At 38.9% G+C, this 70,245-nt stretch overlaps 9 protein-coding genes across 9 annotated transcripts; 6 read left to right on the top strand and 3 right to left on the bottom strand.

Annotated features, from left to right (window-relative positions):
- Window positions 1-1,116: 1,116 nt before the first annotated feature.
- LOC144663674 (uncharacterized) lies at window positions 1,117-5,792 on the top strand. Its single transcript, XM_078524690.1, has 3 exons — window positions 1,117-1,189; window positions 2,835-3,136; window positions 4,193-5,792. Exons 2-3 carry the CDS (start codon window positions 2,837-2,839, stop codon window positions 4,808-4,810), a joined length of 918 nt encoding a protein of 305 aa, XP_078380816.1. The 5' UTR covers window positions 1,117-1,189; window positions 2,835-2,836; the 3' UTR covers window positions 4,811-5,792.
- A 1,902-nt stretch (window positions 5,793-7,694) lies between these two features.
- LOC144663996 (uncharacterized) lies at window positions 7,695-10,711 on the top strand. The gene is made up of 3 exons (XM_078525092.1): window positions 7,695-7,799; window positions 8,737-9,038; window positions 9,845-10,711. Exons 2-3 carry the CDS (start codon window positions 8,739-8,741, stop codon window positions 10,460-10,462), a joined length of 918 nt encoding a protein of 305 aa, XP_078381218.1. The 5' UTR covers window positions 7,695-7,799; window positions 8,737-8,738; the 3' UTR covers window positions 10,463-10,711.
- Window positions 10,712-13,054: 2,343 nt separating this feature from the next.
- On the top strand, window positions 13,055-19,953 carry LOC144663977 (uncharacterized). Its single transcript, XM_078525073.1, has 3 exons — window positions 13,055-13,167; window positions 17,604-17,896; window positions 18,821-19,953. The coding sequence occupies exons 1-3, from the start codon at window positions 13,137-13,139 to the stop codon at window positions 19,448-19,450; spliced, it is 954 nt and encodes a 317-aa protein (XP_078381199.1). The 5' UTR covers window positions 13,055-13,136; the 3' UTR covers window positions 19,451-19,953.
- A 4,292-nt stretch (window positions 19,954-24,245) lies between these two features.
- On the top strand, window positions 24,246-25,657 carry LOC144662233 (uncharacterized). The gene is made up of 2 exons (XM_078523002.1): window positions 24,246-24,633; window positions 25,048-25,657. Exons 1-2 carry the CDS (start codon window positions 24,325-24,327, stop codon window positions 25,648-25,650), a joined length of 912 nt encoding a protein of 303 aa, XP_078379128.1. The 5' UTR covers window positions 24,246-24,324; the 3' UTR covers window positions 25,651-25,657.
- Window positions 25,658-26,210: 553 nt separating this feature from the next.
- LOC144664313 (uncharacterized) lies at window positions 26,211-31,688 on the top strand. Its single transcript, XM_078525415.1, has 3 exons — window positions 26,211-26,279; window positions 30,075-30,390; window positions 31,077-31,688. The coding sequence occupies exons 2-3, from the start codon at window positions 30,088-30,090 to the stop codon at window positions 31,686-31,688; spliced, it is 915 nt and encodes a 304-aa protein (XP_078381541.1). The 5' UTR covers window positions 26,211-26,279; window positions 30,075-30,087.
- Window positions 31,689-32,846: 1,158 nt separating this feature from the next.
- On the top strand, window positions 32,847-36,585 carry LOC144662896 (major facilitator superfamily domain-containing protein 6-like). The gene is made up of 2 exons (XM_078523832.1): window positions 32,847-34,255; window positions 35,701-36,585. The coding sequence occupies exons 1-2, from the start codon at window positions 32,974-32,976 to the stop codon at window positions 35,931-35,933; spliced, it is 1,515 nt and encodes a 504-aa protein (XP_078379958.1). The 5' UTR covers window positions 32,847-32,973; the 3' UTR covers window positions 35,934-36,585.
- A 491-nt stretch (window positions 36,586-37,076) lies between these two features.
- On the bottom strand, window positions 37,077-38,750 carry LOC144663983 (histamine H2 receptor-like). Its single transcript, XM_078525078.1, has one exon. It carries the CDS (start codon window positions 38,664-38,666, stop codon window positions 37,635-37,637), a length of 1,032 nt encoding a protein of 343 aa, XP_078381204.1. The 5' UTR covers window positions 38,667-38,750; the 3' UTR covers window positions 37,077-37,634.
- A 15,357-nt stretch (window positions 38,751-54,107) lies between these two features.
- Window positions 54,108-57,155, bottom strand: LOC144663662 (uncharacterized). Its single transcript, XM_078524671.1, has 2 exons — window positions 57,039-57,155; window positions 54,108-54,693 (listed from the first exon to the last, which is right to left on the bottom strand). The coding sequence occupies exons 1-2, from the start codon at window positions 57,088-57,090 to the stop codon at window positions 54,362-54,364; spliced, it is 384 nt and encodes a 127-aa protein (XP_078380797.1). The 5' UTR covers window positions 57,091-57,155; the 3' UTR covers window positions 54,108-54,361.
- Window positions 57,156-62,234: 5,079 nt separating this feature from the next.
- Window positions 62,235-63,712, bottom strand: LOC144662227 (5-hydroxytryptamine receptor 1B-like). Its single transcript, XM_078522994.1, has one exon. It carries the CDS (start codon window positions 63,478-63,480, stop codon window positions 62,473-62,475), a length of 1,008 nt encoding a protein of 335 aa, XP_078379120.1. The 5' UTR covers window positions 63,481-63,712; the 3' UTR covers window positions 62,235-62,472.
- Between the last annotated feature and the right edge of the window lie 6,533 nt (window positions 63,713-70,245).

The following is a 70,245-nucleotide window of genomic DNA, read 5'->3' as shown; positions in this document are numbered from 1 at the left end:
AGTACAAATTACGGATCACTCGCCCGGTTTGGCGGGTATGATTTTCATATCCAGAATATATTTTTTCAAAGTAAGCGCAACTTTTACTTCTCATTTCAAAGTAATCTACACAGTCCACAGGCTGATAGCTTACCAACATTTTGAAACCTCTAACGTAGCTGCGTTCGAGAGTTCGTAAACAGGCAAAAACGGTTTCCGTTTGGTGATTGTTACATGATGGATGTACTTGTACAAAGTAATACCTCTGGTCATAAATAAACTACCTCGCCCATCGAGCCGCGAAACGCAGCAAGATCGCTATTTCCAGTTTTTCCCGCCTCTTTTTCTGTACAATTTGGACACTTTGCTTGCAAACTACGGGAATTTAGGAAGACGTATCAAATTAAAAAATGGGTTTCAACTTTTGAAGTGTGCTCATGGTTTAATTGTGGATTAAGGTCTATTTATGGCGAATTTTCATTGAAGAAATAGATTGCAGTCTGTATTGCGATCGACCACCACTGTGACACGATGAGTATCGAACGTGATTAAAAATTTTGGTTATATATTTTATTATTTGTAGGGGGGAGGGGGCTAAATTTTCCTTTCTTTTATAAAGGAGACTGGGCGAGTGAAAATTAATCTGGGCGAGCGCAAATTGAAGGTCACTCGCCCAGATAGCGGGTGCTCCAAAATTTTAGTTTCCAACCCTGACATCGATCCCTGCCATCTTCATTGAATGATGCAGTTTTGATAAATGAATTTATAAGGCGGGTTAGTTAAAATAAAAAAATCTTTGATCACCCACCTTCAATTATATCTTTATTGACATGCTGCGTTCTTGGCAGTGGTCGAAACAAATTAAAAATGTGAAATATTATTTCACAATTAGCCGGCAAGAGCTTTAGAATTTATCACGTACGCTTTTGTTCAAACACGGTTTCAGGAAGCTGAAAGAACATTTATGTACGCTGAAAACTTCTGTTTGCGAAAACAAAACAATATACGACATAAACACAATATATGTGGTAGATTTTCTCTCTATAGGTTGCTTTAATATTTAATCGCCTTTTTCAACATTTTTAACTCCTTTTTGCCTCAATTTATTTTATAATTGTAAGAGTGCAGAGTATTGGGCAGCGCATTAACACCTTTTACTCATCTTTTAATCAATGGACAGTTTTTTACTTGTCAAGACTTTTAAAATCAGGTAGGATCATTTAATTTCACTAAGGTAAATTTGTGAGTCGTCTGCAGGCTTTTAACTTCAACTTGTAGTGGTCGGACAGATTGCAGTTTAGATAAAAGGAGCTAAACTAAACTATACACTGAACAAAAATAAATTTTCTTAAGTTCTTATCTTATTTCGGTCTGACACAAATACATGCAACATCTTAAGTGCAACCCTCACACTAGAATTTCAGAAAGCGTATTCTGGCGTACCAAATATGAAAAGTATTTGGAAAATTCGACAACTAAAAATAAAAAGATGTTGCACTTTGGTTTAAATTTTTGAGAAGGCAAATAAAGCAGCTGTGAAATTTGTTTACAATGTATATTTCAACGTTTCTTATAAAGTTACAATTGATTGCCGAGCTAAAATTGAGAATGAAGCTGTCTAAGTCCTGTTTAGGACTTAACAAATTAGTGCTTGTCTCGGATAATCAACCAAACGGGAACAAAAGTTGACGGAACTAGAAGAAAAATATTAAACTCTCGCCAGGCCCGTTTGACTGGTTATTTCCATGTACTATAATCGACTCTCCTTCGCTATCCTTTGAGGGCGGAGGGGGGGGGGGGGGGGGGGGGTGGCTCCAATATGTGGGCTATATAGGTATGTGCGCAGGATAAGATATGGTTTTTGAGGTTCTCCGTAATGATTAACAAGGGGAGTGTATCCTTTTCGTTCCTTTTGGCATTGTGATACTGGTGTGATCCTCAGATATAGGTAAAATTACAGTACGTAAACGTCCAGCTAATTGAAAAAGATATATTCTGAACTACCAGCAGAGCGATTTAATAAAAACGATATTTTTTTTACCCTTTTTGTCGTTGTGCTTGTCCTTATGAATGGCATCCTTTTTTCGATTTTCTATCCTTGAATAGGATCTAGGTTTATAAATATTTGCAGCACTCACCGATCTTAAATTGACCGTGCCTCTCCCCCGGTGCGCTCACTTTAAATTTAGACTTCTTTATTTTTTCATTAAGGTCAATTCCACTGCAAGGGTTACCTCTCGTTTGACAGGGAGATTTTGGTTCTCAATTTTCGCTTACTCGCAGCTCATTTGACCGCGCTCACGATTGTTAAAAGATAAATGAATAAAGAAAACACTGTACCTTAGTTTTCGTAGTTTTTACGGTGCTGATGCATCACTGGGGTGACTTGTAACAGTAATGCCACAGATATCTGGAAAAGTCAGGAAAAACAGTTTTCAAGGTCGAAACAGTCAAGCAATTTAACATTTGGACAGGAAGTTTCCAAGTCAGAGCATTTTATTTAAAGGTTTGAGCTGGGTTTAATAACGGGTGTTGTTGATAACGGTCGTCTTTTTGTAGCTAATAAAATTTGTATTCTGCAAAAGAATTAGAAGTTTAAGCAAGCTTGGCCAGCTTCTTTCACATGATCGTCCTTAGTTGTATTATAGTCGGTGAAAACTGTTTTCTGCTCAGTGAAGAGTCAAGGAAAGTGGCAGCTGCGTTTGTACCCGGACTTCTTCGGTACACACATGACACCTGTTCCGACGACTGTATTCAGCCTTTCGTCAGTATGATATAGTTTACACTCGAGCTGGGTTACCCATCAAAGTAATTTCACGGCCAACCCTCACAACGATTTTTTTTACTTATTTCAGAAATGTTTTGGCTGCCACTGGTTATGTCGTCGCTCGTCGTGGTCCATTCAACCAAACAATGCCAAAAAGACAAATCCACCGTCACTATATGGGGACGTTATCTCAAAGGTCACGTGATTTCATCAGAAAATGTGAAGAATATTGGTATGTGCTACATGCAATGCTCTATGGATCAGCGCTGTAAGAGCATCAATTTCCTCATTGGAGACTTGCCTTGTGAGCTGAACGATGCTGATCGACACACGCACCCCTGGGATTATGTGCTGAAAAAGGACCATTCCTACATTGATTACCCTGTCAAGGTTTGTGTCTGTGTTTTCACTATTTTCCTGTCCCAATTACACATTGCGCCAAGGAACACAACATGTTTAATAAACTGCCTCGTCATTTTTTTAAGAGTGTATGATAGTGGGAGTTGCGAAAAAATATAGTTCAGACATTTTTTCTGACACATTGATCAAAAATTCGGGATGAATCCCAAGCGAACTACCCCGGCCCGAGCTTTGTTCTTGAGAAAGATAATTTACCGTCACACGCACAGTAAGATGCAACATGGAAAAATACTGAAGGAGAACTTGCAAATGACTTATGTCTTATCCAGGAAGAGAAGTATTACTAGGAGTCTCTTTAATAAACTAGAGTGAATTACTAGGATTTCTCTCGCTGTGAAAAATCATATCTTTACACTGTAAAAAATATGATATCGTTCACATGTGAAGATATCGATTTCGACACGTTTGCTGACGAGTTTGCCATGTCAAAGTTTATCGATATTGAGTCGAAACACCTTCGGATCTTCCTCGGCAATCTTCGGAAATCTTCTCAACTTTTCGGAAAAATTCGGAAAATGTTTGGAAACATTCGTACGACCTTCGGACAACATATTAAAAATCTTCGGAAACCTTCAAAAAAGGGTCGGAAATCTTCGGAAAATCGTCAAAAACCTCGTGATTAGTCCGTGAGATATCGATTTAAACACTCGAAGTTAAATTTCGTATTTCCGCGCAACCATGTATTGTCCTCTCTTCACTATTTATCACCGAGCTTGAAATTTACCATCTTTATTATTTACTACACATTTGATGATTTCGACATTGCTGATCCTAGCAGTATGCAGGACGCGTGTCACATATCAACCTAGCAAATGGCCTAAGCTCACAACGAGTCTCTCGTAGCTCAGTTGGTTAGAACGCCCAACCGGTATCTGGGAGGCCATGGGTTCGATTCCCGTCGGGGACTCAGATTTTTTCTTTGTCCCACGCTCGAGTCATGTTGAATAAATTCTTCACTATTTATCACCGAGCTTGAAATTTACCATCTTTATTATTTACTATCCTCTATTTATTTGTCATTTACAGGTACCATTTAGAGAATACGTCATGACGCCATCATGGCTGGAGACGAATGCAGCAGACATAAGTAGTGCTCGGTCCATGACAACTGACCAGATGACGTTCAATGCAGGCTCAATAAAATTCGAGCGTCTTTTAAAAGTTCCTTTGGTGGCCGCTGGTGTCTTGGCAGACAATACTCCGCTGACCGTTGAGATAACGGTAGCTGTTGACGCCAGCATCGGACAAGAGAGTAACAGCGATCCCAATTATGGCTTGTCTGACGGAACTAATTTTATTGGATTCGAAACGGTTGACCAAGCTAACTATTTCAGATGGGCTCCTTGTACTGGATCGGAGGCGACCTCTGGAGAAGCCATTGCTTCCCGTGAATATATAAACGCACATACTGCGCTTATTCCAAAGGACAGCCACTTTCCAGATCAGTTTGGCTTTACCTTCCAGCTGGATCAGCCATGGGGCTCGTGCTTTACTGCGCATGGGGGAGGCTATACTAATTCCGTAGAGTACAGCAAGCAACTGATGGTCAGCCAAGGCCTCGCACTGGAGGTTTACAAAGGCACAAAAGAAGAACGACTCGGCATCAAGTTCATTAAGGTCACTATTATGAAAACGGATGAATAGACAACAGTTTTAATCGATGATGATGACAACTTGTCAATTTTTCTTCTTCATTTTTGTACACAATACGTAGTTACCAACAAAACTCCTTCCGGCGAACAATTTTTTATCTATTAATAGCATTCGAGAATTCATCTATTTATAGCACTCGAGAATTCAGCTGTCAGAAAGAGCTTAACGTTTTGTCGTTATTACTAAATTATCTTGTATAGTCATATTGTGCTCCGTTTTAAGTTTAGTAGTTATATAGTTCAAACTTGTGTCGCACCATATATTTGTTCTCATCAAAGTTTGCAACAGACTTGCAATGAAAAGTTGCTAGAAAGATGAAACCACAAATGATTTCTTACTTGTAAACTAGCTTCTAGTTCTCTTGCAAATTTGAAAGCACTGTGGTGTATTGGGTTTTGCATGATCGCATTGTAATTATCAATTTTATTCAGTCAATCATATAAGTCTGAAAATATAAATGATCACGTGATAGTGAGTATAAAATATAATGCCGAAATATCCCAGGACCCAGGGTACATTGTGTTCTATAATAAGTTTACAAGTGCTGTCTTATTCCAATTTGAACTAGAAAGGAAGGCTTTCAAAAATCCTTGGGTAATATTCGAAAAAATTTTTCTGTAATCATTGACAACGTTTAGAGCCCTTACGTGGTCAATTGCATTGTTTCGGTAAGTTTTCTGGTGATTTTCGGACGGGCTCTGAACGACTTATAAATCTGAACTTTTTTGCACTCAATTTTAATTTTGCACCTTAGAATAAATTAGTATACTTCAAGCAAACCGGTTTCCTGAAAGTACATGTGAAAGCTGTCTTCGATTCTTTGGCAGCATTAACTAAAGCTTGAGTTACAGTAAAAAGTACGTTTTTTATTCAATGTAACGGCGCGTAAACGTTATTTTAAGTTTATGATGTAAATTTGCTTGTAAATAAATAAAAGATGCAAACCTGCTTGACTAAGCCACGAAATGAAGAGTTTCTGATTCGCACAAATAAACTTATTCAGTAAGAGGTTGGGGCGCTGCTTTTGTCAGCACTTTACATGCACTATAGATAGATTAAATTATTTCCTACTTCATTACACGTTTGGCATCACTCAAACAGACTCTTTTACGTAAAAAATCATATTTTTTGTTTATTACGGTACCGTGATTCATCGCGATTTGATCAAACGCATTCAGGCATTACGTCGGGAGTCCGCAAAAAGAAATATGAGAACGGTTATTTTACCCGCGTTCGTAAACATACATGTATATGGGTCTGGGTACCTGGCGGTTTTCATTGGTGGAAAACGAGGGGAAAACGAGCAGCGAAGCTGCAAGGGGCCTTGTGTTGCACCAACGAAACTGCCAGCTACGCAGGGCAACTAAATATGTGAAACAAATCATCTTTTACATCTGTTTCACCACTCCGCTCAGTAACTGCTGAGCCTATTATTGAAAAACAATAATAATAATAGAGTAGTTTTCAATTGAGTGTCGTAAAACCAGAACCAAAGTAATTACTCTGGCCAATCAAAAAAAACACAGACAATTCAGTGAACCAATCAAAACTCAAAGCAAATACATGTAACCGGCACGAAGCGCGGGAAATCGTGCGCGCGCGAGTCACGATTGGTTTTGGTTTTACTTCTGATTGGCTGAGAAAGTGGCGCGAGAATTTTAAACCAATCACTAAGCGTAGCAATGCGAAACCAAAGCAAACGCAATTAACTTTCGACACTCAAGTGAAAACCCCTCTAAAGGGAGCGGGTGAATAGGGGTACGCTAATATAATCCACCGATCCGTGCCATTTTTTGGCCGAATCCGTCAATCCGCCACTTTTTTCGTTCAAATCCGAATCCACATTATTTGAAAACTGTGTTCAAATTGTGCGGTATTGTTTCACTGCAACTGACAGTAGAAGCAGGAGCCCATTATAGAAGTTGTCTTCATATGCCAATTTTTTAAGAAGCTAGTTATGTTTCATTGCTTGTTTTTGCGACAATTTCGTCAACAAAGACCAACCAAAGTGACCCGCGCTTCGTTTAGTATCCACGATCCGAACTTCTTGACATGAAATGTTCGGAATCCGGGCCAAAATTCTCAGCTAATCCGCGATCCGCTGTATTTTCGAAATCCGCGAATCCGCTCAGTGTATCACAAAAATCCACAATCCGCGCGTGAGCTATTGAAGGCAAAATCCGTCGATCCACGAACCTATTCAACCCCCCCCCCCCTCCCCCTCATTATACGGCTTAAAGGAAACCAGCCCCATAGTTTCACACCGCGATCATAATGCAAAAGGGGCGAAAAGGATACCCTTTTCAAGGACTGAAAACCACAGAAACCATTCCTTATCCCGCCAGCTGGGCGAGCTCGGAAAGCCGAGCTAGGCTCGCTCCGCTAGCGGGTTTCTTTTTTTCTATACACCACTAGGGAGTGGGGAGCCTGTTCCCAGGCTATGAAAACATCACTATAGATTGTAAAAACGCATTCTTCACTGAAAGATTTTTATGATGGTGATGATATAAAGATTTTTAAGGTGGGTTGGTTTAAGCAAAAAATATTTGATCACCAACCTTTACAACTTCAATGACACACTGTGTTCTTTTCTTCTCGAAACAAATTAAAAATTTGGCATTGTGTTTCACAATTAGCCGGTAACTGCTTTGTTAACGTTTCACCGAGTTAAATTAACTACTCCGATCACTGAAGCTTTTATTAAATCTTGCTTTCATATAAATGGAAGAGCTTTATTACCTATTCTCGAAACTTCTGTTAACAAAAACAAAACAATATACAACATAAACAAAACCCATGAAGACGATTTTTCCTCTATAGGTAGTTTTAATATTTAATCGTTTTTTCAATACTCTTTTGGCCCAATTTAACTCATTGTAAAAGTTGTAGAAGTGTGCAAAGTATTAGGCAGCGTGTTAGCACCTTAGTTACTCAACTTAATACCTCTCAGTGACCTCTGGATAGTGAAGACTCCAATCAGGTAGGTAAAAAGGAATTCTGTACTTTAGTTTTCATTTCATCGGGCCCTGCGGTGCTGATGCAGGCTTGGGATAAATTGTACGGTATTGTCACAAGTCTGGAAAAAGAAAAAGAAAAAAAAACAGTTTTCAAGGTCGAAGAAGAGTCAAGAAATTGGTCACTCACTGATGAAGTTTTCGAATATGCTATTCAAAGTCAGGGAAAAGTCAGAGCATTTTATTTTATGGCAGTCGTAGGTTTCAATAATGATTGTTGCTGATAACGATCATCTTGTTGTAGTTTATAAAAATTATGTCAGTTCTGCAAAAACATTAAGAAGTTAAAGCAAACTTAGCTAGCTACTTTCATCTGTTATTTTTTAGTTTTATTATGCTCGGTGAAACTGTTTTCTGCTCAGTATCAAGTAAACGAAGGTAAAAAAGGTTTTGTTTTATTAAAAATGGCAGCTGTACGTGTTGTAGCCGAACTTCTTCAGTGGATCCTGACATGACACCAGTTCCCACTGTCTTTGGCTTCTCGTCAGTATGACATACCGTAAAATTCCGGTTACAACTTCGTAAGGGGTTTTGGGTGGGCTTAAAAGCGGAGGGGCTTATATCCGGGAGGGCTTATAAGCGGAATAAAAAAACGTTTCGGAACGAGCCACGGGAGTGTTGATCGAAATACGTTTCTACGTTAAAAACGCATAATAAAGCAACATTTAGCTCTGTTCAATGCTGTCATCCGGCAGAGGGGGGCTTATATCTGGAAGGGCTTATAACCGGATGTATTTTTTTGCTTCCAGATAGATGGGCCTATAACCGGGGGGGGGGGGGCTTATAAGCGGGAGGGCTTATAACCGGAATTTTACGGTAGTTGACACTCGAGCCGCCTTCCCACCAAATTTCCTATCAAAGTTTCACAGCCGGACTCACAACGACTTTTTCTACTTGTTTCAGAAATGTTTTGGCTGCCACTGCTGATGTCGTCGCTCGTTGTGGTCCATTCAACCAAACAATGCCAAAAAGGCAAATCCACCTACTCTGTATTGGGACGTTTTCTCAAAAATCACGTGATATCATCGGAAAATGTGAAGAATATTGGTATGTGCTACGTCCGTTGCTCCAAAGATCAGCGCTGTAAAAGCATCAATTTCCTCATTGGAAACTTGCTGTGTGAGCTGAACGATGCTGATCGATACACGCACCCCTGGGATTATGTGCTGAAAAAGGACCACATCTACAGTGATTACCCTGTCAAGGTTTGTGTCCGTTATTCACTAATTTCATAACTGCACTAAATGTACATTGCGCCGAGGAACACAAAACTTTTATAATAACCTGCCTCGCAATGTCATTTTCAATGAGTGTCTAGTAGTGGAATCAGACATTTTTTTCTGACACATTTAAGGAGCGATGTCACGGGGATTGCGCAGATTTTTGGTCTAAACTGTTCTGAAGTTAGTGGAAGGCAACTAAACCCATAAAAAACATTATTTTTGAACATCTATAGGAAGATATAACCTTAATTTCCGGATAGAAATCAAACTTCGGCTATAAATATCGATTGTTTGATGACGCGCGGAGACAACTTGAAAACGTAAGCCTGACTTTTTCAAGTTGCAATCCGTTTCCATCTGAGCCAAACATTTTCGTTACCAGTTTCAGTGCTCTAATATAGCAGTTTTTAATAAAAAATGGACTATTATTTCTAGGTTTCCTGCGACACAAATATATATAAATTTTGGCTGTCATTCAAAATCTGGTAAAATCCGTGACATAGTCCCTTTAACTTTTATGCATAAGACACTCTCTTGGACCGATGAGACAATTTGATAATATGCCTAAGTGGGCACCGGACCGAACACCGGACTCCGGATTGAAATTCGGGCTTAATCTCTAGCGAACGTACCTGTGCTTTGCTCTTGAAAAAAACAAATTACTCTCTCATGCACAGTACCTTGTGCTAAGGCAACATGGTGAAATACAGGAGGGTTACTTGCAAATGAGTAGCGTCTCATCCAGGAAGAGAAGCATTACTAAGAGCCTCTATATTTGTTATTGACAGGTGCCATTTAAAGAATACGTCATGACGCCATCATGGCTGGAGGCCAATGCATCGCACATTAATAGTGCTCGGTCCACGACAACTGACCAGATGACATTTAATGCAGGCCCAACACACTTCGAGCGTCTTTTAAGAGTTCCTTTGGTAGCCGCTGGTGTCTTGGCAGACAATACTCCGCTGACCGTTGAAATAACAGTAGCTGTTGACGCCAGCATCGGACAAAACGAAGACAGCGATCCCAACTTTGGCTTGTCTGACGGAACAGATTTCATCGGATTTGAAGCGGTTGACCCAGAAAACTACAACAAATGGGCTCCTTGTACCGGGTCACAGGCGATGTCTGGAGGAACCTTTTCTTCCTTTAAATATTTGAACAAAATGACTTCACTTATTCCAAGGGACAGCCCTTATCAAGATCAGTTCGTCTTCACTATCAAGCTGGATCAGCCATGGGGCTCGTGCTTCACTGCGCATGGCAAAGGCTATACTAATTCCGTAGAGTACAGTAAGCAACTGTTGATCAGCCAAGGCCTCGCACTGGAGGTTTACAAAGGGGTCAGAAATGAGCGCGTTGGTATCAAGCTTATTAAGGTCACCATTATGAAAACGGATGAATAGAAATTAGTTTTCATCGGTGATGACGACTGGCCGGTTTTTCTTCTTCACTTTTGTGCATACATTGTTACTTACTACACTCCTTCAGGCGAGCAATTATTTATCCATTTAAAGCATTCGAGAATTGCTATCGGATTTAGGTCGAAGTTCTGTATTTATTACTAAATTATCTTATGTAATCATCTTATATACTCCGTTTGCATCGAAGCCTAATCATATTTACAGTTGAGTAAGGATATATCTTAAATTTTTTCAGGGTTTTCACTAAAATGTTACCTTGAGATGAAACCACAAATGAAAACTTCCTTGCATTGTTAATTTAATCTTGTAGTTCTCTCACAAATTTTGAAAGCACTTTGCTTATTGCCTGTGGTATATTGGGGTCTTTCATGATCCCATTGTAATTTTCAATTGTACTTAGTCAATCGTTAAAGTTTGCAAGTGTTTTTTTATTCCAATTTGAACTAGAATAAAAAGACGTTCAAATACTCTTGGGCATTCATTGGCTTTTTTTGTGTAATAGTCGACAACGTTTACAACATTCGCGTGGTCTTCAGCACTTTTCGTAAGTCTTATGGTGATCTTTGGGAATGTTCTGAACGGCTTACTATAAATTTGACCTTTTAATTTTACACTCAATTTTAACTTTGCACACTGGAACAAATTAGCATGCTTCCAGCAATTCGGTTTTCTGGAAGCGCCTTCGATTCTTTAGAGACGTTTAGCTTGGGTTACAGTAATCAGAAACACGTTGTTTATTAAAATGTAAGATGTCGACGTCTTCTTTATATTGTAAATGTGCCTATAAAGAACGAAATAAAACATGCATCTTAGACTAAAATCAATCTTTAAGCATCCTATGATTACTGATTCTCTTTTGATTTGCGCAAATAAATTAAATTCTTGGAGGTGTGGGAGTTTTTTTTTTTTTTGTCTCGGCAATGTACAGTGTGACTTTAGAGGGCGTTTGGCATAATACGTGAAAAAAATAGATTTTTTCTTTATATTGTATTATTACCGTGATTCGCCGCGATTTGATCAGACGCATTCCAGTATTACGGCTAAAGTCCGCATAAAAAAATACGATTACGGCTTATATCGGTATATGAGCCTGGGTAGCTGGCGATTCCATTTCAGATGCAAAAACGTCTGGATGACGGAGCTATGAAAATGAACGGCCATTTAAGCATAGCCTGCGTACAGGCTTTCGGGAGATTTTCGGAGAGCGCTCGGACGGCGCCAAGCGCCGGCGACGAGGTGCGAAGCGCCGAGCGTTTTCCAGAGCGTTTTCCAGAAAGCCTGTTCGCAGGCTAATTTAAGCAGGTCCTTTAGACCTTGTTTTGCGGCAACGAAAATGGTAGCTACGCAAGCTAAACATGTAAAAAAAAAAAATACAATTGAGATGTTCGAAAGACATAACATAGGAAAGTTAATATTTTGTCGCCACGGCAACTATGTCTACACTAGAAGACGGTAGAAGATCGATTTTTTTTTTCAATGAAACAAAGGGGGAAAAAATCAACAATTGAACTTAACTTCGCAGTGAAGGGAAACGTTAACTGAAAAGGGAAAAAGTTGATTTGATTTTACAGTGTAAATATCTTGAATTCATTTATTAATCCCTGTCAATACCTAAACCACTGTCTATTTTTTGTAGCTAGGATTTTAAGAACGTATTTAATACAAAGTGAAGACGTTAAAGATGTTTGTAAAATTCATTAATTATTCATGAGGGAGCAAACTAATCCTAGCACAGTATTCATACCACATGTACATAACTGTAAACCCCAATACAAATCAAACAGTAGAATTAACTTTTGATACAAACTCCTGCTCAGCTAATTAGTATTCATTAACTTTTGATACAGATCTCTACTGATTCGCATAACAATACTTTGCTTTCAATTTATTGTTTTCATTTCACAAGTAGAATAAAATATTCGCGTCCGATCTGAATGGGCGTTTACAATGGCTCGCCTATCGGCTCGCCATTGTAAACGCCCATACAGATCTCCCGCTCATATTTTATCTACTACTTAAAACATCTCCCATCTTCACGCGCGAAAACACATTGATTAAGTATCTTTTATCGTTTCCTTTTATGTTTGCTTTTTCTTTTGTGTTCTTTTCTACTCGAAACAAAAGCCTGGCACTAGGTTTGATTAGAACAACTTCCACTGAGTCAGTGGCTCTTAATCAAAACACTCTCATTTTAATTAGCAGTCATGCTATGAAGTTATATGAGAAACAAATTAAAAGATCATGAATAAAATATTGTTCAGCATGCAGGAGAGAAAGAAATTGATTTCTGTTTATGTAAGCAACACAAGTAGATTCATTTTCTAGAAAGTTTTACAGCAAGGCGCCAAAAAGTGTGACCACTTTTAATTTATTCACATTCTTTCGTGCAGAATTAATCCAATCAGAAGTCAACTGCAAGCTATCCACGGCTTTTGATTGGATTAAATCTGCACGAAAGAATGTTAATAAATTAAAAGTGGTCACACTTTTGGGCGCCTTGCTGTAAATGATTAATCAACTTTTCCAAATACTTTTCTGCTGTTTCGAGGAAAGTTTGTTTAATTTACTAAAACTCGTGGACACGGATTTGTTTTGTTCACCAATCGAACGTTGGTTTTATCTCCTTCTGATGTAACAGTGATGTGTCTGTAACAGGATGGTTTTTCGGAAGCCGAGGCTGAAAACTGGTAGGTTTATTTTATCATGTTTAGGTTAATTGCTGAACGTTGAATCCTAACTTGTTCTAAGAATGAACTGCATGATTGGAACCAAGTCAACTAGTTATACTACTATGCCGCGTTACCAGCAGATGTTAATTAATGTAGTCTGGACAAAATCCAAAACTACGGCAGAAAAATATAATTTTTCACGTTGTTATTGTTAGATAGCTGTGTGTTGGTCTGTAGATTCATTGGTATGTTGGTTACGTAATCATAATAATAATGATCAAGAATTTATATAGCGCATTTTCCATATGTATATGTTCAGATGCGTTGTACACATACTGTAATTTACTACACACAAAGGCCAGACCACAACACTGGGAGCTTCGTGCCCTACTCTTTGCGAATAGTGTGTGGGTTCTTTAACGTCCCCTGCTACTCCGAGCAGCAAACTGAAGAAACAGGAGACGATACAATTTAAATATTTAAGGAGTTTGACAGTTAGGAGTTGTCATCAGACGGCATCTCCGTTTTTGATCACTTGGAATTTTACTTGATTAAACTTTGTGTTATCCGTGCTTTAGTATATAAGTTGTATTAAGTTAAGCTTAGGTCGTTTATGTCTGGTCAATAAACTAGATGCCCCATCGGCATCTTATACGGTTTTCTCCTAAGTTAGAAATTGTTTTGTTTTCATTTCACTGCAGAGCGATTGGAAAACAAATAGAGACTTGAATTTAAAAGTTAGCCTTGAGTATCTTTTTAAGCAGTACAGGTGAGCAGGAATGGCGCAGTGGTGAGAGCGCTCGCCTCCCACCAATGTGGCCCGGGTTCGATTCTGGCCCGGAACCATATGTGGGTTGAGTTTGTTGTTGGTTCTCGTCCTTGCTCCGAGGGTTTTTCTCCGGGTTCTCCCGTTTTCCTCCCTCCACAAAACCAACACTTCCAAATTCCAATTCGATCTGGAAACAGTGGGATCAAGAAGAGCCACCTTGTGGAAGATCCCACTGGAAATTCCCATTATTATTATTATTATTATTATTATTATTATTATTATTATTATTATTATCAATCCATGACCCTGCTATCTCCGATCACTTTGCTGTCCATTGTAACTTGGCTATTGAAAGACCACCTAATCTGAAACAAGTCCTTACGTCACGAAAGCTTTGCAATGTCAATCTACATAAGCTATGCCAAGATATCAACTCATCTTCTTTGGTCAAATCACCTTCGTCAGATATTACGGAGCTTTGCGATCAGTATGATTCTGTTTTATCCTCGATTCTGGATAAACATGCACCCTTGCGCACAAGGACTATCACCCTAAGACCTCATGCTTCTTGGTATAATAATGAAATCAGGGAGCAGAAAACCATTTGTCGCAAACGTGAACGGTGCTGGCGTCGTTCCGGTCTTGCGTCTGATTACCAATCCTACGTCGAACAGTGCCTTGTTGTAAAAAACACTATCTTCAAATCAAAAATGGATTATTACTCCAATCTTATCGACGAGGCTGGAAGCAATAACAAGTCCCTTTTTCGCACCATCGACCGCCTTCTCCACAGGAAGCCCGAGAAGTGTCTTCCGACCTGTTCCTCGGCTACAGAACTAGCCAATAATTTTGTTACTTTCTTCGAAAATAAAATTATCAATATTAGAAGTAAACTCGAAGTTAACGTAACGTCTGATCTCTTCTGCACCTTAGATAAATCGACACTTGACTGTCAGCTGAACGCCTTTTCACCTACTTCAATCATTGAACTTTCGAAGGTTGCACGTACTGTTGCGTCTAAGTCTTGTAGCCTGGACCCTCTGCCTGCTGTTTTGTTAAAAGAAAACTTTGACATGCTTCTACCAACACTATGTAGGATTGTAAACTTGTCCCTGGAATCTGGATATGTGCCTATTTCTCTAAAAACTGCCGTCTTATTGCCACTACTCAAGAAACCATCACTGGATCACGAAATTCTCAGTAATTATAGGCCTATCTCAAATCTCAAGGTCATTTCAAAAATGATCGAAAAAGTTGTTGCAGTACGTCTTCAGGACTACCTGGAAACCAACCAACTTAATGAACCGCTACAATCAGCCTATAAGCGACTTCATAGCTGTGAAACTGCTCTTGTACGTGTACACAATGATATTTTGCGTGACATTGACGATCGTCACTGTGTTATACTCCTGCTACTGGATCTATCTGCTGCTTTTGACACTGTCGATCACGACATTCTACTAGGAAGATTGAACTCCAAGTTTTCAATCTGTGGCGCTGCTCTTGAATGGTTTCGTTCATATCTTACCAACCGTACACAATTTACCTTAATCGATGGAACTAAATCGCAGTCTCATGAGCTCAAATGTGGAGTCCCCCAGGGCTCGGTCTTAGGGCCTATCCTGTACTTACTTTATACTGCACCACTGGCTGACATTTTACGACATCACGAAATGCAATTTCACTTCTACGCTGACGATACTCAGCTATATATCTCTTTTTCAACAAACAACGATGTCGAATTAACCAATACAATCGGAAAAATCGAGGAATGTTTGTCTGATCTTGACAAGTGGATGTCTATTAACAAGCTAAAACTGAATAAGGACAAAACTGAACTTCTCTACCTTTACTCGAAGCACAATCCGCAGCAGTCTCTACCTCCAATCCGTTTTGATCAAGATATAATTCAGCCATCTCAATTTGCCAGAAACATCGGTGTGATATTTGACAGAACCATGACTATGCTTCCACATATCAGTTCTATTTGTAAATCTGCCTCTTATCATCTTCGCAACATCTCCCGTATAAGGAAATACTTATCCACGAAAACAACCGAGATCTTGGTCCATGCTTTTGTATCGTCCAAACTCGACCACTGCAACTCTCTCTTGTATAATGTGCCGAAGTACGCTTTAAAAAAGCTCCAGTCTGTTCAGAACGCCGCTGCTCGACTTATCACTTGTTCCCGAAAATACGACCACATCACTCCAAAACTGAAAGAACTAAACTGGCTTCCTGTTTCTGAACGCATTAAATTCAAGATTCTGCTACTTACCTTCAAAGCTCTCCATCAACAATCTCCTATCTACATTCAAGATTTGCTAACGTACTACCAACCTCAAGAACCCTCCGATCATCACACTCTTCACGTCTCAACCCTGTCAAATTCCACCTCAAATCGTATGGGTCTCGAGCTTTTTCTGTTTCCTCGCCTGAACTTTGGAACAGTTTGCCTGTTTTTATCCGCTCGTGTGACAATTTAAGTTCTTTTAAATCAAAACTCAAAACGTTTCTTTTTAAAACTTATTACTCTTAGCGATTTTTACTTTTAATGCAAATTTTTAATTTTAAGATTTATTCAGCTAATTTTAACAAAATTTTTATTGATTTTATTATATATATATATATTTTTTTAAACATTTGTAAAGCGCCTAGAGCAGGCCTGGATAGGCGCTATAAAAATATATTTAATATTATTATTATATTATTATTATTATTATTTAATAACATGGTTAAATTTCTAGTAAGACCTTGAAGAATCACCATTGCACCGAACGCGTGAAAGAGACAGCTGGCTTACCACTATAGCTGGTAAGAAAAATAGACTGATATCAAGGAATATCTGGTATTAGTTTTCGTTCTACTGTTTACACGAGACGACATTTAACCCATTTTTACAATACAAGTTTCGAAGAAACATTGCCGCTGGGACGAAACTTAGCACGTACGTTACGGAAAGATTTTTAACACAACGCCGAAAACCACTCTAACACAATCGAACAACAGTCTTGCACCTATTGGAATCACCTTCAAAAACCTGCAACGAGTTGCGCCATCGAATGTTACGTTGAAATATCGTCTGGACGCATCATGTAGTATATACACTGATGTAAGAGTCAATTTCCAGAATTTCTGTAAATATCGAGAACCGGCGTCAGTTGTGAAATCTCGAATTTCTTCATATTTTGCCCAAATAACCTCTATAGTAAGTCATTTTCGAAAATACAATTCAAAGGTTCAGGAGCGCTTTATTTTTTTTTTAAAAAATCTAAAAAAGTTCGAAAAACGCCATTTGGGTGGCCAGCCGCTGTCGAAACTAGCAGAAATTTTGGCATTTTTGGCAATTTTGAACGCGATTTCATCCATCAATGTACTTTAAGAAAATTATAACACATTTCTTGCTCTTTCTAAAGCACTAAATTATTTTGTGAAAGCTGCTGTTATTTGATTGTTTTTGGCCGTTACAGTAACCCCAGTTTTACCGCTCAAGCGAAAGCGCTAAATTTAGCTAACTTGCACACCGCCGAAAGCCCATTGGTACATCACGGAATTTGAAGTCGAAACTAGGATAGACTTGAAGCACATCCTTAAAATTATTTTATGTAAAGATTACTATGGTGGCCATCTTCAAAGGAAAGAATGAACAAATTTGACCTTCCTAAAACTGTTTTATACATTTCAGAAATAATGTGGCTACCACTTTTGATGACCTCTCTCGTTGCCGTCGATTCAGCCCAGCAATGCAAATCCACTTACACTGTATTGGGACGTTATCTCAAAGATCACGTGATTTCATCGGAAAATGTGAAGAATATTGGCATGTGCTACATCCAATGCTCTAAGGACCAGCGCTGTAAAAGCATCAATTTTCATTTTGGTGACTTGCTTTGTGAGCTAAACGATGCTGATCGACACACGCACCCCTGGGATTATGTGCTGAAAAAGGACCACCTCTACAGTGATTACCCTGTCAAGGTCTGTGTCAGTTATATTTTTTACCCACTCTGGTCACAATCAGTAAGCTAAAAACGTAGCTAGGTAGCAACTTCGTTCCCGGGGTCTGGCGGGGAGAGAGAGACCCTGGAAACGAGGTTGTATTAGAAGATTAATTAGTGGAAAGAGGGGAAAGTAAGGAAAGTGGATAGGAAAGGGCGGTTAGCGAGAGAAAAAAAGAACTTTATTTAGCTAAAGCAGTATTTTGAAATTAAAAAATAAAAAAAAAACCCACGAAGAGACGGGAGTCACCAAAGAAGGGAAGGAAACCAGGAGTATACGGTATGCTAAGTAAGATGGACGGCATTTCGAATCCCTACTATTCAGGTCGATCGGTAGTGGATCTGCGACCCGTCTGTTTACCCAGCAGGCTACACTTCAGTGACAAAATTTGCCAACTTACCTGCAAAAGTGGAGTTGTGGGGGTGGAGCGGAGGGTAAACACTAAAGCTTTCAGTTCACTCTCAGTAACAATAATTGTAGAAGATTTTTTTTTCTAATTAGGTAACTGCCAGGTTTAATTACTTTAACTGATGTTAACGCATCGTAAGATACCTTAGTGCCTAGTTTTCTCTATGACACGCGCCTGCAGGGAGTTGTGGTAGTTGGAATGTTGCTTATCTGTCGAATACTACTATCATGATGCCCTGGAGCACGTCTCATACTGACTCGTCCCCAGTCGTCTTCATACAGCACGCGGCAAAGATACAGCGGAGGGAGAGATGGGTACCAAAGGGAGCGCTTTTTCCCTTCTTCCTTCCTATCGTCCCCTGCTCCCCCACCTCGCGCGCGTGTTTCTCCCTTTGCCGCATGCTATATGAATACGACTGGAGACGAGTCAGCGTCTCATAGAGGAAACTGGGCATGACCATAGTCGCGAGAACAACTTTTATTTATTATTGACAGGTGATATTTAAAGAGTTTTACATGACGCCTTTGTGGCTCGAGGCACATGCGTCTTACATCGATAGTAATCGCAACACAACCACTAACCAGATGACATTCAACGCAGGCTCGATAAGTGACGCGGCCCTTGTAAAAGTCCCCTTGGTGGCCGCTGGTGTCTTGGCAGATGGAACTCCGCTGACCGTTGAAATAACAGTCGCTAATGACGTCAACATTGGTCAGCATTTGCCTAACGCTGATAGCGACATCAGATATGGTGTATCGGACGGAACCAACTTCATCGGATTCGAAGTGCCAGACAAGAAAAACTATCGTGAATGGGCGCCTTATTATGGGGTGGAAGCGCAGTCTGGGGCAACTCTGAGTACCATAAAGTATTTTGATAGGTTCACTATTGTTCCAAGTGCAATTGCAAGCTTCTACCCTGATCAGTTTGTCTTCACCATCAAGCTGGATAAGCAATGGGGCTCGTGTTTTGCAGCACATGGCGGAGGATTCATCAAGACCGCCAAGTTCACAAAACAACTGCTGGTCAGTCAGGGTCTCACTCTGGAGGTTTATAAAAGTCAACCAATAGAGAGAGTTGGCATTAAATACATTAAGATCACCATTATCAAAACGGATGGTTAAAAGGCGGATGGTCGTTCTTTTTACTTACTCACTATTATCATCGACATTTATCACTTACCTCACTGTTACTTAACGGCATTTGTTAAGTTTCTTTGCCTGAATCACCGGCTCAAAAGGTCTACTTTCTCTTATTTCTTGTTACATTTCTTGTAAACTGTGCAATAGACTGATCACACTAAGATGAAACTGTTTGTGTGTAATTCGTTAAGAAGTGGGTTATGCTAGTATTTGTAAACTTTCCGTGGGAAGGTGTGTCCAATACTCATTCAGTAAGAATACTTGGCCAATTGTATACAGGCATGCGGGTTATAAGAATAGCGCTATTGATCAGCACTACATGATATGATAAAGATACATCATAAATTTCTCCCATTTAGTACTAAGTACTGTAAGAATTGTATAGAGACGTCCAGTAGGGAGAATTTGTTTGTTTACCAGGGCTCAAGAAATGAATATAAACCAGTACGGAGATTCTTTATGCTGACATGAGGACAAATTCTCACAACAAGTACTATAAGAAATGTATGAAGTCCGGTAAAGAGAACTTGTATATTGACATCATTATGGCTTTAAGGGAGTTAATACATCATCAAATTCTCCCAACTAGAACAATGAGAAATGTACGGAGACCAGTAAGAAGAACCTATATGTTGACATCAGGGCTTAAAGGATTCAGTAATTTAAAGAGAGTTTGTATGTGGCAGGCCCTGAAGATTAAAGAGCCTGCACATGACAATGCACAAGTCATTTTTGCAAACAATGCAATGCAATAATCTTGGGGTGGGCTGTAACTTGTGGAACTTTTTTCAAGGGTGTTTTTGGGGTGGTGGAGGGTGGGGATACTTTACAAGCAGTAACTGAAAAAAACCCGCGTACAAGAACCTAGGTTTTTTCAAGTTAGCCTAAACAGGTTCTTATATAAATGGTATTTAGTGTAAAATTAGGCTAACTAGGTTCTTAATTAGGTTCTTAACTTTTGTCCAAGAAATAAAGTAGAATTTTTAAATGATCTGGTCTTTAATGTCCAATAACAATATTCTTGGAGGCTTCGGTAAGCAAAATACTATACTATTTTAATCTGATTCTGTTAAAATCAAACCTGTACTGTAACCTTCACTATAATTCCCCATTAAATTTTTTTGAGAAGATTTTTTAATTCTATATTTTTGAGAAGATTATTTTTTCTTTTTTGAAAATAAGAACCTGTTTTAGAATTTTAGCCTAAAATGGTTCTTATATGAAGGGTGCTTAAAAATGAAATTTTAGCCTAACAGGTTCTTAAATGTTAGGTTCTTATACGCGGGTTTTTACTGTATCTGAAAAAACGAAGTTTGGAGATGACTTTACGAAAAACACCTTAATGGGCCACTGTCACGAGCGTCACTTTAAAATTCAACAGCCTAAGGATATGTGTAAACCTACGAATAGTGCTTCAGTTTTGTGAAAAATTAGTATGCCAGTGTACCGAAGCTAAAAACTATTGATATTTTTTTTGATGCCATCAGGACATTAAGATCTCAACTTGAAAAAGTCAGGCTGATTTTTTCAAGTTCTGCCCTTGTGGCGTGGAAAAACAGCTAAATAATAATAATGGTTCCATTCTTCCTTTAACAAAAATTTACTTTATATCTTCATATTGATGTACTGGGTGCATTTCATGTACCGAAAAGCAGAAAAATCCCCGTGACAGAGTCCCTTTAAAGGCTAGTGTACCGGCAATGTTTTCAGTTGATTGTTATCACAGACTAAAACTCGACGGTCCGTGAAGTTGGAAGAAATACTGTGCACAAGGCATCCAGTGGCTGTATTTCTATCCAGTGTGTATTTATACATTGTTCAGATCAATCTGTAAAATATTATAACAGCACATCTTTATATATGTTATGATAAATAATAAGAAAGCCACTTTGATTAAAAATTTTTAATTGCACTTTACTTGGAAAATTGTTCTTTGCCTTACTACTTTATAATTACTTGATCGAAGCACAATCTTTTGCGAGGATGCAAGTAAGTTAACAAGGAAATGTTGAAACTTGGCAAAGGCTTATAACCGAAAGAAACTTTTTGTGATATTAATATTCTTAATTTAGTTTAATGAAGCCAACACGTGTAAGCATCGCATTACATTGTACATTCGCTTATCGCTGTTTAGTTCGATCGTTTAGCTGTTTAGCTGTTTTTCGTTTTTCACCGACTTCTAGCCACTCATCTCAACGAAATGTCCTCGAAAACAGCAAAACGCAAAAATAAGTGCCCCGGTTGCGGAACACCGAAGGATATTCACGATTGCGCAGCAATGGGCAAACACTGCGAAGGTCCCGATGATCCAGATCCTGCCAACGACGACAACATTGAAAAGTCGCCCGTCGAAGAAGAAAAAACACTCGCTCCTGTTCCTGTTCCTGGCGATAAGCAAGACGCGTTCATACTAAAAGCGGGACTGAAGTGAATATAGTGTAGATGTCTCTTGTAGTTATTGCTTGCACATCCTCTAACTCCCCCCCCCCCCCCCCAACCCCTTCGTTCATAAAAGTCTGCTCTTACAATTCTGCGTTAAACGGTCAAGAGAGGGTGTGAGTATTAAAATACTTCCTCCTTCCTTTAGATCTCCCCCAACCGATCCCCTTAAAAATGCCGTCCATCCAGGATAAACGGTGTTCAAAAGCTTGAATGGTGTGTGCCTGATATTCCCAGGGCCTGCTTGACATTGGGTTTCGTCATTTATACTTAAGGAGAAATACGTTTCTGATCACACCCTCTCTTGACCGTTTAACGAAGAATTGTTTGCTTTGTACGTATTTTTCCTGTTGAATTTTTGTTTTATCTTCGCGCGTCAATTCAAACGGGAAAATGTACGCCGCTGGCAACTTTATGTTTCTTCCAATCACCCGATTCCCCTCCCAAATTTCACTGATTGATTGTTACGGAGCCATTCAAAATAAACAAATCTAAAGTATAAAATTAAAAAATATTATTATTTGTCTATCTCAGTGTTTCCGCTTGCAACTTCAATGTCATAAATACCAGCTTCAACCAGCTGGTGAAACTTCAAGTAGCTACACCGTCTCGTCGCCGCAAAATACTTAAATTCACTTGCAAATGTGAAACAAGGACTGCAGCATAGCTGTTTCTGTTTAGTTTCCCGATTAAGCATTTAACGGCAAAAGCTTGGCCTTTCTGCATATAAGTAAGTGAAGTTAGTATCAGAGAATAGATGAATTAATCATCAAGTTTTTTTTCCCGTCGGACTGCCGAAAACACCCTTCGTCTACCTTCTCACGTCCGTGAAGTAGTTTCTATTTTTGGTGAACGAGTAAATTAATGTTCCCATTTTTCTGATGGAAGCAAGAATTGAAAACAGCAGGCTACCTTTAGTCGCGATCAGTTGTCATAGAACGTGAAGCTTAATTTTTCAATACTTTGAGAATTTTTATTTATGAAAGGATGAGGGAGAAAATTATGCTTGGTATAAAATTCAAAGCAGCACATTTGTATGGTTATACGTTACTTTCAAGATAAAATGACACAACTGAAATCTTGTAAAGTGAAGATCGAATATTTTTCACCGTTCCATTTCAATTTACAGTTACTGTAAAATAAAAAAAGGTTTTTCTTACCTTTTTTATTTCCAATAATTATAAAAAATGAGACATAATCAATACAAAGACAAAGGGATAAATAATTTAAATGCTTTAAAATGCTGATATATTTTTCTCTTTCTCTCTTTTTGCTCCATATCAGACTTGAGATCAAACCATTTTTATCTGAAACCCTTGGCAAGCTCAGGAGCTCTGAGTGACATGCTGTTTTCAGGCTTGTAATTTCGAACTCAAAATGTGATAATAATCAATGCGGAAAGTAAATACTAACCGCAAATGTAATAAAAATTAACGCTAAAGTCGACTAAAGAATAAAACAAAGCAAATATGACAAAAAAATAATGAACACTTTACTGTAATAACGTGACAAACTGTAAATGACCAATCTCTGTTTTATTATATTGCCAAAGAAAAAGTTGAATATATTAAAAAAGGGAGTCAATCTGATTGGTTCGTACGTCAGTTAATAGGAACAGAAAACTGTAGTTTTGCAGTGAACAGAGAGCTTTTTTTCGGCTATATCAGGGACCGCGAGGCATTTTTCCAATGGGGGGGGGGGGGGGGGAGGAGACTGTTTAGTAACTTGGAGCGGGCCGCTTTAGAGACTCTTCTCTTAGTAAGTCTTAATTTTTTCGGAAATATTAGCCCCCGGCTCTGCGGTCCCTGTATATATGGTCAACCATGGAAAGTAAAAGAGTCTTTTTATGATCCATGCATCAACAGTTTTTTTTTCAGGGTTTAGGGTACGGAAGAAGTTTGAAGTATGTATTAATGTGTGAGCAGTTTTGGAAATATTTGCCGCCGAAGACAGATGAAGGCTAATGTTAAGCCATTTAATGTTTTAGCAATATGAACATATAACTTATCTTAGTATGATAAATTGTTATTAGCGTAATTTTTTTTTTTTTAATTTTATTCATTAGTAAATTTATTTGTAAATTTTTAGCTTTATCTAGGATAACAGCTTTTACATGGGAATTCAGTTTCCCCCTGCTGTTATCCTCCCACTATTTTTTTATTATTATTATATATTTTATCTTTTTTGTTGTAAATATTTTTTGTAATGTTGGGAAATCTAATAAATAAAATAAAAATAAAATAAATAAGGCTTTGTTATCAGCGAAGTGTTGTAAAAAAGCCAATGTAATTAAAGTTTTATTAAATTAACTTACTCGGTCCGTATTGATTATATTGATTCCATTCAGGATATTAAACGAGTTGCAAAGTATAAATAGTGAATAAATATTTTTCTAATTTCTACCAGGTATAAACTTTATGAGTTACATAATGGTGGGATTGCTGTGGCTTCTTGTCATAGCTGTCACTTCAAGTGCTTCTATGAAATGCAGCAAATCTGTGCGGTCCATAAAAGGAATGTACTTGACTGGTCACGTGATAATAAGCGGAAGTGCAGATGGTTTAGGTGATTGTTTGTTCAAATGTTCCGACGATCCGCGATGTAAAAGCATCAACTTCCGGTTTAATGATTTGTTCTGTGAACTGAACGACGCCGATATATACACGCACGCAATGGATTATGGACCTAGTGACAAGCATGCGTACAGTGACTACCCGGCTGTTAAGGTAAGATCGACACTCTAGCAAACTTGCAATTAATTTTAGTTTCTCAACCACAAATTTTCTTCGAGGGTCAGGTCTTCAAATATAGAAATTTGGTTTGCCCTCTAGGCTTACTTTAATCGCCTTTTTGGCTCGCCATGCAATCCTTCCTCTAGTCATCTGGCACTCAGGGTCACTTCCAGGATTTGAAAGGGCGCTTTGATTGGTCTACGGAAACAGCGGTTTATTTTAGTCGTTCGTTGGGGAGGAAAGATTGCGTGACAATTCAAACGAACGTTGCGTAGGAGGCCTGAGCGAGGTCCTGCGAGATACGTATTACTAGCGACAGAAGCCCATCAATATATTATAATGACTGTAATATCATATCACCTGTGTATACAATAACACAATATCACACACTCTATTTAATTTAAACAGGTCACAGTTACCCAGCTCTACATGACTCCTTTATGGCTTGAAGCGCATGCGTCTTACATCGATAGCTCTCGCACCACAACCGCTGACCAGATAACGTTCAAAGCAGGCTCAATTGGAAACGCTGCCCTTTTAAAAGTACCTTTGGTTTCTGCTGGTGTCTTGACAGATGCAACTCCGCTGACCGTTGAAATAACGGTAGCTAATGACGTCAGCATCGGAGAAAAATACGACAGCGATATCAGATATGGCGTGTCGGACGGAACCAGTTTTATTGGATTTGAAACGGTAGATAAAAGAAATAATGACACCCACTCCCCTTGTTATGAGGTACAGGCCACCTCTGGATCATCCCTTACGGCCATACAACCTTTTGCTAAAAGAGATCCTATTTCAAGTGCAAGCTTCTACCCCGATCAGTTTGTCTTCACTCTTAAGCTGGACATACCACAAGGCTCGTGCTTCACTGCGCATGGCGGAGGCTTTACCAAGACGGCAAAATATACGAAGCGACTGTTGCTCAGTCAAGGTCTTACTCTTGAGGTTTATAAAAGTACCAATAGGGAGAGAGTTGGTATCAAGTATATTAAGGTTACCCTTAGATAAACTGGTGGCAACTGTACATTGAGGATTGATCAGTTAGAAGTGTCAGTTTCTTTTTACTCTTTGGTCGCATACGCGCGAGAATTTTCTCAATTACTGTAAAAAGGAAATTAGATAAAACGGTTTGGGGAAGCATTTTTTTTTTTATTAAAACTATAGAACTAGCACCTGACAAGACTCGACATATGGTAATGCAGTGGAGCCTAAACGCAAAACACATCTTCGTAGCGTCCTTGCTCATTTGCAAGTAATGTGAAAGGGAAATCCAGAAAAACGTGATTGCCTAAAAAAGAAAACTCTCACCCTCACTTAAGGGCGCTTTTTCAGTGTTACAGGTGCTGGTACGTTATCGCGACTATTTTTTTAGGCTGACGCCTTATTAGTTTAACCCGATGACAGAACAACTAAAATTAATATTAATATTTTTAGTCCATTAAGGTTTTTTGTCAGCTTTCTGACAGAATGTCGGCATTCAACGTTTAAGTTAAATTCCGAAAATAGCTTATTATATAAGGTAGTAGCTGCTGCAAGCTTTAATGAATGTATTCGTACCGCGGAGCGATCCACACTCCTCAAAACAAGATCTTGACCGACCAGCACATTTTGTTAATAAAATAGCCGCTAAAGTTCAGGTACGTAAATGTCAGTAGGTTTTATTATTAATACTTAAAAATAAGACCTTCATATTCGTGAGTCTTGTTGCTATTGACATAATAAAGCGGGAAAAATTTACCACAAATCGCATAATGTATATCTGTAATTCCATAATATTTTATCGCATTAGCATCTACAATTTGTTTTCTACGGCGACTAATTATATTGATTCAAAGAAGAAAGAGGAAACAAGGTATAAAAACTAAAAGGAAGTCTCACTTTGCTGTTCTTCTTCGCTCTCGTTTGCATGTTGTTAAAGTACGCCTGTAAAACGATATCAGAGTCCTTTGCAAAACGATGTTTTAAAAGATTTTTCTACTAGAGTAATATGTTTATATGATAATGCTGAAAATAACTGCTAGTGCCTCCGAATTTGATGTCAAAGGAAATGGAGAAGCGAGGAAACCTGTCAAGCAAACAGCTGTAATTATAACTGACTTCTTTTTTTTTTTACAAATTTTAAGTCATTTTGCGCAGTTGCTTATTGTAATACAGCTTTAAAGTTTCCAAGGGTAAAAAGATCGCCGGGACTTGAACCCCTCCCCGAAGTTTTCGTTCAATTAAGGCGCAGCGAAATTATTTTGCACTGAGTAGAAAGCCCGTAGCTTACTCTACAAGATGACCTTATTTTAATTGGCTGTGACGTCATAGAGCCGCCATCTTGGATTTCAACATTTCCTTAGAAAGTCACAAAATAACGGAATCTGATGCAAAATCAAAACAGAATGCACGTGGAATGTTAAAATAAACAAATCGTGCTTTTGTGTTTCGTTTCCATGGCAACGTCAAATGTCAAACAAGGGACGGATGAACAGCTAAGTTTCAGCTTTGTAGAGTAAATCTTTTTTTTCAAAATTTCGAAAAACCTTACGGGTTAAATAACCATTTTATAGACTTTCCGTTTATTTTGAAAGCTCTCCTATCTCTCCGATTAGAGAGAGCCCACAGTTATAGTAACGTTAGACCATGTGAATAATTGAGGAAAAGTGTTGTTTTAAAAGTGCCAAGTTCAAATTCGAATTCAAATCCGCTGCAACCGTTTCGGGTTTTACCCTTCATTTTTGGATAAAAGTTTAAATTTAAATTTGAACTTGGCACTTAAAAAAACGCTTTTCCTCAATTACTTCAACAAACAAGTGCCAGGAAGCGTACGAAGATTTATTCCTTGTAATACCACCATTGAAAAACCCCGTTTCAACTGCCACTCAAACTCTGTAATTAAAAGCTCTAATAATAGCCTGAGTGCAACCGCCTCCTCATTGGAGAGACGTCTGCGCGCTAACCTGTTCTCAGGCGTTTTTTTTCCTTCCGCCGCGAAAAAAAGAATGCCTGATCGCAGGTTATCATAGCCAGTTATCTATTAATTTAATAACATCATAAGATCTACAACGAAAGTTACATCGTTACCTTATAGATTTTTTGCGCGCTCAAACTTCACCGACATTATGCAAAGCCATATGTGTAAAGCAAATTTCACCTCGTAAACATTATAAACGGAAACATAATGACAGTAATATCAAACGTCACTAAGATGAGATTCAACCACGTCTTAAAGCCTTGAAATAATTATCCTTAAATATACATAAGGGCAGCAAAGTTGTTTTTCTTCAGTTTTAAGATAAGGACGGCAGAAGCATGGCCTCTCGAGCTCTCAGTAGCTAAGGGTAAGTAGAAAAATAGTTTGACGAAGGACGATTTCAACTTAATGGAAGGAGAATGGGGGATTCATTTTTTTTTTCAGTCTTTTCAAAATTTTCAATTGTCGATTACGTTCAACCTTTTTGTACGATAAATTGGGGTTTAAATATTACTCTTGCAGACTTGATATACTTTAGTGTCTTAAGTATAGAACAAATCTTAGAGAAACAAGCGACTTTCGGTTTAGTTTGAGAAATCAAAAATCCACTGCATATACGACTTTAAGCTCTAAAAAGGAAACGCTATAGAAGCCGCAGACGGTCTTTTGCCCTCTTAATAAATTATATGTCCGTTGTACTTATTGACTCTCTTCGATGTTAAAAAATATAGGCCTTAGCTTTGAATAATCAAAAAGAAAACATTTAATTAATTTCATTGGTGTACTTTCTTTTACTTTTTGGCTTAAATAACAAATAAGGAGGAATGAGACAACTGAAAATATCAAAACGGCACACCATTTCTTGCAACACGTGCTGAGCATACAGAACAGTTCCGAGACTTTAAATCAAAACTTTGTTCGCCAGGAAGCACAACTTCAACGAGGTGACATTTTGAAGCTGGTTATTTAAAATTTTAAGCTTAAAATTTCAAGCTGACATAATGTGCAAAATGAAAATATTAAACGTAAATATAAAATTGAAAATGTCATCGTTAATTAAACAATTAATTTTCCACCATATTTATCCGACTTCCCGTCAATGTAATAACCCTGTTATCACCTGGTTATATCTAGATCTGGTCTGGTGATGTCTAGAATACTCAATTCGTTTACATCTGTATATAGTACACTGCCTCGTGTGTTTTTATTTTAGTTTTACTTGGTTTAAAAGATCAAGAATCGATCTCAGTATTTAGGTAGTTTTGCGAAAGAGAATGAAAATTAATGTAATTAAAACGTGATGTGCAGAAAAACCTGAAGAATACGAATTTGGTGAGCAGCTGCAGAAATTCACACACGAGCCCACGTATTTTTATCTATAGGAAAATCCCACAAACAAAAGGTAAAGAAAACAACTTTGAAAATTAGAAACGATGTTAAAACAAGTGACAAGAGTAATACAATAACAATACGATACAATTTTAATGTCCATACGTGGGACGAGATCTCCCTTAATGTCCAAGCCAGAGGCTCATGTATAAAACGTAGGACTTCAAATAAAAATACACTAAAGTATATGCTATTAAAAGTATATAAAATTTATCCCACCCATTAAAAATTGAATGATAAAAAGGACAAAACTAACACAACCCCCCTTCCCTTACCCCATACTGTATAATAAGTTTAAATCAAAGGATCAAGTGATAAGGAATATAGGAAAAAAACGCACAAGGATAAAAAGATAAAAATATAAGAATATAAGTGGGTCTAAGATAAACAATAGCTACATTTACAGCTTGTCTTAAGTTTGTTCAGTTTCTTTAATGTGTTCAGAAACACATATCTTATCTTATTTACATGTCTAAAGCTGAAGTTACCTTGTTAAGAGAGACGATATTTGCAAAACCTTCATGTAATGGCAACGTCAAAAATCAACGACACACAATTCATACATTAAAACTTCCGCGAGGAATGAATAAACAACTACCGAAAGTTTCCGTATCGCAGAGTAAATCACCTTCTCAAAACTGTGAAAAAAAAACTCGAAGACCATTTACCCAAGCATTTGAGTGAGGCAAAAGCATTATGCATTATTCAAGCATTTTAGTGGCATTTTTCCGGAAAATTGACTTTGTTTTAGAGAAAATAACAGTCAAATGCAAAACTACGACCAGCTAAGTGAAGCCTGAGGAGAAGTCAGCAGTTTTAGGCTTCAAAAGTCAAAAGCAAACATGTTTGTTAATACATATATGTTAGTGTTAATACCCTGTTAAAAATTTGGAATTATTTAAAAAAAAAGCCTCTGTATAACGAACATTATTCAAACAATTTTATATTAGTGACTTTTTTGGAGGAGACTGAGCATTCTAGTGGGAAAAATGAAGCATAAAGATAGAGCATTTTAGTGGGGAAACAGAAACATAATACACAAGCGCCTGCATCCAAAGGTTAAATTTGTTTGCCTATTTTTTGTCAGGTAATTCTTAGACATGACCGAATTGGTAGGATTAATGTGCTTGCTTGTGATATCTATTACATCAGTCGCGTCTCAACAATGTAGCAAAGCAGTACGGTCTATAACAGGAAAGTACCTGTCTGCTCACGTGATTTCAAGTGGAAGTTCAGATGGTTTGGGTGACTGCTTGGTCAAATGTTCCGACGATCCGCGATGTAAAAGCATCAACTTCCGGTTTAAAGATTTGATTTGCGAGCTGAACGACGCTGATAGGTACACGCACACATGGGATTATGAATCTAGAGAAGGGCATGCGTACAGCGACTACCCTTATAAGGTATAAAACGTAAACCACGGCAGAATAGTGTGGAATTGTCTGTTGCTTAACTAGCTTAATATAAATTGTTGTATCGTAGAAAACTTTACCTAAAAATAATGGTCCATTTTTATAAACATTTGCTATGTATTGCTATATATAGTACTGGTCGACTTCAAATAAAATCAATATTAATATATAATTAATTAGATTATTGTTTATACTAGATTTTTAACTATTATTATGTTTAAGAAAGCCACAAATTTATTAGTTGAAAGACTATTACGTGTCACCCTCGATATAAAGATTGATTGATTTATTAATTGATTGATTGATTGATTGATTGATTGATTGATTGATGTGTCAATTAACTTTACTCAAACCGAAAGTGTGCTTTGCGGTCTTGAACCTTGTACGTCTTGTAACTGAAGTTTGATATCTTGCATAAAATTATTGCTAAGAAATGACTCAATAGACCATATTCGTTTTCTCGGTATTGTACTGGAACTAGCTTGCAATGGAGGGTAATCTTTTCAAAAATGACATGAAGCTCTTTTTAATTATATTCCCCCGCATCAGCCTCCACTGCAAGCTAGTTCCAGTCCAATACCGAGAATACGAATATGGTCCGATCCATTGTCTAAGAGAACCATCGATAAACAACACATAAAAGAACATAACATCACTGCTTTATTTATTACAAACAGGCGACATTTAAAGAGTTTTACATGACACCCTTGTGGCTCGAATCACATGCGTCTTACCTCTTTAGCAATCGTTCCACACTCGCTGAGCAGATAACGTTCAACGCAGGCTCAAACGCCAATGCGGCCCTGCTAAAAGTTCCCTTGGTGGCCAATGGTGTCTTGGCAGATGGAATTCCGCTGACCGTTGAAATAACAGTAGCAAATGACGTCAGCATCGGACAAGCGAGCGACAGTGATATCAGATATGGAGTGTCGGACGGAACCAACTTCATTGGCTTTGAAACGGTTGATAAATGGAGTTATCGCACTAATTATCCCTGTTATGGCTTTAACGGCACGTCTGGGAAAACTGTGACTGACAGATATGCTCTTGATAAGGATGCTCCTAATCCAAGTACAAGCTCCTATCCTGAACAGTTCGTCTTCATTATTAAGCTGGATAAGCCATGGGGCTCGTGCGTCACTGCGCATGGCTTCATTAAGACGGCCAAGTACAGTAAGCGACTGTTGCTTAGCAAAGGTCTTACTCTTGAGGTTTATAAAAGTAGCAAAAAAGAAAGAGTTGGTATCAAGTATATTGAAGTCACCATCAGGAAAACTGGCGACTACTAAAGAACATGATCAATTAATGTACACTTTTAACTTGAGAAAGGGCCAACGGACTATACAAAGAACCGGATCCTAGTGGATCTGATCAGCAAATTGTATAAATACGAACAATTTAAAAAACAGAAAGGCTGACCGTACGGTAGAGTGATTGAACTTGTATATTTTCTTCCAATGTTTCGTCAGGCACGAAAATATACAAGTTCAATCCCTCTACCGTACGGTCAGCCTTTCTGTTTTTTTCATTTGTTCATGGTCAATGTAATTTCAGAGGATTGTTGTTAGAAGGTTCAGTTTCTTCTGCTCTAAGTCTAAAGTATTCCCATTGCTTTGTCAGCGATTTTCTGCTAACATTTTGAACTGTGACACTTTTACCGGTAAATGTATTAAAAGGTTTTACTACTGTACACTGAACCATAAATGCTAAATTTAATTCTTTTTACATTCCGAGTGAAATGTTTGCAATAAAATTTTTAACAAAATGTAGACCATTTTCATAGTGAATGAATACCAAGAGTCAATCTAGATTTCGAGAAATCAGGCTTGTTTAAAAACAAAAGAAAACGACTATCGTTGCTATGGTAACCTTTGTGACTAAGTGACCATTTAAAAATTAAAAAAATTAAGCGTTGGTCATATTCGATCATTATGGTGTATTTTGGCAAAAAACGAAGATTGGCTTCCCAGATCAGTTTCATTTTCAAAACAACCACCCAATAGGGCTAAAAAACTACATCGATTTATCGTTTACACATTCGCATTTGCTGTTCACCGCTTTTAATAACCGCCTAACAATGGATCAGCTGACCTATTTCTCACGAGGTAAATAAGCAAACTTATTTATTATACAACCAGTTGAATCTACCAATGGACAGAGAGCACTGACATATCTTGTCAATGGCCAATTCTTACCTGAATATCTGAATAAAGAATTTGATTTATCAACCAACTGTTTACTGTTTAATTCATAGCCAACAACGCTCTATAGATTGAATAAATCTGTAGTCTTTTAATCTTTCTTAACCCTAAATTAATATTAAATACGATAACATACTTTCCTAGACAAGAAATCCCCACCAGAGCACCGTGAATATACATTTGATATTTCACATTGAAATTTATTCAAAAAGAAGTTCTAATGATTGTATAAATGACAGGTAAATTAGCATATCTTTTATATTTCGTTTACATAATTTTCTCGTATTTACACGTCTGTCAGCTGAAGTTGAGAAGTAATAACAGAACACCAGTAAGATTAGCCAGCGAGGGAACATAAAATACAGTGACCAAAATGGAAGAAAACGCCCAGAAAGGAACAAGCTCTGAGGAAAAGAACGGAAAGTCAAGCTTTCTCGAACGTTTCAAAATGTTTGGATGTACGGTCCAGTTGTTTCACTACAAGATGTTGTTCTTCGCATCTTATGGCGCGTTCGGTTGTTTGATGACTTTCATCCCGTTGTATTTCAAGCAGTTAGGTTTATCCGCCGCTCAAACAGGGCTTCTTGTTGGAATACGTCCACTATGCCAAGCAATAGGGGCGCCATTTTGGGGCATCCTCGCTGACAGGTACAAACGAAGGAAAGCCATACTTCTTCTCGGTGCAAGTGCTTGGCTTATTAAGAATATGTTAATTCTAGTCTTTCGCCCGACTCACCAAGTTTGTGTTGTTACAGTTGGCAATGAATCCCACATTGTCAAAAGGAACAGTTTGGTTGATCCACAAGAGAAAACCATCAACATAAACACTACTGTTGAAACTGTTTTAGCGGCGTCCATAAGCACTCCAAACAAAGAAAAATATTTCATTCAAGTGGACAATGGCGAGCTTTTGGATATATTTTACATCCTTCTTGTTCTCGTTATTGTTGGAGAGCTGTTTGGCTCGATTCTTCACCCACTCTTGGATGGGTGCACTGTGGACTTTCTTGGCGATGAGAGGAAATCGTACGGTCGCGTACGTTTATGGGGTTCTGTAGGAATGGTGTTAACTAGTTTAATCGTCGGCCTGGTTATTAATCATCACACACGCCAATACTGCGGCGAGATACACAAAAATTATTCTATTGCATTCTACTTCTTCGCTGCCTTTATGGTGATCACAATTGTCTTCCTCTTCTTTGTGAAAATCGTGTACTGTGACGGACCAAAAGAATCTAAACTATCCGGGATCAAGGACCTGTTTAATTCTCGTGTAAAAATCTCCTTCTGGTTTGCAGCGATTTCTCTTGGAATAAGCGATGGATTTCAGTCTGATTTTAACTCGTGGTTTCTCGACGATCTCAAAGCGACCTCTTTCGAGGTCGGTCTGGCGGCAGCATTACACTTCGTTTGCAGCGCGCTGTCGTTCTTCGTCGCGAACTATATCCTGGAGCGCCTTGGCTACGCTGTTACAATCGCTGCAGGACTTGCATTATATATAGCACTGTTCGTTGGCTTCTCCTTTGCTCAGAGCCCATGGGTCGCGATTGTATTTTATGTTATCATTGGAGGAGTTTTCGCCGTCTTCTGGACCGCGTGTGTGGCATATGTTGGTTCAATTGCGTCACCTATTGGTCTGGGAGCTGCATCACAAGGTGATAATACTTCTTTGTTTTATCCCGGGGGGTACTCCCTATAAATGCGGGGAGTCTCCGCCTGAAAGGGGTACCTTTTTCAGGCTTCAGGTATATAAAAGGGTAGGGATTTCACAAGTTTAGGTATACGAAAGGGTATGCAAATCTGTCATTTAGGTTTTTAAAAGGGCCTTTAATAAAAATATTTCGAACAGATTCAATTTATTAAGCGCTACATGAAAATGACAAGAGAACGTCGTGTTCTAAGTCTATGCAATGTCTTTCAGGTAAATAAAAGGGGTACCTTTTTGAATAAAAGATATACGAAAGGGGTACAATTTCTGTCAAAATGATATATAAAAGGGTAAGGGGTTAGAGCTCGGGGCGGAGCCTCCCCGTATAAAACTTTTTGAGTGCCCACCCCCCCCCCCGGGTGTTTTATAAACGCAAAAGAGGTTTTTTCCTCATATAATATGATGTTGAGATGACAACCTCAATACTACAGTAATACTTACAGTAAAAATCGGCTAGGCAGGGATGAAATATTGGCAAGGAAATGTTAATATTCGTTTAACCCTGCCTTTCCTTGCTGGTGTTTCGCTTTACCTTACCTTGCCAGTTTTGGTTTTGAAGCCATGTCTATACGTTGCCCTTTTATCCTACAAATAATTGGCGAGTTAAGGGTAAAGCAGTACCTTATTATTTTAGCGGCTTGCGTAAATGAAAGCTGTTTGATAATCATCCATTTAGAAAGGATAAAGTTTAAGTGACAACTGAGTAATAAATAATAATTCATGCCCCTTAATTGCAAATTGGTGGGCTGGATACCATACATTTTATTATTTCAGGGCTTTATTGGTTTGAGTTCCCCCCCCCCTCCTCCCCCCGCGCAGGCTTAACCCCTCTGGAAATTCAGTTAGGCTTCATACTTTAAAAGTAGGCTCTCGTGGTTTTCTTTAAAATCAAACACAATTTCGGACCAGTCAGTTGACCATTACAAAATTTAAGACCCAAATGCCAAAATCATTTGACCTAAACATATCATATAAAAACCATTTTATATGGGGTAGCACATATCCATATGATGCTAATAGGGGAAATCAATAGTATCTACGCTCATAAATTAAAGTAAATTGCTTTTACTTTGGAGATCTGGTCCTCGTAAATAGTGGCCTGGATCAGGAGGCTCGGGTTTAAGCCCTAAGTCATTGTTCTTGGACAAGATACTTTACTCTCATAGTGCCACTCTCTACCCAGGAGTTAAAATATGGCGGGTTCAACTTGAGAGCAAAAATGCCCAAGAGGTTATATATCCTGCAAATGAGTAGCATCCAATCCGGAGGGAGTAGCCTGGCAAAACATGTACCGGACACCTACTCGCCTCATACTAATCAAAAAGTGCTGTCTCCACAAATCTCTAGCATGGATTGCAAACAACTTATATCACTTCCTCTTTCTTTTTCCAGGAATCCTGAATGGTCTGTTCGTTGGTGTGGGTACCGGAGGCGGAACAATGCTCGGTGGTTTGCTGATCGGAATCATAGGAATGCGAGCAGCATACAGATTGTTCGCTGCTTTCCTAGCCTTGATTATGTTATTATTCTTTGGTTTCCAGTGGTCAGGTCGAAATGAAGATGGCAGCGAATCTAAATCATCCTACAGAGCAGTACCGAGTCAGGATGAAGAACAAGACCAATAGACCGATCCTTGTTACTTTGAAATAATTCCTCAATGAATAACATTTATAATTAGCCTGCTGACAAACATTGAAAACATAACCACAGGGAGCAGAAGAGTTCGGTTAGAACTGATCAATAAAATACGTCTTACCTCTTTGAAATGTACTGTGGCGTATATTTTCCCCGTAATCAGATCATTATGCGACCCAAAATGCACTCATTTGCGGCGTTCCAATGCTCCAATGGCCGTGCGATCGTTTTGACCGCCATTAGTTCGAAATGTATCGACCGCTGACTGATTTGATTGTGGCGCTCCGTTGCCGCCTTTAGAGACCACAGGCCAATCAGTCAGCGGTCGATACATTAATGGCGGCCAAACGATCGCACGGGCATTGGAACGCCGCAACTGAGTGCATTTTGGGTCGCATAATGAACTGATTACGGGGAAAATATACGCAAGAGTGCATTTCAAAGAGGTAAGACGTATTTTATTGAGCAGTTCTAACCGAACTCCTCTACTGCCTGTGACGAAATTTGTAAACTGATGGGGACCGTGACATTTGGTCAGCTCTACATTCATTAAGTGTAAAAAGATAAAGTTTAGTAAATGTTGCCCATTACTTTTGTGTGAAACACACATCAAGATTGTATCAATTATATATATTTTTGGAAGCTTCATTGGTTCATTGTAGTCTACATATACAGGTGTGATAACACACTTTGGTTTTGAGCAGTGTACTGAATGCTTCACAGCGGTCAAACGCTGCGCGCGTGCGCAGTTCCTGTGCAATTCCCGCGAAAATTTTCCACACAAAGTCTTAAATTTTTCGAAAGCATTCGCTTTAGAGCCAAAAGTTAACGCCGTTCCTGGAAAGTTAAGGTTTATATGCAGCTTATGGATGGGAAATTTGATAATTCATCTCCACTGCGTTTTCCAGCTTGAAATTTTCTTTCACCGTACTATTTCTTTAACAATTTCTTACAAAAGTTTGTCCACTTTCGAGTCAAATTCTTAGAAAAGTTCGAGGCGGCGAAGACCGGAGGTGACGTCATTTTTGCGTTTGACCGCTGTGAAACTGAATGCAGGCCATTGTTTGTAGGTCAGCACTACATTAAGTTTAACATCCCCCCCTCCCACAGGCCTGTGTATCGTTGCGGTCTGGTTGAAAATGCTAGAATTTTTAGTTGTCAGTTCAAAAAATTTTTCAGCTGCCAGTTAAAATTTCAGCCCATTTCTCAGCCATCAGTATATTTTTTGCATGCAGAATTCATTCGTCATTGCTCAGGTGACGGTTAAAATTTTGACCAATTCTTAGCTATCGGCCAGTCCCTGAACTCTCTCTTCCGCGCGCCCTTTATAGGGGTTGAACCCAGGCGCGCAAACCCCGTCCTCAAACCGTCCAGACCCTCATGATTTGGTGGCATACTCTTGCGAGACACCGATGCAACCGTGTATTTAAAACACCACCCGTCTTCCTGACCACCCACCACGTCATTTGTGTGTGGGAATCTTTGTCTCAGCCAAAAAAATGGAGTCCATAGAACAGGACGCCTGGCCGTTTCCCCTTTAACTCAATCAGGCGTTTAAACTAATTTTACATAAACATCGTCAACATGAAGAGAATGGCGCAAAACCCATGACATTGTTCCAGTCCCTCTCTTCTACTGCATTCTGGCTTCCGTCAGAGAAAGGAAGCTGGTGTCAAGTGTTTGGTGTTCAACTACGCTGACACGGAAGAGAAGCTCTGCAATCTCATGGCGGCCTGTGGTTCCTTATCATTAGCTTTCTCTCTAGTTTGAATTTCCTCGGTACCTGTGACGTCATCACCTCTCTGACCCAAGCTCTGGCAATTACAATACCAACACGCGCCACTTCGGACGATTCTTTTCAACGCCTGTTTAAATTCTCTTGATCTCAGAAAATAAATCCAAGGATTAACAGCTGAGCTAGCAAAAGCCAGAGTATCCACCCAAAACCATGTGCTGTAGTCAATACGGATTTTTAAACAATCGTCTGACGTCAGAGATTGGACAAAGGACAGTATGCAAGATGGAAGCCATAAAGAAAAGCATGCTCCGATGACGGCAGCCGCTGTCCATGTGGCTTTGCGGTTTTTCAGTATTTTGATCGCTTCACGTCGGTTCACAATATGTTCACATGCTATTCTCCGCGCTTGCGCTTTGGCCGTTTTGTAGATGCGAAAATAACAAAATGAGATTGCTGATAACGGTATGATAAACACAATAGTATAGGAAACCAACCACAATGTGGGAAGCGCGTTGAATTGATCCGTGACAAACACTCGGGGTAGAGGTATAAGGAAAGAGCAAATCCATATCAGTGCAATTAAACGTAAACATCTCTCGGTTGTCACATACATTTCGTACCGAAAAACCGACACGATGGCTAAGTATCTATCGATGCTCACACCACATAAACTGTAAGTTGTAGCGGTGAGAGTTTGCAAAGTAATTACCGCTGTAACCACGGCCAATGGGTGCGAACTGTCCCGAATGGCCATCCCTGCTTTTACAGCGTATAACGGGTTCATGATTAAACCCACGGAGAAATCGGCAACGGCCAGCGACGCAATCAAGTAATTAGAGTTCGTTCGTAGACCAGGAGTCTTGTAAATTGCTAAAAGGATCAATGAATTGCCGAGAGTTGTCAGGACGCTAAGAAAAGCATTTAAAATGCTAACAGGCAGTAGATTCGACGTAGAATTAGAGTTAAAGCCGCAAGTTTGATCCATTTGTAAAGTTCTGTGTTGAGATCGCACAATTAGTCAAGTCTTTCTAGCCTTTCAGTCGTTCCTCTGAAGGGTTTTTGCGTTAAGATTGAAAACAAACCATCTGTTCTGATTTCCTTTCAAGGAATATTCTTTACCAGCTGGCAGATAAGATTGACATTTTTGACAGTGAACATTATATCTCTAGAAGGTTGTTCGTTATTAAATTTGACATCTGTCAACATGGGTCCGAGAGTATGGCTAGGCACCAGTTAATTTAGATTATTTTGGCGGTCAAGAAAGGTCTTTAATCTTATTATGTTTAACCAAAAAGACAGAACGTCCGTTGTCATAAGCAAAGTGTTTCCGTTTCCGATATCATTCGAAATTTGAGACATATTCAAATTCGAATGGCGGGTTTAGATCATGTTTCAAGCAATTTCGGAACTAAATGTAAGCACGTTCGCTTGCTGCGCAGCAAACTGTTCAATTTACATGTCAGAATTGTTTGTCAGATGTCATGTGTCCAACAAATCGAAGATAATTTTCCATTGCAAATTGGATATGATTATCAGATTTATCTTTGCTCGATTCACCTCCTTGTGAAATCAATAAACTAAAGCTCTTAGAGCGGTTTTTCGCTCTTATTTCAAGTAGTGATTTTATCAAATGACAAGGAAAACGGAAATTTAAAAAACGTCGATCAACAGTAATGTTCCGGTAATCTGAGCATACAGATTTACATACATATTGGTGTTTACTTTGTTAATTGAAGTACCGTGACAGCGAAGTGCGCGTTATATTATTGAATTTTTTTTATGTTGTTTAATTTTCAGTAGAGGGGGGAGGGGATAATTGCACAGCTTGGGATCCACGCGCTTAGGTCATGCAGCTATCGTATTTTATAAATCGATCCTCGCTGGAATTAATTTTGACTTTAAAGTAGCTTTGTTTCTGGAGTCGTCCCAAACCGGAAGAGCATTGTGTGTTTAGAGAAACGAAAAGGGCAATGGGGACGAGTTTGCTATTTCCCGTTTGGCATTCAATTCATTTTCCCCAGGCCTTGACCGTGAATCCGTAAAATCACGTCTTTGCTCTATCTCTGTCCTGTAATGTGCCGGGCATGAACCCTTTAAGCCACAATATCCACAGACAAACTCTCCTGACTGACCCCATACATTTTCTTTTAGTATAGTTGGGAGAATTTTTAAAGATCAAAGCAATTCCCCTTTGGTGATCGTTTTATAAATTCTCATAACCTTTCCCTTTTGATTAAGTATTAAGTATTAAGTATTTTAAGTTGATCTTCCTTGAGACTAATGGGTTAAAATTGCTTCTGCTTTCGTATGAAGCCAAATTGATAAAAACACTTTTGTTTGTGTTTTCGATTTCCAGATATCAATCTTATACACTGTACCTCTCAAAAGGAGTAATTGTAAACTGGACTTCTGCAATGGACTCCTGCTCTTAACCATTGCTTTGACAATATGTATTATTAAGCAAATATTAGAATCATAGGCAAATTTTCAGTTCTCCCTTCGCGACAGAAGTCAAGTGATATTCACTCATAGATATTGAACAACACTTATTTTATTACAAAGCTCAAACTGATGAATTACTACATGGAATGGCGTTAAAGTGAACAAAAGGGATTCATGGCAGAACTGTTTCATAATGACAACGTTTTATATCATGGCTATTACCAGAAATGCTCTTAGTAGGTAAATAAGTAATAGCTCCAGTTCAACCCTGGTAAAACATTTTCCTTTTGTAGCTGATCTGACGCCCATTAAAATGTATTACATATTATTAAAAATCGTACGAAAAAGTGGATTTTATGACATATATATATTAAAATAATGAAAGCCACCTAAACCTCAAAGAACACTGTCACCAACACTGATATTAAGACAAAAAATGTTTACCTCAATTAGTCAGAAGGAAAATAAAGCAAATAAAATGATGTCCTTGTCGCAAGAAGTTTGCAAAATGGCAGGAATGTGAAATATGAGCCTTGTTAAAATATATTGCTATACAGTTCCATCATAGTCCACATACATTGTGATCCTCACACTTGCCATCGCTTCCTGTCATTTGCTAACTACTGTTGCGCAAAAATAAACAACTATAATGTCCGTTTTACGACGATGGAAGGTTCCTTGAACTTCTCGAAAACTTACTTAAACAAATGACAGTGTCGGCCCTTTAAACTTTTGATAGGAACTCCTCAAAAAGTAATTTAATTAAATACGTCAGAAACTGAACGAATATGTAATTTGAAAGCAGCTATTAATGCAGACAAAAGATACTAAAAAATCAAAGTGAAAAAAAATATTTAACAATTTGCCTTATCCTTAAATTGTGGAATAAATACCCATTAACGCAATCACAAAATATTATCCACGCTTGTGAAAACACACGGGATTGTTCCTTTTGACACTCGCACTTCAAAATATCACTATTAAATTCAATCAAAGTGCTGTAATGAAAAATCTCCACCCCACAAACAAAACCCCTCTTCACAAAGAATTAAAACGATATAAAATATGTCGTGCTTAGGTCCTAAGGATTTAAAACACTTTTGCACTAGTGAAAACCTTGTCGATATTATTTAAGACTGGGTCATGATATTGAGACGATTCAGGTTTCGAGTTATAAATATGTTTAATTATGTTCCAATGCAAATCAAGATACGTATTTTTGCAAACCAATTGGATTATCAATTCTTAGTTCTGTATAGCTTCCAAACGTTCAGTTTGTTTTACTGCTTAGTTGTCTATTTGTTTGTTTTACTACCGTGTGAACCTACGCAATTTTCATTCGATTCCTATTTAAGACAGAATCGCCTAGCCTACGATACCATGACCCATACCATTTTAAGTTTCAGTTAAATTTGGTACATACGTAATTGGCAGTGATAATTTCAAAAAGAAAGGTAGCTTTAAAAGCATGACAACTACATGCCAGTCTTTAATTAGATAGTGTCTCTCTTCTAGAGGTGGTATCAGTCCCTCAGGTAGACTGTTGATGGTGTTCAGTAGAATTTCCTGGTGTATGAGCTTGTGTGGCGGCCAGATGAGTACTTACGTCCGGCGGCGGAAGACGTTCTGTAGGAAGACCCTCCAGAAACAGACGAACGCCCAGTGGTTGTGCGGTAGGTTGTGGCAGAACCGGTCCTGTAGGTGGAAGGCCCGCTGTAATACGATGATCGGTAGGAGGAGGCCTCAGCACTACCAGAACCAGTGACTCCATTGACGGCCGTGTCTGAAATCAGGGTGGTCTTGGTGGTAGTTGTAGTGGAGCCCTCACTGCTTTGGAAGTTTCCTTCAGCCCTGGCCAGGTCACTGTCGAGTGGGGCTGAAGTAATGACGGTGCTCTTGCGGACAACTTCGGTGCGTTCGCCATCCAGCGCAGACTTGATTGGGGTTGACGTGGCACTGAAATGCATAGCATCCGCATCATTGGACACTTTGTTTACATTGTAGCTGGTTGTTGAGGAGCTGTAGGTAGCAGGAGGGGGGGAATCCACTGTTGAGGTTCGGAAGCGACGAACCTCATAGGTTGTCACTGGCTGATAATCCGCTTTAAGCACTTCCTTCAGTCGGAGCTCAGCCTTCTCGTAAGCTTCTTCGGCGACAAAGATCTCTTTCTTCAAGTTTTCAACTTTTTTCTGCAGGTGTGTGACCTTCAGGCGCAATTCACCAATAGCTGCATTCTTCTCGTCCACGGTCTTCTCGTAATACTCATTCTCGGACTTCAACTCTCTATTCTCTTTCTCAATCTTGTAGATGTAATCTTGTTTGTCAGCCATTCCACTGTTGACTTTGATGACCATTTCATCTTCCAACTTGCTTTTTGCCAGCATGATAGTGTCGTATTCTTCTTGGAGCTTTGCATACTTTGTCCTCAAGTTGAACAGTTCTTGTTCCACCTTCGTGTCATGAACTGGGGTCTCCTTTGCGATGCGCAGGTCACGTCTCAACGTCTCGACTTCAGCTCGAAGGGTGATAGACTCTGAACGAAGCCTCTCCAAAGCTGCATCCTTATCCTTCATTTCTTCGCGGTACACTCTTACTTGATTGTCGATTTGGACTGATACCTCTCGCTCGTTCTTTGTTCTGATCTCGATCATTTGCTGACGCAGGTTGTCCCTCTCTAAGCAAATCGCTTCATATGATCGCTGTAAGGAGACAAACTCGGCACTGCTGCGGATAATTGTAGGGCTGATCACAGTCGATTCCTTCTTCACGCGTTCGATCTCGATCTCACTTCGCTGTTTAGTGGTCGTCATCTCTCTCTTCAGTCCTTCAATTTCTGCCTTGAATGACATGATCTCTGTGCGAAGTCTGTTCATTTCTACTTCCTTTTCTCTGATCTCGTCCCGGTACATTTTCACTTGGCTTTCAAGGGTCTGCTCTCCCTTCATCTTTATGTCTATGACTTGGCCCCTCAGTCCATCCCTTTCTTTGCAAACCTCTTCGTACGTTCGCTGCAAGGAGATGAACTCTGCGCTACCACGGATATCAGGGAACCTTAGGGTGTTGACTTCCTTCTTCAAACGATCTATTTCAATCAGGTAGGCTTCCTGGTTGCCAAGGTCTCTTTTGTATCCTTCAATTTCTGCCTTGAATGTCATGCCCTCTGAACGAAGTCTGTTCATTTCTACTTCTTTTTCTCTGATCTCTTCGCGGTAGATTGTAACTTGGTTTGAAAGGTCTTGCTCTCCCTTCATCCTGATCTCAACTACTTGGCCTCTTAGCCCATCTCGTTCTTTGCAAACCTCTTCGTACGATCGCTGCAAGGAGATGTACTCTGCGCTACCACGAATATCTGGGAACCTCAATGTGTTGACCTCCTTCTTCAAACGATCTATTTCAATCAGATAGGCTTCTTGGTTTCCGAGGTCTCTCTTGTAGCCTTCAATTTCAGTCTTGAATGTCATGCTCTCTACACGAACTTTTTCCATTTCTACTTCTTTCTCTCTGATCTGTTCACGGTAGATTCTCAGTTGGCTTTCAAGGGTCTGCTCTCCCTTCATCTTGATGTCTATGACTTGGCCCCTCAGTTCATCACGTTCCTTGCAAACCTCTTCATAAGTACGCTGTAGGGAAATATACTCTGCGCTACCACGGATGTCAGGGAACCTTAAGGTGTTGACTTCCTTCTTTAAACGATCTATTTCAATCAGGTAAGCTTCCTGGTTGCCGAGGTCTCTCTTGTATCCTTCAATCTCAGCCTTGAATGTCATGCCCTCTGAACGAAGTCTGTTCATTTCTACTTCTTTTTCTCTGATCTCTTCGCGGTAGATTGTAACTTGGTTTGTCATTTCTTGCTCTCCCTTCATCTTGATCTCGACTATCTGGCCTCTTAGTCCATCCCGTTCTTTGCAAACCTCTTCGTACGATCGCTGCAAGGAGATATACTCTGCGCTACCACGGATATCTGGGAACCGCAATGTGTTGACTTCCTTCTTCAAGCGTTCAATTTCAATCAGATAGGCTTCTTGGTTGCCGAGGTCTCTCTTGTATCCTTCAATTTCGGCCCTGAATGTCATGCCTTCTGAACGAAGTCTGTTCATTTCTACTTCTTTTTCTCTGATCTCTTCGCGGTAGATTGTCACTTGGTTTGTCATTTCTTGCTCTCCCTTCATCCTGATCTCAACTACTTGGCCTCTTAGTCCATCTCGTTCTTTGCAAACCTCTTCGTACGATCGCTGTAGGGAGATATACTCGGCGCTACCACGGATGTCAGGGAACCTCAAGGTGTTGACTTCCTTCTTCAAACGATCTATTTCAATCAGATAGGCTTCTTGGTTTCCGAGGTCTCTCTTGTATCCTTCAATTTCGGCCTTGAATGTCATGCCCTCTGATCGAAGCCTGTTTATTTCTACTTCTTTTTCTCTGATCTCTTCGCGATAGATTCTAACTTGGTTTTCGTGCTCCTGCTCTCCCTTCATCCTAATCTCAACCACTTGGCCCCGAAGTCCATCTCGTTCTTTGCAAACTTCTTCGTATGTTCGCTGCAAGGAGATAAACTCTGAGCTGCCACGGATATCTGGGAACCTCAATGTGTTGACTTCCTTCTTCAGGCGTTCTATTTCAATCAGATAAGCTTCTTGGTTGCCCAGCTGCCTCTTAAGGCCATCTATTTCCGTCTTGTACTGATAACTCTCGGACTGCAAGCGACCAATGATTGTCTCCTTCTCTCTTATCTCAGTGCGGTAGGTTTCGGTGCGGCTTTCAATCTGGACAACCAGCTCTCTTTCACCCTTGGACTTGAGCTCAGCAATCTGTCCACGAAGGATATCTCTCTCTTTCCACATTTCTTCATACTGATGCCTCAAGGAATCGTACTCTGATTTACTGTAGAAAGTACTTCGTTCCCTTTTCAATCCGTCAATCTCTTCAATGAGAAGTTTGTTCTGTGACGTGAATCTCTCAATGGCCAGATCTTTCTCCTTGATCTCCTGTCGGAAACCATCAGTTTGGATTTGAATTTGAAACGTTGTTTCTTGCTCATTCCTTGACTTGAAATCTGTAAACTGCCTTTGGATGTAATCCCGTTCCCTGCAGACATCTTCGTAAGATCTCTTCACGGACTCGAACTCCACGATCCGTTTGTTCACGACGTTGATCTCGTTCTTCAGGCGTTCAATCTCTGTCATATATCCCTCAATCATGAACTGCTTGCTATCAGCTTCCCTCTTGAACTTCTCAAACTCTGCTTGGTACTTCATGCTTTCAGAACGGAAATTGCTAATGGCGACTTCCTTCTCTCTGATCTCGTCTCGGTAGATTCTGATTTGATTTTCTACCTGGACAGTGATTTCACGCTCGCTGTTGGATCTAATTTCAATCATCTCCAATCGGATGGAATCTCTCTCCTTCAACACTTCTTCGTACATTCTTCGCAAAGACTCGTATTCCGTAGTGGTGACCGTTGTTGACTTAAGTGTGGTGATGTCTCCTTTCAGTCGCTCAATCTCGGACTGGTAGCTTTCAATATAGCGCTGCTTGCCCTCAAATTCTCGCTTGAGCCCATCAAATTGCATCTGGATGGACATGGCCTCGGAGCGCAGCTTGGCGATCTCCATTTCTTTTTCTCTGATTTCTTTCTGGAAAATCACAGTCTTGTTTTCCACTTGAATCAGAACATCGCGCTCAGATTTTGACTTGAAATCTATCAGCTCCTCTCTGAGTGTGTCCCTCTCCTTCCACATCTCGTCATATTGAAGCTTCAATGACTCGTACTCCGTTCTCTTGTAGAAGGTTGACATTTCTCTTCTCAATCCCTCCAATTCAGCTCTCAGCGTCGTGTTCTCCGAACGCATCCTGTCAATGGCAATTTCTTTTTCTCTGACATCCTGCTTATAAGCTTGATAATAGCTTTCGAGGTGAACCTGGATCTCGCTTTCGCTTTGGGTCTTGAGTTCCATGATCTGGCTACGTACAAAGTCCCTCTCTTTGCACACTTCTTCATAGGTCCTCTTCAAGGTCTCATAGTCGGTGCTGCTGGTCTTCAGGGTTACGAGCTCTTGCCTAAGACGTTCAATTTCCCCAAGGTAACCATCAGTGACTGAGGCCTTTCCGCTGACTTCTCTCTTCAATATTTCAAGTTCGTTCTTGGTAATCAAGTTGTCGGAACGCAGCTTGTCAATCAAGGCTTCCCGCTCTCTCACTTCCTGCTGGAAGCCTTCCATGCGGCTTTCAACGTGAATAGACACATCTCTCTCACTCGTTGACCTGACTTCCATCAGTTGCTCGCGGAGGGAATCCCTTTCTTTCAATATCTCGTCGTACTTCATCTGCAAAGCTTCAAACTCGGTCCTGCTGTAGTAAGACCTCATGTCACGCTTCAGACCGTCTATTTCAGCATGCAGAGTCATCGTGTCAGCTCGCAGCTTGTCGATAACAGCATCTCTTTCTTTGATCTCCTGACGGTAAAATTCTTCATTGCTGTCTAACTGGACGGAACTGGACTGTACCCTCATGGTGTACTCAGATCTTGTGCTGAAGTCAGCTGCCTCCTTCGTCAGTGCTTCAATTTGAGCCTGTAAGGTGATGTTCTCGGAACGGAGCCTGTCCGCGGCGATCTCCTTCTCTCTGATCTCTTGTCGATAGCTTTCAATATTCACAGAGGAACTGCGGGTTCTTGTCTTCATCTCATCCAGCTCCTTCCTCAACATTTCTTTTTCAGTCCAAAGGCTATCATAGCGGCGCTGCAGCGTGTCGTATTCCCTCACTTCAACTTGAGAAGTAGACGACAGTGCTCTACCCCTTAAGGTGTCATTTTCGGCCTGTAAGCTAAAACTCTCTTTACGCAGCCGGCTAATGGTCACATCTTTGTCCTGGATTTCCGTTTGCTTCTTGGCCACCAACCGAGCGACTTCGCGCTGCAAAGAATCCTTCTCCCTGCAAACGTCATCAAATTTAAGCTTCAAGGACTCGTATTCCCTGTTCGATGCTGCAGTCTTCGAGGTCTCCTTCATCGTGGTGATCTCAGCAACGTAGCCTTCCATGATGGATTGCTTGTCTGCTATGGACGCTCGAAGTCTCTTGACATCGCCATCCTTGTCTGCAATCTCCTGACGGTATGCGCTGATACTCGCCTTCAGATCTCTGATTTCCTTCTGTAAGTGTTCATTCTGTTTGTTGCTGCCCGCCAATGCTGACTCCTTTTTGGTGAAGACCAGGAGCTCCTCCTTCAGGGATAAAACTTGCCTCTCAGAATCCTTAATGGACAGTTCTGCCGTGTCCAACTTTTCTTTAGATGTCTTAAGCTGGTGTTCCAAGTTGGAGATCTTCTTTTCAGCATTCACAACCTCACGCTGCAGTTCGGATTCTCTTTCCTGGCTCTGTTTTAGGGCGGTTTCCATCGAGGAAAACTGACTAAGCGAACTGTTCGGGGACTGGCAGCTCGCTCCACCTTGACCTGCGATCTTCTTCCTCAAGCTATCAAAAGCTTCATCTATTTTACCTTTCTCCAGATGAACGCAGCTGAAGGTTTCCGACAGGGAGTTGAACTGCCCGTTTAAAGTGATGACTTCTTTGATGAGATCTTTCTTCGCCATCTTTGACAAAACATCCTTAAAAACAGCATAAAGATCATTTAAACTCAGAGAAAAACACGCCTTTGGTGAGCAACAGAATTGTGTTTACGCTTTTTTTACTTATACTAGTTCTCATTGTTTTTATAATGTATTTTAATTATTGTCATGCGCTTTTTCATGAGCCTCTGGCTCGGATAGAGAGGGTAACCTCATCCCGCGTCATGACTTTAATAAATTAATTGATTGATTGATTGATTGATTGATTGATTGATTGATTGATTGATTGATTGATTGATTGATTGATTGATTGAGCAACAGAATTGTGTTTACGCTTTATAACTATATGGCCTTAAAGGGACACTGTCTCGAGCTTCACTTCAAATATTCAAAGGCCTAAAAATTTGTTTGCACGTATGGAAACCTAGTACAAATATAGTGATCCAGTTTTGCTAAAAATTACCCAGGCAGTGAACTGAAATATAAAAGGAGTGATATTATTGTGATACCATCAGAAACTTTAGACCTCAACTTAAAAAACCTAGGCTGACTTTTTCAAGTTCTGCCCTTGTAGCCTGGAAAAACAGCTAGAAATTAAACTAATAATGGCTCCCCTCTTCCTTTAACAACAATTTACCTTATGTGTTCTAGGCGCATTCCGTGTAGAAGCAAAAGTTTTTAGACAGACAATTTTAGAAGGTTTCACTGAAAAGCAGAAAATCCCTGTGATGGTGTCCCTTTAATCTTCTCTGCGATAATTCGATTTAAACACAAGAAATCTTTCCTGAGGGGGTAAGAGTCTTTATTGCTGAACCCTACTTTCCAACCTAACCAGTATTTCTTCCTTCGATAGCTTCATTTATTGTTAATCTACAAGCTTAAGGGGGTAGCATTCATAATTTAAGCTTTTTGTTTGCATTTCCGTATAAGATCTAGATCTAGTTTCTTTGATTTCCCTCAACTGACAAAGTGGTAAAATGTCGCTTTATTATATCCACTGCTTCTGCAAACATGCATCAACATTCAGTAACCTATACAAAATTTCTGGTTGGATAAAATGATTTTAAAAATTCCGAATCGCAGATGCTAGGACTGAATTTCTCAAAACAGAAGTAAACCGTGGCAAGAATCTTTGCAATGTTTGATTGTTAACAATACCGACGGAATGATTTAGAAAAGCTGATTTCTAAGTATGGCACGATATTTTTCTTCTGACATAAACAGACTTGACACAGATTAATTGCTTAGTATCATTTAACTAGAAAGCACCGCTAAAAACGGCAGTGTTTCATTTATGTTACTTTTTTATACTACCATTATATTCATGCGTTCCTTGGCTAAGTTTACTGAATATCGTATCACCGCTTTAGTGTTGATATACACTTCTTGCGGCAATTAGAAAAAAGCATTTGATGGACGCAATGGTAAACTTTATATATTTAAAAACAACTCAAACGTTTCTGGCCCCCTTTTTCTACGTCGTAGAATTTCGTCGCAAGAATTTCTTACTTTTTCAGAGGCAAAACAATAATAAATGGCAAAGCTAAGAATATAGTGTGCCTCATTTTTCCTGTTATTTATTTAATTGATGAACTAAGAAGCAAAGGTACAGCCCTTGGGATTTCACCACTTGGTTATTAGGCTTAAGAGTTTTTAAAGTTAAATAACCTTTTCAACGTCTTTGGTTTTTCTTGTAACGTTTGAGTTCAGTTTGGCATTGCAATGCTTTTTGAGGTTATATTTACTTGCTTAACAACTTTACATTGGATCTATGCATTTTTCTCTTTGAATATCTGGTAAAAAAAGACAATGTCACTTGAGACAAAAGCAACATTCCATGACACAAAGTTATGCATTTCTAAGTTCCTTTTCTTGCTTAAAATGTTTTCTGCTTTAATTGCATTATCACAATGTTGTAGATGTTGAGAAATCGTACAGTTTCGCGCAAAGATTAATAATTCGTTCGCTAATAGGACAGTGTCGAGCTAACTTTGAGCTCTGGTTAATTGTTGAATCAATTGTGTGAAATCAAATTCAATAGCAATTATGAAGGACGCTTATAAGCTATTCAGTCAATGTTCGTTCAGAAAGTTTGTAAACTAAATCCTCAGTACGTACTTGTTCAGCACTATATTGTTGAAGAAATTGAACTTCATTGCTTAAAGAGCAAAAGGCAAGAAAACATAATTATGTGAATAAATACCAGTGCTTTCGCTAGGTTTCGTGTTCACATGTTTACTTAGCGTTCACGCATAATTTATTCTTTTCCATTAATGTGCATATTGTGTCCTTTGATGCATGACTTATTCACAAATTACTTTAAGGAAAAAAGTAATAATTTTTCACTAGGAAAAGGGTTTTTTTCTCAGAACCCTTTAATTTCCTTTTGGTTGAAATTTGTTTAATTCCTACGGTCGCTTTCTTATTAGAATAGGTTTATAGTTTTTAACTTCTTATCTTTTATTTCTATGCGCACAGTTCAAACATAACAAAGCCTTTATGTGGAATGCTCAACATTACTTTCATATTTCAGTCGGCAACATGTATTGGTCTATACGATTGAGGGGAAAGTTAGACTGATCTTCTTGGGCTAGAGCTTACAATTTTTTAGTCTAATATAAACATCTCACTCCACTTATATCAAGATTCTATGAAATGCTCCATAATTTCAATTCAACAAACATATCCAAAGTAATTAACTCCAGTTACTTCTTGCAGAAGAACGAAAAAAGTTGAAAAAGTCTTCTGTTTAAATGTTTTAACAACAGCTTTAATATACGACACATGAAATTCAAAACAGTTTTGCAGCCCGGTAAACTTTGTTGGGATTCCCTAAAGTTGCGCAAAACAAATAGAACTCGGTTCATTGCAAATCCAAACACACACATATTTGCATTTAAAATAGTCATATATCAAAACTTCTAAACTCCAGCTCCTTTTATCAAAGAAACCAGGATCGTTGTGATAATGTTCAGTTTAATTTGTTGCGAAATTCAAACTAATTTAGCAACCGAGCAAAACGTTCTGGAATTCTTTACAAGTTGCGCAAGATAAACAAACTATTTGCAAATCTGAATACAAAAATCGCTAACTCGCAAATTGTACAAAATATAGTTTGTTTATTTTACGAGTTTCATAAATGTAGACAAAATATTCCAATTCAATCAACATCTGTCTATCAGTAAAAGCAAAAACGAGAAATCTAAGAAAGATAAGAGCTATTACGCTATAGCTACATCGAAGCCAAAGAGTAAGTTTACAAAGCAGCCCCGCCCTCCAACATAACTATATTTGCTCTATTACATGTACCTGTTACATGTACTTCCAAAGATTTAATCGTAAGGCTTCGAGTTGCAAAAGTTTCAAGAGTTCGTGGATGCCTTATTCACCTCTTTAGATCAAAACAAAATTGGGATCTTAGAAGCATGCAAGATAATATAAACAATGTTTACCTCTCCCTTTTGATTTCGCGTCAAATCTTCGAGATCCTGCTGGAACTTTTCAAGGACAATCTCAAAATTGACTCCGGTGACTTCTTGAAGGTCTGACATCTTGAAAGACTTGTTGAAAACACCGTGAGAAGTTAACAGCAAATACTCGCGTGCAGAGCAGAAGAAATCGGGCCAGGCGTCCTTGCAAAGCGTGAAGGAGGCGAGACTAAATAAATTTAAAGGGACGCCAACTTAAAAAGATCAATGAATTCTATTTCGAAATAATATCTCTCGATCGCCATTGGTTGTCTAATCTTAAGAGCAACAATGTATGGTCCCAGTTGCGGATTCCCCTGAGTCTTTTATTACTTAATGAGAGAACGTGGAAAATTTTCTCGCCCTATTATGGCCACACGAGTTCTTGGGTCTCCGCAAAAATGCATTCTTGAGATTTTTAATCGACTGTTTGTTCGGTATGCTATATATGTTGGGATTTAAGGTGTTCTTTTTTTCGTGCTAAAAGGACGCGTCCTTCGTCACGTACAGTGCCTATAGGACACAATAAATACTTTGTGTTGAGCAAGCGCTGTTTCAACTGACGTACAAGCCATTGTATAAAAATACAATACAAAAATGGGTGCGATTTGGTCCTGGGAATTTTAATGAGTTTGTGTTGGCTTGGACCTTCAACAAGTTGACAAAAATTTGAGAAAACTGGCAGGAGTTTGAAACTACTCTATAAAATATGACTCTGTTAGGTAGAAACTTAAAGTTTAAAAATGAACGATAACGTTTTGCAGCGTTTACAACTCATAAAGCAAACCGTTAACTCACACACAATCTCATTTGTCTTTTCTTATTGTAATGACCTTTAAATTTCTATGCTCACGAATAGCAATTTTAAGCATGTAAACTCATGTAAACAGCACTATTAGTTTCAAATGATTCTAAATGATCAAGTCGTTTTATCGATGAAACTTGTTAATCATCGATCATGAAGGCAACTCACAACAAAATCTGTGATTTGTGGAATTCACTCAACTTCAATGGTACTTTTAATTTTGGTGTGTTTAATCGAACGTGAAGCCTTTTACAATATAGAATTTTGTTGTAATCACAGAGTTCGCGAATGTTTATTAGAAAGGTGTTTCTCATGCATGCAACTTTGATATCACGGACATCAATGCGAAAAATTGCTTTTTAAGAAACAAGCAACGGACACCTAAAACCGATTTCAACTTGTTATGATAATAAATTGACCAGCTAACGCTAACCACATCTGGAAATTCTGCGCAAAACTAAATATAATCATTGTGTGCGAAATCACGACCTTATTAAGCCACCTAAAACCTTTTATCTGAAGCTGTATTAAGAAATCATAAAATGAAGTGCTGACACGCATTTTATTCACGCGAGGGCAGAATGGGGACAAGATCAGAGTTAAATTAGGTCAACATCCACAAGATGTACAGATTGCCAGATTGCCAAAAATACGTGCGTCTTGGAAACCTATGCATAGTGATCTCACCATGCGTATTTCAAGTGTTATTAAATGCGTGTCTTATTTGTCGGCAAAAACAAACAGTGGAAAAAGGTAACAAGGTATAATTATTTTCAGTTCGCAAGACTACTTGGAAGCTTTTTAGATATTTTGAAAGGCATTTATTACTAAATTCGCAGATTGCTGCATTTCAATCGACATCTTGTGAGCCTGTGAAATGAAACTTTATATTTCATACAATATACATATTAAGGCCTTTGTTCATTTGGAACAGAAGTAAAATTTTAAAGACCCAAAGTTGGACTCGGTTCCATGCACCGCCCGGCCAAACAGATCGCTATTTCAAAGTTGCGACGTAAGAACGTTTTGCAACTCGACACAGGAATAAGCAGGGTCCCAAAGGGGCATGTGGTTCCATGACCAAAAAGGCCGGGCTCCAGGGCTCCGGGTCACCAAAAAACAGGGTTTGGGGGCCAGTGGCAATCATTCTCAGGTCTCATTTTTTTTTTATTTTTTTTTTTTTTTTTTTTTATTTTTTTTAAAAATATTTTTATTATTTCTTTTTTTTTTTTTTAATTTATACTATTTTAATTTATTTAAACCTTAAAAATTTTTATATAGTTTTAGCGCTATATAAATTAATTATTATTATTCACGCTTCCAAGCAAAAGGCTCCACTCGGCTTTAGGCTCCAGACCACACAGCAAAACTTGTAGAGCTCCCGGGCTCACTCTGCACCCCCCCCCCCCCCCCCCCCGCCCCCATTTAAGGACTCTGAATAAAGGGTAAATGAAATTTACCGGAATTAAAAATTTAACTTTCTGGGAAAGTGTATTGTCATTATTTCTATATCTACAAAAAGCTTTTAGGAGTTCATGTTGTTAAACTCCACTGAAATACCTTTAACAGTCTTTTACGTGGTACGAACATTTTACAAAATGGTACGGCCTGAGGACAAAGTCAAGCAAAAAAGTGACTTCCCAATTTCTTAAACCACAATTATTAAAATCTATTCAGTGTGTCTATCGGCTTACGAAATAGCTCCAATGTAACTATCAAAGCATGAATATGTAAAGACATCGCTCAAATCCAAATAGAGATATAAAATTAGTCGGCGAATTTGGTCATTTCATGTTGTTAGTTTTCACATGAAGTCAAAGAAATATACCAAGATTTTTAACGCATATGCAAAACTATTGTCCTCCTTATATATGAGACAAAATATTACACTTTTAGAAACATTTGGGCAAGATAAGCTTACACTTACTAAGCTCAACTTTTTTTCATCTCGCACAGTAAATTTGGTGAAATTTATAAAAAATATTTGGCTTCGCATTGATGCGCCTTTTTTCAAAACAAAAAATTAAACACTTCAGATTCGTTGGGACAAGAAAAGTGGCAGGGTGATTTTTCTGATTTCTACGGATGTAATCCACAAGGATCCTTCACTAAGGAACTACACTACCAAATAAGTTGGTTTAAAACACTTTTAATATCAAAAACCCCGTTGCAATAACATCAGTCTCACACAGGTTTACTTAAAACCCATAACCGGCTGTTTAAAAAAAGGAAAAGATCAACAAGATACATGAAGCTAAAAACGCTCAAAAAATAAAAAGTAAAAAACACGCATTCCTTTTGCCTTGTTCCTCTTAAAATGTTTATACGAGCTAAACAATTCATCTAAAAAACAAGTCTCTTGGACATCAAACTCGTCCCGGGGTCTCACTCCTTGGTGCGCTTACTTCAGTAGTGCCAGGCCCAGGGCAGAGCAAACGGTCATCAGGAACACGCTGAAGGAAACAGGGGAGCCCGCGTTACACAGGTCAGTGTCACAGCAGCCCACTGCGCAATCTCCATCTCCATTGTCACAGGCGTCCTTTGTAGTTGTACAAGCTGCGTCATTGCTGCATGACTGGACGACTGCGGTGTTAGAATCTTTTTTGGCCCAGGTCCTCATGCATTTATCAAAGCCGCTAGGACAGGTGGTCTCTTTGCTGCTGTCCTTTTCCAGTTCACTCTTAGAGCAGGTCTCTTCAGTACCAATGCAGGTGTAGCACTTGAGGCCATAAACTGAAATGAAGGATAAGAGAGATTGAGGCATTGTCCAGAAATGTCCTTACTCCACCCACAGAAGGGATTGTAAATTCCTGAGGGTGAGGGGTGGAAGGGTCCTCAAAGGTCAAAAACTTTAAGGAAATGAAAAAGCTTAACTGGAATTTCCAGAGGATGGGAATCTTAAGAAAAATTCCTTCCGTAAGGGAGGTATTGATTATTTATGGAATTACCCTTGAGAAATGAAACCTAATGAATGAATCATATAACTCTTGTTACTAAGGTAGCAAAACTTTAAAATATGCCTGTTTTTGCGTAGCGGTTTTCAGTACTGATAGATCTAAATATTGCAGGGAATCGCCAGCAAACTATCAACTTCAATATCTCCAATAGCTCTACTTAGCTCCCTCTCCCTCTTTTAAAACCGTCATGTTTATTTACTGCGCGCGCAAGCGCCTTGAACCAAAACCATTGGATTAAATTTGTTCTCTTAGAAACGATAAAAAAACTTGATCAGAAATTCGTAGCTTCTAATGCCCGCGAAAGGGGCTGCCCATTCCATCCCTTTTGTTCAGAAAAGCCTTCATTGCGTTCAATCAATGCAAAGCGATAAGCGTTAGTTATTCCAGTTATTTTCCGCATTGTTCGTTCGACTGACTCGAAGCCGCTTTGAAACCATTTCTGTGTTATTACTACAAAAGGAAAACAATAGTTTTCAATGCGTCAACTCTCTTCAGATGCGTCTTTTGTGTATTAGCGTAACATAGTGACCGACTAATTGACAAACTCGCAATTTCTAATATTGGCCGCGCAAGGGCGGTCTAATTGTTAAATGGCTTGCCCTGGGAGCGCGCGCAATAAAAATTGCAGAAAACCTAAACCAAAACTATAAGCAATTAAACCGCTTTTGCTGAACATTTTGTAGAGTAAATCGGTTTCTGTTTTACGTTAAAACAGTCAGACGGCTCGCTTTCGGTTCCTATCGACTTTTCATAGTTGACTCAAGGTTCCCACCTCGCCTTTTTTCAGTCGATTGAAAACCCGTGCGAATTGTTAAATGGACCAATGGCAATTTGATGGTGCAGCAGGAAATTTGGCAGGCTCTCCTGTTTTGGTTTTCGTTCGCAAATTTCATTCGTAAGTGAATTTAGTCCATAATCATCAATTATGCCGAAGAGATGTAAAAATATTAAAGTTAAAGAAACATCGATCTACTTTTGACGCCATGAAGGCGCCTGTGTAGTTTTTGGGCGCGCATTTGGCGTTCCCTAAATGCGCGCCCAAAAACAACTCGGGCGCCTTTTTCGCAGGCTAAATTGCTGGAAAAGGTGTGAACTTGCATAAATTAAAACGCCTGGTGTGGTAAATAACGAGGCAAAGAAAATGAAAAAGAAAGACCAAAGCTTGTTGCTATAGAAACAGTTGTGGTGCGTTGGCCCGAAAACAATAAGCTCATTATCATCTTGAAGTTGACAAAGCTAATTAACTGTCGTAGCGAATCTGGAAAAAAAATTGCGCATCGAGGTGGGAGCGTTTTCAAGAAAATTTTGCAAGATCCGGCCCGGTTTGAAATCGCAAATGGATGAAATTAGGTTTGTTAAGTAAATCGAGGGAGGGGGGGGGGAGCAAGATCGTCTGCGGAAGCTTTTTCTTTTGCCCCCCTTTCGAAATCTCTCAAATTGCTAACCCTGGCTCGGCGGCGCTTTGATGATCGTTTTCCCGCTTTGCAAAAAGTATTGAATTTTTTTCTCTTGTTATGAACTCCAACCGAACAAGAAACTAATGCAGTACTACTTTATACTTGTTTTAGAAAAGGAAATAACTGCATCTATATTATTTATCTCGCCGATTGATCGATTTTTTTTTATGGATCACCTTCGCGATTCTTTCATAGCAACCGATGATGCGATCAAAACACTGAGCTCACTCCACTTAACTGCGCTCTTATTTTGAGGTACAGAGTTATTTTTATAAACACAACAACGCTTTCCAGTTTCCGGAACATAATTCAATGTTTCAAACATCATCATCAGCCATAATGAATATATAGTAAGGTTAACAGAAATCGTTATATAACAGCCTACACAATGAACCTTTTTGCTTGAGTTTTTCTACGGATGGACGTTCTTAGAAGGCGCTTTCGCATGTAGACTGAATCTGTGTTGCTTACATTCGGAAGATCAAAAGAAATTAATTTCGGATAAACACCAAACGCTTGACTGTTTTTGAGAAACCGAACATTAAGCTAAGCTTTTCTTAAATTGATTGCCAGCTTTTGAAGCTTTCGAAACTGAAAAGCGTTGTAGTGTTTTTAAAGACCCTTAGGTACATATTTGAAAAACAAAACAAAGAAATGAACTTACCACTTGCAAGAACTGCAATGAAAACGAAGATGCTCAGCAGAAAACCCTTCATTTTGTGTGCTTCTTAAACCTCGCTGTAACTTGCGCGTACGAACTGAACTTCAGCAAACCAGCGCCCTTAACAGATGAGTAAACGATCTGGAAATGGGCGTTTATAACCTGAACTTAAACCAATAAGATTTAAGTTCTAAATATAGAGAACCAATCAAGACACGGCAACATTAACATCACAAACAGGAATGACCAAACAGTCCAATATACCCAAAGGTGTTTGATAACAGGGCTTTTTGGCTTGGGCAATACTTCTGTCAAATTTAACACGGTGCTGCAAACCTAAAGAACAGTGAAGGCCTGCGGAAACATCGGGATTCGGGATCTGTTACGGAATAGTTGGTACAAGGGAATGGTTATGAGCCGGCCAAACTTCACAGGAGAAAACAAAAATACAAAGATTGTTTTGTATGCATAAATTAAATTATTTCTTAACCGAAGCGTTTCTATTGGTTAGTTGCTCAGAGAGAATTAAAAACCTATTGTGTTTTGTGCTAGGTCTTGGTCAAAAAATAGAACTAAAGGATAGAACAAAGAGGGAGTGGAATAGATTCGCGTCCCGCGGATTTAGCCTTAAAAGCGCAAGGATTGTAGATTTTTGCGATACATTGAGCGGATTAGCGGATTTCCAAAATATAGTAAATTGATTGCGGATTAGCTGAGAATTTTGGGCCGAATTTCGGACTCTTAATTTATGACAGTAGGTTCGGATCAGATAAAATAAAATAAAATTTCGGACCGTGAATACTAAACATGCTAAACGAAGTTCGGATCACTTTGGTCGGTCTCGGTTGGCATGTTTGCGAAATCGGTCGCAAAAACAAGCCATGATGAATCGAAATTTCTTAAAAAAGTTGGAATACTAGTACTTTTACTTTCAATTTTGAACTGTTATTTTAGCGACCCCAATTAGCTTAATAGCTAATTGGCTCTAGCTAATGAGTATTCATTCATAAAAAAACCACCTACTGTCCGTTGCAGTGAAACTATACCACACATGAAAAGTTTTCAAGAAATGCGGATTCAGACTTGAACGAAAATAGTGGCCGATTAACGGATTTGGCCAAAAAATTAGCACGGATCGGCAAATTTCCGTACTCCTATTCACCACCCTCAACAAAGAACTCGGTCAAGCTTCATAACCATTCCCCTGGTTAAAGCAAACAAAATCTTCGAGACGACCAAAACAGTCGAAAAAACTTGGCTTCAACGTAGTCTTTTATTTGTAGCCAAAGAATCTTTTACAATGCAGTGCCATTAATGCAAAAAAACTGGATTAAGTAAATATCATCAAAGTCTTCATTAACATTCACTTTTTACAACACTAATTACTTTCAGTATACACAATACAGGTGGATAACAGTTAATTCAAAAGGCTAGTGCAGGTCACCGAGAGTTAAACTTCAACTCTAATTTAAATACAGTTATGATCTGCAGCAAGGCAACGGGTAGTGGTTACGATTTACAAAATTGAAAACTACCAGAAATATTTTCTAACTTAACTGTTTCTCTAATTTTTTGTACATACATATATTCGTTCTCTATTGTCTTCAGTCGCTCGGGTGTTAATTAACGTTTTCGCCAAGTCATAAACCGTTACCATGACAACCTGCGCTTTTTGTTTGACCGTTTATGATAAAAGCGTACAATTCTTCACAAGAATGTCCTGTTAAACAATTAAGGTCGTCGTCTTTTTTGTTATATGTTTTAGTTTGATGAGAATATTAGATTTACAATACATATCAACCCATAAAGCGCTTCTTGGCTTCAAAAGTACTACAGGTAATTTGCAATTAGGATCCAAAGGCTATAAAATGTAGGAGGTGCAAGCCCATGTAAATTTGATTTGTGTTTGGCTCCTCTGGGCTAGCAATCATGAACCAAGGGGGTGGGGATGGGATACTCTCTATATTGGACTATACAGGGTGGCTTCGCTTGAAAAGGTTCCTTTTTCAGGCTTTAGGTACATTAAAGGGCAGGGATTTCATAGCTGGAGTATACAAAAGGGTCGGGAAAACTGTCATTTAGGTTATTTTGAAAGGCTTATCAAAATAGGTCGAACAGACTCACCGAACGGATGATTCGATTAATTATTTTAAGGGGTTATTCAAGAGAAAAATAAAAAAAGAGATGCAGTATCCTTTCTGTAGGTATTTGAACGGGATATACCGTTTGCTATCGAAGGTATCGACATGTACAGGGTTCAGCCTCCTCCTCAGGAGCTTCGCATTTTCTGCGCTGCAATAACAAAGGCGAGCGCAAAGCGCGAGCGACTGGTGACGAGAGCGAAGCGCGAGGGACCACGGGAAGAAGAAAGACGAGACTTCCCTTCCTCCCTTGCGCGCCCATTTCTCCAAAAAAGAGAGAGGCGACTGGATACGAGGCACTACAGGGTTACCTTTTTTGTCAACAATGGTATATGACCACAGCACTTCAAGGGAACACAGAAACTAGCTTCTCAATAAATCAACCTCAATCAAACTAGTTTCAGCACAAAGCGTTTATAGATATTGTGCCAGGCTCTTTAAGACGCCCCCAATGTGCTAAAATGAACATATGAGATAAACTTGACTGGCAAGAAGAGGTCAAGATCATATTATTTTGCCAATAGATGAAATTGTAATTTCATTTTGGTGGTGTTTATTCCGTCAGGTAAGAGCAGAATATTTTATTAGCTTTTTAATAAATAATCAGCAACTGTCGCATTTTTTCTCACCGTGTTGCTGTCAATTCCAGTTATTTTCAGATTAAATTAACAAAACCCTTGAGCAAAAATGATTGAATTCATCCTCTTTTGTCAAATTCCATTAAAAACGCTTTTCTTATCTCTTTACCGGTAGCGATTAAGAAACATACTAAGATTGAAATAATCTTCGCCATAACCTTTAAAATATGGATAGATAACCGGCTAAAAAGAGAAATACTCTGAATGCTTTTAGTCTAAGAAAACATTACTTATAGAATATTAAAATATACCTTAAAGCCCGGCTCAAAGTTCTTATTGCATACTGATCAGATGTGAACTATGATTATCATCATACCAAACAACGAATTGCCACTGACCGACAGGTGAATATCGGTGGTGAACAATTGGCTAAAATTAGTCAGCCAATAAAAGTGCGATAAAACACACTGTTCACTTTGTGATATTTCTGTTATAAATTCTGACTTATTTTTGAAAAGGAAAACATATTGTTGCAGACACAAATGTTTTTTTGTTTAGTTACGCGAAAAACCATGATCTGGTGGCGAGAAAATGTTTCTAAAGGATTTCAAATACAGAGTAAATACATCTTCATTATTTAAAATTTACCATTTTATTATTTACTACACACTTGATGATTTCGATATTGCTGATCCTAGCAGTGTGCAGGACGCGTGTCACATATCAACCTAGTAAATGGCCCAGCTCTCTCGTACCAGTTGGTTAGAGCGCCCAACCGGTATCTGGGAGGCCATGGGTTCGATTTTGTCGGGGACTCAGAATTTTTCTTTAAATTTGTCCCATGCTCGTGTCATTGTTGAAAAATTCATTTTCATTACAGAGTTAACCCTTTCCAGGCTATGTTGGCATTTGTTGACCATAAAAAAAAATTTGCGCGATCTTCAGTTATCGTTAATATCCCAGCGTTAATGTAAACGTATTTAAACGTATCCTGGCATACAGGCTATAACAAATGGTCGGCGTTAGTTAATGGGATTTTCAACGTTAAAAATGAAACATTGGGCTTCCATTGATGTCTTTTTTTTTATATATTCATTCGGTTGTTCATGCAATCAAGAATGACTTGTCGCCAAAGATAGATTTTTTATTGTTGCGAATAAATAACAAAAAGATTGATTCAGCGGGAGAATCTTACCCTGCAGAGATCTAGAGGTTAGTCTGGTCTAAAAGATTTAACCGAATAAATTGCTGAAAATAAAAGGACAAAGAATCACGAACGTGGTCTGATGTAAATAATATAAGTCGAGTTGAATGGTGAATACGCCATCTTGACTGCTGGGCGGGGAGACTTTTTCTATACCGAACACGTTAATTAATTACTCAACGAAACTGTCTAGACAATTTTATAGTGTTTCCTTCAAGACCACGGCGTATAAAATGACCAAAAATCCCTGCGTTTTGTGGACAATTTTTATTAATATTTAAAATTAAACTTATCTTTTCTACATTTACAGCCGATGTAGTACTGTGTTCCGGCCGACAGAGAGTTTTTCCCTCGCCGGAGGAAAATTGCGGAGGAGTGAGATAGAGTGATAATGCCAAGATTCGCGAAGAAAAAAGCTTTTATCAACTTCACTTCGCCCGAAGGACAACATAATAAAATTCATGAAGTTACTTTGAAGTTGATCTTGAACGCTAAAATTAAACTTTTGAAATATTGCTCCACTTTTGATATGATGAAATTTTTGCACGTTATACATAAATGAAAAGCTTGCAAAACCTAAAAGAACAAAACAAAGTAACAATTCATTGTAAATGCGCCTCTTTAGCTTCGGTGAGACATCGCAATATAATTAACATATTGAGAAAAAAGACATGCTGAGATTTGGACAAAAAAAAACAATTTCGCAGGCCATCTGTTGTACACGAATTTATTTTTTTTAACTTATAATTCGATGTTTTCTTTTATTATTTAAAAAATTCTCTTACGAAAACATGTAATGCCAGAGAGGTAAACATTGAAAAATTAAACTTTATAATTGGTACGCACAAGATCTGAGTGCCTTATCTTCTACAAAGAAAAGAAACCCTCTTGAAAGCACAAGCGTAATTAGAACTTGCAAATTATCCACGAAACAGCATTAAGAGATTTGGTACGCCTCCTTTGAGCCTTTCTAACGATCCATTAACAATTTGCCTGATGAATACAAAATCGAAAAATGTAAAGGCTGAATAGCAGTTAACGATGCATTTATACTTTTAACGACACAAATTACCGATGAAAAACGCAGTTTAAAGGAAACACGGGCATTCACTACAAATGCGTACATACGTATGTGAAAATTCTCTAATCACAGCAATTGAAATATTTAGCAATTCACTGATGAAGGCGTAGAAAAGACGGATCAAACCAAAACAATATACTCCAAAAACAATTTGAAATTGCACGCGCTAGTAAAATCATGGACTTTTAGCACATAACTTACACACACATTTTATTGAGTGAATCGGTCTTCTAAACAGCCAACTTGATTATTTACAATTTTTACAATCATTGACTATCGCTACAAATTCAGTAAAAATAAAAAACATCGCTTTCTGCACGATCCATAATTAATTTTAGGAATTATTTTGACTAGAGTTGTTTATAAGATTGTCTAAAGAACTTAATGTTTTGCTTAAGAGGCTACGCGAAATTATGTACAGTAAAACCGCGAATTATCTAGAGCTGGGAAGTTCATTGACTTGAGTTTCGTTATTCGTCTTATTCCGAAACGGACTCACAGCATTTATCGTTCTTGTTTCGGAGAACAAGCATCTGAAGACACGTTTAAATGCTTGTCTGTAGTCACGATTGCGTGCCGCATAAATCCAGGGGTTGACCGCGGAACTGCTAAACGAGAAAAGCGCCCCCCAAAACCAATAGCGTATGATCCGAATCTTCAAGCACTCGTTTGTTGTTATGAGTTGGATCCCACTGATGACCATGCTAGGAAAAGCCAGGAGAAGATAAATCCCAATTATAACCCCAATTGTGTTAGCAGCTTTTCGGTTTCGCTTCGTTTGAGAGCTAATGGAGTCAGTACCACTGCTTCCACCAGCTTCAGAAACAACCGAAACGGCGCGAGCCTCGGCTTCGATTCTCCTCGATTGGCTTTTAGCTGCTTTGTAGATGTGATAGTAACTGTAGCTTATGACACCAAATGGTAGAGTGTAACCCACGATCGCAACGGCTATCCACAACTTTGGAAGGTCAACAGGTTCGGTGACTATCAAACGGAGGCAGGCAAACGCAAAGGAAAATACCCAGATCAGCGCAACGGCGATGATACAGCGGCGAAGTGTCATGACACGCATATAGTAAAACGCATCTGTTATGGCTAAATATCGGTCTAAGCTAACGGCAGCTAGGTTGAAAGTAGTCGTTATCAGAGTTTGCGTGGACATAAGCTCGGCAGCTACGGTCAAAGGGTGTTGGTTTTGCCAGATGTTAAGAACGCTTTTAGCGACCCACAAAGGGCTGATGACCGCTCCGACGAGAAAATCCCCCACCGCGAGAGAAGCGATGTAGTAGTTTGACACTGTATGTAAGGATGGTGTTTGGTAAATCGCCAGAAGGACAACAACATTGCCAACAGTTGAGAGAAAACCAGATATAGAGTGAAGCACCGCGAGAAAAATAGATGATATGTACTCAAGTTCCGCATGGCACTCTTCAGAAGACATAACAAATTTTAAAATTCGTTTACCTCACGCTGTCGAAGTTGGCGATTTTCCTGGTTTACGCTCGCAAAGCCAGTGAGCTTTAAACGTTCCTTACAACGCAAAAAACAAAGACAGCTTCAAACCATTCGCTTCAGTGCTCACTTCTTATATAACTTCGTGCGCGGAACTTTAACCTGTTTTATATCGTGCCAAATCCCCTAGAAAAGTATCCGGCAGAGCATATGTTTCATTGGTTGACGCAAACAATTTATAATTTAGGAACGGTCCTTGTTTGAAAGTCAGTCGACAGGGGCTAACAAGTGGAAAATGCAAACAAAGTCACTCAACAATGGTGTTCACGTTGGTAGCCTGCAGTAAAGCATTAGTGCCAGCCATCAAACTGTTAGCGGATTACTTTTAACTAGAACTGCTATTCAGATTCCAACTGCGATGAGCTAAAATTGCATCTCTAAATGGAATAGAAAATGATCAAGTTAGTTAGCGCATATAATTTCGTATAATTAAGAATTTCCGATCAGTAAAAAGCAATCAGTTCTTCGACTTTTTCATCACATTTAATTACGGTGCAAAGCAATAAGACGAATTTGCTCGGCGGCACGTGATTAATTTATACAGCAGATTTGAGAACGGTCCCAGAAATAAATTCTTTAGACATGCGTTGCAGTTTATGTTTTGTTTTTTCCAGTGGGGAGGTACGCAAAATTAATCATCTCACTGGGGAGGGAAGATAATCCTTTTTGTTATACCTCAACGAAATACGTGCGGTAACTAAAGACCAAAATTGACATTTCATAATAATGCATAACCAACCGATAATACTGCAGTTTTAATAAAAAAAATTCTGCATGTATTTACCCCCTACACAAGCAAACAAATTTGAACAAAGATTATATATTGTCTTCTGCTCTCAGTCCTTCTGTGTAAACCTAATGACGGAGGCTGTCAGAAGTCATTTTCAGCACGGAATCTTTTAAAACTATTGAAACATACATACTTGCACCACCTCGAATACAGCAATTATGTGACAATTATTTCCGACCGAGAAAGCCTTCAAACACACCGAAATGTCTTGTTTTCAGTCCTTTTAGAGTTTTAACTGCCTTTACGTTAATTAAAAAAAAGGCTCTAGGGATGCTTCAAACGATTTAAACAAAAGGGTCCCTTTTAATTATTTGGATAACATCCGCACAGTGCATTAGAATCATTGAAACATCCTATTCGGGACCGTTTGTTATTTGGCCGTGAGTAAACAACATCCATGTTTCAATATACAGCTGTTTTCTTTACACGATCGTGTTCCAAGAGTCAAATTTAAGTTGAAGTGCTTATTATTGAATTAATGAAAAATGTGAAACTGTCAGAGTTCTTCCGTCAGAGCTGTCACTCCTGAATTGTTTAAAGCGCCAGTTTTCGCGCCGAGATTGACCCGTTAGAATCACATTCAGCTGATCTACAAGTTTGAGGTGCTGGTATAATTACATGTAATAGATCAGTGTGCGCCGATTTCTCCCATTGTAATATATCAGTGTGAACCAAGCTGCAAACATATGCTTCCATTTTTTTGATCCCGTAAATATCTTATTTTCGCGGGACTTAGTTTTCGCGTTTTTCAAAATATCGTAAAATTAAAGACCCGCCAAAATCGCGAAAATTACTGAAGTTCCGCGAAATATGCCGTTCCTGACCATTTCCCAAATAAGAAACAATAAGGTAGTTATTGTTAAAGTTTCCATGTACATTAACGCCATAGTTATTTTCTTTCTTAGTTAGGTGTCCTCTAATTTCATTCATTCATTCGTTAATTCATTTTTTTCACTCAGTAGACTCCGCTAACTGATCACATACAAGCTTCCTCGGAAAGCAATCGAGCGTCCTGTTTAATGCAAATGATTTTTTTGCTGCAGTGGTGCACGTAGATATGACACGTGAAAACAAAAGCCGTGAATAATGAGAACACTGTCTCGCTTGTAAACACGAAATCTGCGAGAAAAAATCAGTACATTGGAGGCCAAATTCTATTGCCTTTTATGTTTTCAATGAGCTTGAAACTTTCAAGCAATATCAATCGATGACAAAACTCGTGGTTGTCAAATTTTTTAAAAAAATGTATCCAGCGGTTTTTAATTTATTATCACTTTTGTAGGCATAGACCAAATTATAAACAAAAATGGCAAAAAGAGCACCGGAACGCACGCTCATCAAATTCTTTTTTCTCGCAATCGACCAAAGCAATCCCCACCACTGTTTTACACACGATTTTAAATGGAATCAAACTACTATAAGATGAAATTGCAATTCACAGGCGCTTCGTTTTCTTTAGATATTATCCCATTTTCTCGTTAGTATGTTTTTGACTGTATTTGTGATAGCCCCGAAAACTTCATCCCCAAATATTTCAAAAACGCTCTCTTAGAATTTGTTCAAACTTTGCCAACATCGAGACCCATCGAGGCAGCTATGTGTAATACAATCTCCTTTGAGCGCTTTTTGAAAACATTTCCTGGTGCCGAGGAATACGAGCGAAAGTAAAAAACGTAATGACGTCATTTCGTCGCTATGGCAACTCCGATGTTAATATAACACTAGTCATAAAAAAAAATCATCTTTATCTAATACAACTGTGGTGATCGTTTTTCGATAGCATTTTTAATGGCGACGTAGTTAATTCTCAAACTTGAGCGGTATTACCCCTTGAAAATCCAGTAGAGCCACCTTAATGCTGATGGCAACCTTAATTACGATGGACAAAGACCGCAGAAATATTGCTCATCGATTTCTTTCAGATTTCTTAATGAACGTTTGAGCGTTGTAGATTTGCACGTATCTGTGTGGCTGGCTTCCTATATATTTATCGGTACGTTTACCCGCCGGTTTAATTCATAATGTCACCTTTAGAGGCACGCTACAACAGTTTAAACGAATTCTAAGTTTCGAGTTTCGTTTGATGATTTTTTTATGCCCTGTGTACTACCTCTCACTTCAAGAATATAAGTCGATGTAGGCTCCTATTTTTGCAACAAGTCTATTAAAAACCAAGATTTTTTGTAACTTTCTAAGGTATAACGAGTTCTGTGATTGGCTAATAGTTGGGATTGGATTTTCCCGTAATGACAACGGGCATTATAACCAAAGTAATGCCCAGTTGACTGGTAAAACGTGGGAAACAGCGCAGCAAAAAGTCACTTCACTTGCTCTGGACTGTACTTGGAGAATATCGCCCTGCGTAAAGACTGCAGGAGGGCAATATTAGCTCCCAGTACGGCCCTGACGCTTGATTAATAAGAAGTACATTTACTTACACTTATAAAAAAAACATGGCTGAAAATTTAAATGAAAATTGTTTGAATAAAAATAGGTCAATATTAAAAAGAAATGATTGTTGTAACTTGTCTTCATAGATTCATAATTGTGACACAATGCTACCACAGTTTTCGTCCCATTTAATTTCTGACTTTTTGGTCTGGGGGAGGGACTCCAATATGAAAAGGGTGGACATGCTCGTCAAAAAGTTTGAAAGGAATCCCTAAAAGAGACCAATCTTGGCATAGCCTCCCACGCAGTCGTTTTAAGGGGCGATCGTGTTTCACTCTTGCTAATCTTGGCATGGCTCAAGCCTTGTTTGACCTCTAAAAGATACCAAAATACTAAAAAATACTAAAATGGAGATCAACTAGTAATCATTGATTTGACGCGACTTTTTTTGGCAAAAAACCGTGAGATTTCGGCGGTCCATTTAAAGGGTAAAGCCAAACAAGATCAAGACCAAAATCATCTATTTTTGACCTCCAGGTTTTTTATCTGGATATGTAAAATGTGCAATATTTCTCCCGAGATAAAAAAAAACTCCCTTTCCCGGCTCTCACATTACGAGATAACAAAAACCATTCTTAATTACATGTAAAGGCAAAGCCGTGCAAATACGTCTTCCTTTTTATTTATTTTGATGTTTGTACTTTTTAATATTGTTTAATATTGAATTATTTATTTAATTACTCGTTAATACTTCTAAATAAAGTTAAGTAAATAAAGTAAAAAAAGCACTGTATTAAAGTAATGTTAGTAGCGTATTGTAAATAGACCATTGTATTGTAACTGTTGTAAGTTTTTGAATCTAAAGGTGGATTTCCACTGTCGCGTTTTTGTTTACGCACGTTAACGCGCGTAAAAAATATAAACGTACGTAAAATGAAATTTTACGCGCGCGATTACGTGCGTCGAATTTACGTTGTCCAATTTCCAATGCCACGTTTTTTTTCAGGTATTTACGCACGTGAAGCGCACGTTTACGCGCGTAGCGATTTTGGGGGTTTTGAAAAAGTTGAACCGAGTTCAACTTTTTTCGCGGCTGTCTGCGGTTACGCAACGATTTACCCAATCATACTTTTGGATTTCGTCACATGACACCACTTACCATGTGGAAAACCATTTTGTTTTAAATCGCCCATCGATTTACTTTGGAAAACATTCAGATGTAAAAACACTTCTCATCGAGGAAGTCTTAACACTTCAAGAAATAATCTATAGAACTGGCTACAGAACCAAATTAACGAACGCAGTAGTGAAAGAAAACCCCTGGCGTCAGGTCACGTAGACTTTGAACCGGGAATCCGGGAAGGTCGCCTCAAACCTCTTTTACTTGATGGTGTCTTTCGGAAGTATTTATAAAATGCCTCTTGGTCATATTCACGCATTTCTTTTTCTAGCGTTTGGTACAAAGTGTTTTCATGGCAGCCATGTTTGAAGAGTCAAACAACAAGATATTTGCATAAAAATGTTAATGATTTTTTCCCAAAGGAAAAACAACTTATTGTTTCACTTCTCCAATATGGCCGACAATCACGCACTCTATTCACCAACTTGATAATTCAGTATGGCGGGCATTTACGCACGTTCAACGCGCGTAAAAAGGAAACGCTTTTTATTACTTTTTACGCGACAGTGGAAATTTGCCTACGTATCTTTTTTTACGCACGTTTTACGTACGTAAATATTTACGCGTCAGTGAAAATCCACCTTAAGTCGTGTTAGTACGTATCTCATTGTCACCATCATATATTTCTCTTCGCGTGAGTAGGCGCATTAAAACCAGTCACATTCTCTAATTAACACTCTCTGTTCCGTGCCGTTGCTTTGCCTACATCCCAGCTCTTCCACCCCACCTTGTTTTTTCTCTTTCTCAATAGTCCTTCTCCAAATACGTAGAGTCGGCCCATTCATTGTTCCTTTTCACCCCCTTGGGAGCATAGGGCGTCCACCAGTTTCCTCCAGCGTACACGGTTCTTTGCTAGTGCTTTGGTTCTTTCGCATGAGTAGCCTACTCCTTCCAACTCCTGTAGCATGGATCGCTTCCAATTGTTCCTTGGTCGTCCAACTTTCCTCTTTCCCTGTGGGTGGTAGTGCAAAGCTTGTCTTGTCACATTGTTACATTCTCTTCTGAGAGTGTCGCCAATCCAGCGCCATTTCCTTCGCTTAACTGATGTTACAATGGATTCCATGTTGGTCCTTCTTAGCAGCTCTTCATTGCTAATTACGTTCGGCTACCGGACTCCCAAGATGTATCTGAGACATTTGTTGACAAAAACTTGCAGTTTATTGTGAAGGGCCTTAGTTGAACGCCAGGTCTCACAACCATAAAGAAGAACGGACTTGACATTGGTGGAAAATATCCTGAGCTTGGTGTTTCAGAGTCTGCCCAATCCCCTCAAATTCACCGTCAGTTGTTTCGCGAAAGGAAGAAGTGCGCATGCGTATATTAAATGATGTCGAAAATCGAATGGCGAGTTGATTACCCGGCATACTCGTTCCCAGAGCTCTCGTTTCCTTTGGTCACGTGGTCGGCGACTTGTAACAGCACAAGAAGAATGAGTAGCTCTGGGATGACTGTTGATCATGCACCCGGTTTCAAAATTATCCAACATTTCCAACAATGGGACGAACTCAGATTAATTGCCACTCTTGATACACTAATACGCATGTCCGTGAAATGGGCTGTGATGGGTTGAGTAATGGATTTCTGACCACGGAATGGCTTGTTAATTGCTGGGTTGCAATTATAAACTTTCTTCGATTTGTTTTCCTTAGCCTTAAAAACTTGCAATTCAACTTAAAGTAATCTCTTTTAATAAAGCCTTCTGCCATATATTTCTGTCTAAACAACGGCAGCCATTCATGCAACAAGATAAAAAGAGAGTGCCCCTGTGATCAAAGTAAATGTATTATGTAGGGCTTCGATTCTTTTAAGTGTTCAAATGGCCGACAGGAGTCAAACGTGAATTGACTGGGTTTTTACCCTTGTAAAACGTGATCTCCTAAACCGCCCTTAACTGTAAATTTAACCATCGCGACTATCAGTCAAACGAGAGTAGACTTTTGACACTTTTAGCTGCGGGAAATGTGATTTTGAGTCCGTCGCCGACATAACGGAAAGTAGGTGCCAGTCCCTTTATTCGATTTTTGTGAAACGTGCTATAAATTTACGCACTTATGTCGAAAGGGGCACAATAGAAGAAACATCAAGAAAATTAAATAGATTCAGTTCAAAAATATATATTTGTTGTACACTTAGCATAGCTCAGTGGAAGTTTGTGTTTTCCTTTTCACGAAACAAAATGTATTTTAGTCACGCTTAGCGCGCCATATATCATTGCTGTTGGTTGATTTAAAAGCGATCATTAACGGTCCATTTACTTTTTTACAAACGCATAAGAGTTGCGGAACAACCGTTAATCGGATTCTGCTTTTATATATTTACGCTAAAACATTCTG

This window comes from Oculina patagonica, chromosome 8, assembly GCF_052425735.1.
Source record: "Oculina patagonica isolate OP01 chromosome 8, crgOcupat, whole genome shotgun sequence".
Lineage (NCBI taxonomy): Eukaryota > Metazoa > Cnidaria > Anthozoa > Scleractinia > Oculinidae > Oculina > Oculina patagonica.
This window is presented reverse-complemented; position numbering and strand designations above follow the sequence as displayed.

Bases quoted from the DNA above. Each gene is read 5' to 3' on its own strand.
- LOC144663674 (XM_078524690.1), top strand. From the start codon at position 2,837: ATGTTTTGGCTGCCACTGGTTATGTCGTCGCTCGTCGTGGTCCATTCA. The intron at 3,137-4,192 runs GTTTGTGTCTGT...TGTCATTTACAG, and splicing joins ACATTGATTACCCTGTCAAG to GTACCATTTAGAGAATACGT.
- LOC144663996 (XM_078525092.1), top strand. From the start codon at position 8,739: ATGTTTTGGCTGCCACTGCTGATGTCGTCGCTCGTTGTGGTCCATTCA. The intron at 9,039-9,844 runs GTTTGTGTCCGT...TGTTATTGACAG, and splicing joins ACAGTGATTACCCTGTCAAG to GTGCCATTTAAAGAATACGT.
- LOC144663977 (XM_078525073.1), top strand. From the start codon at position 13,137: ATGGTTTTTCGGAAGCCGAGGCTGAAAACTG. The intron at 13,168-17,603 runs GTAGGTTTATTT...TATACATTTCAG, and splicing joins GAAGCCGAGGCTGAAAACTG to AAATAATGTGGCTACCACTT. The intron at 17,897-18,820 runs GTCTGTGTCAGT...TATTATTGACAG, and splicing joins ACAGTGATTACCCTGTCAAG to GTGATATTTAAAGAGTTTTA.
- LOC144662233 (XM_078523002.1), top strand. From the start codon at position 24,325: ATGAGTTACATAATGGTGGGATTGCTGTGGCTTCTTGTCATAGCTGTC. The intron at 24,634-25,047 runs GTAAGATCGACA...TAATTTAAACAG, and splicing joins GTGACTACCCGGCTGTTAAG to GTCACAGTTACCCAGCTCTA.
- LOC144664313 (XM_078525415.1), top strand. From the start codon at position 30,088: ATGACCGAATTGGTAGGATTAATGTGCTTGCTTGTGATATCTATTACA. The intron at 30,391-31,076 runs GTATAAAACGTA...TATTACAAACAG, and splicing joins ACAGCGACTACCCTTATAAG to GCGACATTTAAAGAGTTTTA.
- LOC144662896 (XM_078523832.1), top strand. From the start codon at position 32,974: ATGGAAGAAAACGCCCAGAAAGGAACAAGCTCTGAGGAAAAGAACGGA. The intron at 34,256-35,700 runs GTGATAATACTT...TTCTTTTTCCAG, and splicing joins TCTGGGAGCTGCATCACAAG to GAATCCTGAATGGTCTGTTC.
- LOC144663983 (XM_078525078.1), bottom strand. From the start codon at position 38,666: ATGGATCAAACTTGCGGCTTTAACTCTAATTCTACGTCGAATCTACTG.
- LOC144663662 (XM_078524671.1), bottom strand. From the start codon at position 57,090: ATGAAGGGTTTTCTGCTGAGCATCTTCGTTTTCATTGCAGTTCTTGCA. The intron at 54,694-57,038 runs GTAAGTTCATTT...CCTTCATTTCAG, and splicing joins CATTGCAGTTCTTGCAAGTG to TTTATGGCCTCAAGTGCTAC.
- LOC144662227 (XM_078522994.1), bottom strand. From the start codon at position 63,480: ATGTCTTCTGAAGAGTGCCATGCGGAACTTGAGTACATATCATCTATT.